Source organism: Aegilops tauschii, chromosome 2 (assembly GCF_002575655.3).
Source record: "Aegilops tauschii subsp. strangulata cultivar AL8/78 chromosome 2, Aet v6.0, whole genome shotgun sequence".
NCBI lineage: Eukaryota > Viridiplantae > Streptophyta > Magnoliopsida > Poales > Poaceae > Aegilops > Aegilops tauschii.
In genome coordinates, this window is record NC_053036.3 from 31933469 (window position 1) to 32005349 (window position 71881).

Below are 71881 nucleotides of genomic sequence, written 5' to 3' on the forward strand. Positions count from 1 at the left end.
AAGCGGTCGGTGCATGCACGGTCCAGCTCGTCGTCGGTCATCACCTTGAGGAGGCCACGTGCGTGGTGACGCAGCATGGCAATGCTCGGGAACCACTTCCCGATCTCCGTCAGGTCCGCGCGCATCGCCTTTTCGTCGCCGGCGAGGTCATCGATGACCCTCTGCCAGGCGGGGCTGTTCTCCATGTCGGCGGCGGCGGTGTGGTGGTCGGCGGCGAGGGTTTTCTGGACTGAGGAGAAACCGAGGCGACGCGGGTGGACTGTGGCGAGTGGAGAGTGGAGAGCGGCGGGTGGGTGGGCTTAAAGACAGAGGAGGAGAAACCGAAACGGCATGCAGACAACGCAGTGCACGGTCGCGGTACATAATGTGCAACGAACGCTGGACCTGAGGCCCACCACGAAATAATAAGGGGTGTGTTAAGTAGCATTTGAACAGACTACTAGTACTATCCCACTGGCATTGCACACATCTCTTCATACCACAGACCTGGGTTCGAACCCCACGCCAAACATTTTTTGTTTTTTTTCAATAAAAAAATTCATTAGTACTACATGCTGAATGATTCAGGCCTGCATAAATTTCAGTCAAAACATTTAGCTGAGATGAGTACTAACTGTTGGGGAACGTAGTAATTTCAAAAAAATTCCTACGCACACGCAAGATCATGGTGATGCATAGCAACGAGAGGGGAGAGTGTTGTCTATGTACCCTCGTAGACCGTAAGCAGAAGCGTTATGACAACGCGGTTGATGTAGTCGTACGTCTTCACGATCGACCGATCCTAGTACCGAAAGTACGTCACCTCCGCGATCTGCACACGTTCGGCTCGGTGACGTCCCATGAACTCACGATCCAGCAGAGTGTCGAGGGAGAGCTTCGTCACCATGACGGCGTGATGACGGTGATGATGAAGCTACCGGCGCAGGGCTTCGCCTAAGCACTACGACGATATGACCGAGGTGATTATGTGGAGGGGGGCACCGCACACGGCTAAGAGATCAATGATCAACTTGTGTGTTCATAGGGTGCCCCCTGGCCACGTATATAAAGGATGGAGGGAGGAGGAGGCCGGCCCTCATAGGGCGCGCCCAAAGTGTGGAGTCCTAGTGGCCGGCCCTCATAGGGCGCGCCCAAAGTGTGGAGTCCTACTAGGACTCCCTAGTCCTACTAGGATTCCACCTCCCACATGGAATAGGAAAAGGGGAAGGGAGAAGGAGAAGGAAGGAAGGGGGCGCCCCCTTTCCCTAGTCCAATTCGGACTAGTCCATGGGGAAGGGGCGCGGCCACCCTTGAGGCCTTTTTCTCCTTTCCCGTATGGCCCATTAAGGCCCAATACGAATTCCCGTAACTCTCCGGTACTCCGAAAAATACCCGAATCACTCGGAACCTTTCCGATGTCCGAATATAGTTGTCCAATATATCGATCTTTACGTCTCGACCATTTCGAGACTCCTCGTCATGTCCCCGATCTCATCCGAGACTCCGAACTACCTTCAGTACATCAAAACACATAAACTCATAATATTGATCGTCATCGAACGTTAAGCATGCGGACCCTATAGGTTCGAGAACTATGTAGACATGACCGAGACTCATCTCTGGTCAATAACCAATAGTGGAACCTGGATGCTCATATTGGTTCTTACATATTCTACGAAGATCTTTATCGGTCAAACCGCATAACAACATACGTTGTTCCCTTTGTCATCGGTATGTTACTTGCCCGAGATTCGATCGTCGGTATCACCATACCTAGTTCAATCTCGTTACTGCAAGTCTCTTTACTCGTTCCGTAATGCGTCATCCCGCAGCTAACTCATTAGTCACATTGCTTGTAAGGCTTATAGTGATGTGCATTACCGAGAGGGCCCAGAGATACCTCTCCGACAATCGGAGTGACAAATCCTAATCTCGATCTATGCCAACTCAACAAACACCATCGGAGACACCTGTAGAGCACCTTTATAATCACCCAGTTACGTTGTGACGTTTGGTAGCACACAAAGTGTTCCTCCGGTATTCGGGAGTTGCATAATCTCATAGTCATAGGAACATGTATAAATTATGAAGAAAGCAATATAAACATACTAAACGATCAAGTGCTAAGCTAACGAAATGGGTCAAGTCAATCACATCATTCTCTAATGATGTGATCCCGTTAATCAAATGACAACTCATGTCTATGGCTAGGAAACTTAACCATCTTTGATTCAACGAGCTAGTCAAGTAGAGGCATACTAGTGACACTCTGTTTGTCTATGTATTCACACATGTACTAAGTTTCCGGTTAATACAATTCTAGCATGAATAATAAACATTTATCATGATATAAGGAAATATAAATAACAACTTTATATTTTCTTCACTAACTTGCATAAATTTCAGTCAAAAATGCAGTTAACTGAATGAGGCAATGATTGAACTACATTTCAATAGTTTCAAACACTGAAATGAGGCAATGATTGAACTACATTTAAATAGTTTCAAACACTGAAATGAGGCAATGATTGAACTACATTTCAATAGTTTCAAACACTGAATGAGTACATTTGAATGGTTTCAAGCACTCAAATTGAAGTTTTTGACAAAAAATCAGATGACTGCAAGTACAACAACACTGATTCATCTAAACTCATCAAACATATTGACTCTTTTCTGCTTCTTGGGCACATGTCCACTTGGCCCTGCTTGCTTCTTCTCCTCAGCTCTTCTTCTCTTGGCCTCTTCTTGCTGTTTCCACTTTGCTTCTTGATCTTCCTTCCTCTTTAGTGCTGCCTCTGCTCTCTTTGCTTTTTGTTCTTCTTTTCTCTTAAGTGCTGCCTCTGCTTTAGCTGCAATTGCTTCAATTGCTTTTGCTTCCTTCTCTTGTTGCAATGCAGCTTTCCTTGCTGCTGTTGCTTGCTGCTTTGCTGCTGTTTCCTTAGCCTTCTTGTCTTTTGCTGCTCTTCTTCTTCTTGCTGCCTGCTCTGCTTTCCTGAGAGCAATTTCTTGCCTTTTTGCTTCTGCCTCCTCTGCTCTTTTCTCTGCCAACTCATTCATGGCCTCCAGTGATGCATCTCTTCTGGCTGCCATCTGCCTTTCTTTGTCCTTCTTCATCTTCAACAGCTTCATGGTCAGGCTCCCATCAGTTGTAGCTGTTGTTGTATGTGCTGTAGCTTGAGAATTAGCTGCCATAGAGACAAATGCTGAATCTGGCACAGTGGTTTCATTGTAATCTCTAGGCACTGGTCTAGCTTGCTGCATCCTGTGAAGCATTGTACTTCCAAAGTCCTGCACCTGTTCAAAGACAAGAGGTGGACACAAATGATAAGCATCCTAGCATCCTATGAAGCATTCTACATTTTAATTGATTGGACACAACTGATAAGAAGTGGACAAAAGATCTGACACTTTCCTGAAATACAACTAGTGTATCATATTCTTCATCTTCTTGAGCAGCATTGACCTTCTCCTGTGTGAGTTGGCCATCATCTTGTGTTACATTGACCTCCTGTTGTGGTACTTGGGCATCATCTTCTGCTAGATTAACCTCCTCCTGTGTGAGTTGGCCACCATCTTGTGTTAGATTGACTTCCTGCTGTGGGACTTCTTCTTGAGCAACATGTGGTACTTGCCCAGCAACTTGTTGGTCATCATCTGACACATCATCAGGTATAGCCCTTGAACCCCTTCTCACTTGTTTCTTTGGCAAAATGCCAGCCTTTCTCACATTGCATCCTTTGATATTATGGACGTGTTCATGGCAGTATGAGCATGTTATTTTAACTCCATGTCTGGTCATTACCTTGGTTCCATCTTTCTTTTCAATCTCATAAGGCTGCTTTCTCCTACTCTTGTTTGAAGGCCTCCCTCCTTTTTTTCATAGGCAGGTGGCTTGATTTCACACCCATTCATCTTCTCCCACTCCCTCCTATCTCTGCAAGGCTTGATAATGGGTTGGTATGCTAGCTTGAATGCCTCAATACTGTAGCAGGAGTGCACCAAAGTCTCAGGGTCAATTCTTTCATGTCTGCAGCATGCAATTGCATGGTGACATGGAACTCCACTAAGATCCCACCTCTTGCATGTACAACTCTCTTCCTTGATGTCAACAATGTATGTCCTGTTCTTGTTGTCAACCTGGAAAATGCCATCACCAGCCCCTGAAACCATGCATGTAGCTGACAGCTCAATATTCTTTTCAACTCTTTTCCTTATTTTTGGGCATATAGAGGCAGGTCAGTTCTCTGCCTCCTTTCTTCTATTGTAGAATCCGACCATGAGCTGGGTTTTGATCTTGTCAACCATTGATCTGATCAGCATCTCCCTAGCCTCAAGGATATATTTGTTGAAAACCTCACAGTTGTTGTTCAGAAGGATATCACACTTAGGCAAATCTCTTTGGAAACCCTTGACCCAAGTGTTTGGTGGTAGTTGCTCAAGCCATGTGTAGGCTTCCAAGCTCATGGCCTTTAGTTCATCCATGTTTGCAGCCCACAGTTCAGGTGTTGTGCTCCTTGCACACTTCCATAACTGGTTCTTCAGTACAACTCCTTTGTGTGTTTGCTGAAAATTCTGCCATATATGCCTAACACAATGTCTGTGCTCTGAATCAGGAAAGTGCTGCCTCACTCCCTTGATCAGCCCCTTTTGCTTTCTGACATAATAGTCCATGGCTCTATATTGAGTATTCCCATGTCACTCTTCAGGTTTGACAAAAACCATTTCCATGTATCAGTGTTCTCTACCTCCACAACTGCAAATGCCAGAGGGTAAATGCAGTCATTGGGATCCATCCCAACAGCACACAGCATGACACCTCCATACTTGCTCTTCAGGTGACATCCATCTAAACATATGACAGGCATGCAGGCTTGCATGAAACCCCTTTTGCAGGCATCCAGAGAGAAATAGCAACTTCCAAATATGCCATCATTGACACCCACATAGAAAGAGCTACCTGGGTTTGATCTTCTGACTTCTTGTGCATAATCCCACATGCTGCTGTACTGCTCTAACTCATCCCCTTCAAGGACCTTCTTCACTAGTCTCTTAGCCCTTCTAAGTTTGCTCCTTGTAGCTGTCATGTTCTAGTCCTTCTGAACCACCCTTGCAAAAAATTTCATGTTCATGTTTTCATCTGCTCTGAAAGAATCAATATATTTTCCTGCCATGAATGGAGCAGTGAATGACTTCACAGACCATTTCTTTATGCAGGTATGCTTTGGGTTGTATTTCTTGACCATCAAGCATTTTGTTCTGCAATCAAATGATGCAAACAAAGACCAAGGGCAACCTTCTTCACAAATGGCTTGCAGTCTTTTCCTATCATTTCTAGGGCATTTAATGTCAACCCTTTCCCTACAGCTGTACTCTTTGATAGCTTTCCTCAGTAACTCAACACTTGCAAATGTCTGTCCCACTTGGAACTCTGGTTTAGACAGGTCTTCTTCTCTGAAACATTTGAAATTGAGCTTAACCTTATCTTCATCAGAAGAAGGCAAACACAAGTCCAGATCTTCAACAGGATCATTAGGTTGTTCTTGGACTGCTAAACCTTTACCTTTATCACAATCAATATTTCTGTCAAACAAGTCATCATCATCTTGCAGATCAATATCTGAATCAACAAGTTGTGGATTGAAATCTTCATCAGAATCATGAATTGCAGAAGATCTCATAGCTGAATCACCAATTCCATCTTCTGCATCCATGTTTAAAACCCTACAGGTTTTCCTTCTGCCCCTGAACTCAAATTGAAATGTATGAATATATTCTCCTGGATGAGGAGGACCTGGTATGTACTCCTCTTCTTCTGACTCTTCCTCACTTTTTGCATCATACAATTGATCTTGCTCAGCCTGCTCATGTAACACTTGCACTTGATCAGCATTTTCCTCTTGCACTTGGTCAGAATGATCCTCTTGCACTGGCAATTGATGTGACTGCTCCTCTTGCACTGGCACTTGCTCCTTCTTAGGCCTCAGGTCACTGAATTTGACTTGAGGAGGATCTTCATCATCAGAATGAACTGGAACAGGGGAAATATATGACCTCATACTGTCATCATGATCAAGAAATATCTACTGGAAATGGTTCCCATTCAGAACACAATCCTTCATGTTTTCTGTCATTGTGTTATCCCCTAACTTAATTTCTCTTAAGCCATTCTTATACACTGTCAGCCTAGGAACACACCAGTAAGCCCTTATCCTGCCCTCAAACTCGTACCCAATTTCCTCCACCAGACTGGCAACAACTGTAGGTGTCCAATTATCTACATCACAGTAGTCATACCAAATGGAGTGACCCTTGTGATAACCCCTATGCTTGCCTGCACATAGGAAATAGCCACCATGTATGACCTGGATAGAGAAGTGGTTGCTTAGGGGGCCTGCAAAACAAAATGAAATGACAAAATGTTCAGACAGACAGTAATAACATAGGGAAGAGACAATGCAACTGCACAATGACACAACCATGCTATTTGAGAGCATCTGAGCTAGGAAATTGATACAATGTAACTGCACCAGTCTAACAAAACTTTCAATGTTCAGACAGTAATAATAACAAAACTGTCAATGTTCAGACAACCACTTGAAGACATGACCCAACCTAACCAAAATTACATGATCAGCTATGTTGAAAGAGAGCATCTTTGCTACAAATAGCTCAGTCTAATTGCACCAATATCTAACCAAAATGTCATTTTTCAGACAGGTTCAGAAATAGATAATTTAGACAGGTTCAGACACTGAAAGTTCAGACATTTCCACGACAAAATGATGGAATTCATGGCATATCAAAAATCAAATGTATGGTCTTTCACGTCCAAAAGCCTGTTCTTTTAGGGGATCTGGCAAACCAACAGTCATCTCATTAACAAAACAACATATGTTCGACGCATGTAACCTAAATAAAGCTAACATTTACAGCCAAAAAAACAGGGCATACCATTTGCCTAACAATTCGAGCAATCAAGACCTTAAATACCTCTGTACAACCGTAGTTCATCTACAAAGAACCTACCGAAAGGCCTGATGAAACCCTAATTTGGATCTGCCACTAACTTCACCATCCACGGCTAAAACCCTACCATGCGCACCCCATCCCTGACAAAAAAGAGGGCCAAGAACCCTAAACCCTAACCCATATGCGCAATTGAGTAGGACGCACACTCTTTCCCGGAGCTAAAACGGACCGATCGGGCAGAGAAGGTGGTGACGACGGCGACGTACCATACAGCGGCGGCGACGCATGATCCTGACGACGGGAGGGAGCGAGAGGAACGTCACGCAGTCCCCTACCAAACGGAGCAGACGGCGGCGGCTCGGCGTCCGACGACGAGCTCATGGCGGGCGTCGCCAAAGACTGCCACGCCCGGCGAGGCACCTCAGCAGCGACGACAAATCAGGGGAGGAGCGGAGCGGAGCAGAGCAGGGGAGCGGAGTGACTCGGTCTGGTCGGGTCCGACCAGGTGGATGGATCGGTCCGACCAGGTGGGTAATGTTTTATTCCCTGGCGATTTTGCAAAAGAAAAAACCCCGCATTCCTCCGAATCGAGCGGCCCAGGGCGTACGGTGGTGAGGTGGCGGTCAAAGCACGCGTGGACGCGCCAGTCAACAGCCAGATCAGCAGATACGTAAAGCAAACGGTATTTTGGACCGTATGTGACCACCTGAGACAAGTTGTAGGACTGTATTTCGGGTATTTACAAGTACGGGGAGAAATGCGGCCAACGCGACGAGTATGAGGACCTGTGGTGAATTTTTCTAGCGTCTAATTTACCACTCACTTTTTTCTCTCGCTGTCTAGGAGCATCTACAACCCATTGGCGAATCTAGAAATAAATGAGTGTCATACAAATATGTGCTGGACTGGGCTTCAAGTGATTGGGCTGGGCCTTGACATTAGTATTAAAAACTAATTTTACAGTTTTGGAGAGGGGGCTTGAGCCTGTTAAAGCCCCTAGTAGATTCGCCCATGTCTACAACGAGGCTAATTCGGCCCCTCCAGGGATGAGTCGAGGCAGTTACCGGACGTGTCCGTTTCAAAACTCTAAATGTCTATGCACCCAACCGCGCTCCTAAACTGTGTCCTCCGTACTTTAGACATTTCGTCGAACAGATCGCGTGTTGCACTGCTAGAGCATGGCGCACAACCAAAACGAACAACGTGCGCGCAACGGCCGGATCAGCCCTGCAGCCGGGAGGGCGCTAGCTCGACCACACGAACAACGTTTCAAGCAGCCCTGCAGCCACACGGACAACATGTTGGGCGACCTTTAAACACGGGCGGCCTTCTTACTTTGGTAGCCTGCTCGAAAGCATAGGCCATCTCCATCAGTCTCGGCTCGTATCTTGCAGCCCGCCAAAGCATATGCCAAAAGGGACACCCTGGTCATTGTACCCAGCCGACACAGCAATGCTGGGGTGGCTGCCAATGGTGAGAAGGTTGAAAGCATAGTCCTCGGACGCAACGATTGGGTCCAATTGGTGCTCCTTCATCAGCTTCTCGAGCCCATTCACGGAGAGCTCCTTCAGCTGAAGGATCAAAGCTCTCTCCACATGACCAATGCCTTTGTATTTTGTGCATCATAAACCCATGTTGCCCGAAATCTTTTAGCCTCTCCGGCACAAAAATGTAAAGAATTTTTCTAAGAGAACACATGAAGAATAAATGCAACTATTAACTAGCCTGATAACCGCTGCAATAATGTTTGGATACAACAAAGCTGAAGAGATGAAAATAGTTGACTGAGAGTAGGACAAGTCCGCCAAGTACGCACTAGAGAAAAGTCTACATTTCAACCCCGAACTAGCCACTCAGTTTGATTTACAACCTTCACCACATGGTCCATGCGTGGTAAGCTAACTGAAAACAAAAAACAAAAAAAGTTTGATTTACAACCTTCATCTTTAAAACCGGTCGAATTGCACCCTCAAGCTACACAAAATTTCAGAAGACAAACCCTGTTTGGTTTCTTTGGCATGGTCAACTAGTTTTGGCTATGTCAAAGCTGACTGGCAACCCACGCACGCACACATGCAGACCTACAACCCCCCCCCCCCTCCCGCCCTTCTCTCTGTTTGTTCCAGCTCGGGCCCCAAGGCTCCCAACTCAATCCCCGTCGCCACCACCACCTAGCGGCCGGCGATCGGAGACCGGCGGCGCCGCCACACCGCCCCCAGGTTCCCTTCTCGAGTACAAGAGGAAGGTGGAAGGAAGAAAGCGCCAGAAGCGCCAGGTGCGAAGATAGACCATCAAAGAACTCCACAGCAGAGCAAAAAAGAGAAAGGCAAGGCTCGCAAAGAACAAAGGCTCAACCATTAGATCCAACACAAAGCCCTCAAGATATTTAGAGGCTTGGACTACTCTCTCTAGTAAAAGAAAGGAAGTACAATGGGTGTTGCTCTATTTCTTATTAGTGAGGTATTCATCTTCATTTCAGTATTATGGGCATTCTTCCATTCTAGTCTGGCACCAACAGTCAAACTAGGAGCTCAATGGCCACTTGTTACTACGAACTTGTTTTCATCTGGCAGATAAGCTTTTGAGAAGACTTCCCTCTCTTCCCCTTACCCGCAGCCTCGAGAAGCTGCTGCTGTTGCTGTCGTCGGCGAGCTGCTAAGGCTAGTCGAGCTGCTGCTTCTGCCGGCACCGTAGCCGCCAGTAATACTTGGTTTGTGCTAGTCATGCTAGGGTCGACGACCCATTCGGCGTGCGGTGGTGCTCCGGCAATATCCTTGCCTCCAAAAGTCCAGAACCCGCTAACCGACGCGTGTGGCTGATCATCAAAAAAAAAAAAAAAAAAAAACGTCGCATGTGGCGCTCGATCACCATGCATGGCTCGTGTTAGACCCGCCACTCCCCCTTAGCCCATCCTTCATCAGGAACTGCAGATATCCGCCTTAAAGAATGTACCTGGATGCTCGTAGAGGTTGTGAGTATGAAGCGTGTGCTAGAGATGCTCCAAGACCCACCGAATACGATGCTCTAGGAACTCGCTTTGGGCAGCAATTATGAACCGTGCCTCACAATTTTGTGCCTTGTGGAGTTATAAGGAAAATAATTGGTGCTACTTGCCCACGTGCTAAGAGCATCTCTAATAGTTCCTGTAAAAAATCTCTCTGTAAAAGTGGTTAGTTTTACGCGGTGCCCATATAATTTAGTTTAGGGGAAGATCGTAGGTGAGGTGTTCTCAGTTCCCGTATGGATCTTTGGCTATTGTTTTTCTTTTCCCATTAAACAAGCATACAAATGGCACATGCATGTGTATAGTATCAACATAATAATTCAAAGAATGTTATTTCTGACACATGCTTGGTACTCATGGAAGATCCTTGGCGTCGAGTTTTACAGGAAGAGTCATCTTCCCCTATATGGAGGGCGAGTTGGGCAGATTATACTAGATCCTGTAGGAAAACTGCGTTTAAGGGAACTGTTGAAGCACTTTTTTTTTGCATGACTTCCTCTAATTTTTTTTTATGGATACGGGAACTATTGGAGATGCTCAACGATGCGGAAACCACATCTAATCACGAAATAGGTATGTTGGGAGCTCCCGAGCGTTCTCAGAGTTTAGATCATTCTGGCCGTTCGATCAATTTTTTGATGCGTTTCCGGCCGTCGGATCGAGCGATGGGAGGAACTGGGCCGTTGGATCAAAAAAAAGTTACTGCTACAATGAATAGTTACCGTCTCATTCATGCCACCGCGTGTAAATAGCCTGCCCCGTCGGGGGCATTTTCGTCATTTCACTCACAGGGGGTATAAAGGGCCGGCTCCCGTGGAGACAGCCCTAGCCGGCTCCCCTCCCGCGCGCCTCCTCTCCTCCTTCCCCGCCGCCGCCCGGCCTCCTCCTTCCACCCCTCCAGCCGGCTTCTCTCCCGCTCGCGCCGCCTCCTCCTCCCCACCAGTGCCTCCCTCTCCTCCTTCCCCGCCTTCGCCTGGCCTCCTCCTTCCGCCCCTCGATCTGGCGCCGCCCAAACCCTAACGCCATGCCCCGGCCCTGGGTCGTGCACCGCCTCCATCGCCGGCAGGAGGGGGCCGCGGCGGCCGTCGCGCAGCCCGACGAGCAGGAGCTCCCCGGCGAGCAGCCGTTCCCCGTACTAGAAGAAGGTGAGGAATCCGCATCTGCTCCTGCTCGACCACGTCCAGATCGAGGGACACTTGCTTCTGCTCGCTACGGACGCTGCTGCTCTGATCTGACCATAGTGCCGGCGCTCCTCCTCCTCAAGGTCAAGGTGGGGACCCATCTTTGGTGCAATTTGCTCTTCCCCTTCTCACTGCTCTTCCCCTTCTCACAGATGGCCATGAGCTTGGTTTCTTCCTCATGCAGGCAGTCTGGGTAGGCTCCCCGTCGGTGTCGGCTTCCCCTGCCTGCCACTCCTCTCCTCTGATGGAGTTGACCTTTGCTGGAGCGGACAAGTTTGGATGCCCGTGCGCCTTTGGTGGTGGGATAGGTAACCCCCCCTCATCCCCATGCTCTCTCTCTTTCTGTAATGTATCCATGGCCATCTGTACGCATTTCAAGCAGGGGGCAAGCAGCTAGCAAAATACTGAATACAAAGCTCCTTGTTGTGTTTTACGAAAGGAATTGGGTGTACTTGAATTGTGAAGGAAGAAAGGGCCATTGGACTGTATGGGAAGAATGGGATGATGTCATTTGCTTCTCGACCACGTTGCCCCTGGTAAGCTCATTACTCTCCCTCCTCATTAGATTTGTATATGTTTGCTGCTAAAACAACAACCACCACCAATTAGCCTAGCAGGCCTCTATTCAGGTAGTTAATTGCTGCACTCAATTATCCTACTAAGTACTAACCAATGTCAGTTTTTTCTCTTACGTTGAGTGGGATTATTTTAGTTTATTAATATTTTTAGCAGGATGTTTGTTGTGAGCTGTTACTGTATTCATCTGTTGGATGTCCTACTGCACATCTAGGCTTATTATTGTTCTATATTGCTTTTGCTCTGTGTAGGGATGCGGTCAGGGTTTGCTGCTGGATTGAGTGCTTTCCGTTGATGGTTTCCGTCTGCTCATGTTCTTGACTGTCGGGCTGGTGGGATATGTCGTTGTTGTTGCTCATGGTTGTCTCGACAGTTTTGCTTTTGGTCGACGGTGCCATCGCAGGTGCTTTTCTTTTCTCATTCCTTTGTTTATGCCTTCGAATGTACATGTTCTAATTTAGAATTCATCTTTTAGGTATGGATTGTGGCTTACTAAGTCTAATGTTTGGTTTGGGTTTTCCTTTTTTTATCTGGAGTTGGTCAGTTCATATGAAGCAAAATAAAGGCATGCAGTACCTTACAACGACACTCTGATTAATCAGGCAACATAAGCTATTACATACTGTTGTGTAATGTATGACATGCCAGATTCACTCATCAGCATATATCTGTCTTTCTCTTCCTTATGCAGTAAACCTTCTGGTTACATTTTGAAATCATCACCTCATGTTTTGCCGTGCAATATTGTCTCTGTTTGATCAAAGTGCATGAATCTCTATACACACCATAAGGCATCTTAGAATTGAAAATGTTGTGCATGACTGCACATTTTTGCAGAAATATTCCTGAAATTGATACTAGCTCCATCTATTTGTTGTTTCCATGTAATTGCAACGTGCTCTTTTTTTGAGCTTCGCTATTCTGAGATTTAACATTGGTTGTGTTTTTCTGCGGCTTAGCAGAAGCGTCGTTTGGGGGTCGAGCCACTAATGCAGAAGATTCATAGCGGGATTCACCAAGTGGACGCTGGCATCCTCCCGCCGTCCGGCACCAGGTTTGGTCTCGTGATCCCATGTTCCATTAGCTTTGCAATATCTATGATCTTTACAGTAAGACTGGTTAATATGGCCAAACTGACACTACAAAAAAATACACTTCCGTGATGATACGTGTTTGTCACAGTAGGTCGCGTTTTTTATCATGCATATACATCCATGACAAATTTATGACAGAATCAAGATAGTCATACCTGTGCTGTCGTAGAAGTGTTCCATGACATTACCAAAATTATCATCACGGAAATGTCCACTTCCATGACGATAAATCGCGCGTCACAGAAGTGCTTTCGTTAAGGGTGACCGACACGTGGCCTCCACCATAACGGAACGCCGTTAAGCTATCGGGTCGGGTTTTGGATCCGATAACCCGTTAACAGCCCCGACCAATGGGGATTTTCCACGTGTAAAATCATCATTGGCTGGAGGAAACACGTGTCGGCTCATCGCTGGGACAGATGTCATCCACTCATTGGACAGAAGGCGCCTATGATACGTCGACACGTGGCACGGCCCAACAGAGGCCCATTCCTGTGAAAAGGCCGGCCCGTTTGACTTGGTCAAAAGGTGGCGGGCCGGCCCATGGAAAGCCTGTTAACGGCCTGTTCGCATATAGCCGATTTACAGCCCGCTAACCCAAGGCCCGTTACGCCCTATTCGAATTAGGCCCAGTAGCGTCATCTGGGACATCCAATATGATTCCAGCCCGTTTTCACTTCTGGCCCATGTATGGCCATGACGTCTTTCGGCCCATATGAGGCCCTATGTAACTCTTGGCCTATTAACGGCCCGTGGTGAAACTGGCCCGTAATGAACAGTGTATCACTTTACACCCATTAACGGCCCGTGGTGAAACTGGCCCGTAAAGAACGGTGTATCACTTTATACCCATTAACGGCCCGTTATTCCGTTGGGCCGTTTCCAGCCCATGTTATCTTTCGGCCTTCTCAGAGCCCATTTATTCTTGGGCTATTTTCTAGCATTCGTTTACTTACGGCCCGTTACTGTCATTTTCTGCTTGTGGGCCAAATTCAGCCCGTGGTTACAGTCGGCCCGTTTGTGGTCCGTTAATACGTTGGGCCGTTTTCATAGCGTCATCAAATACAGCCTATTAACGATGGCCCGTTATGGTCGGCCCATGAACGGACGATTCCAACTCTAGCCCGTTTACGGCCAGAATGCAGTCTGTTTGGCCCATGTTTGGCCAATCGATCATACGGCCCGTATAAGGCCAATTGATGATACGACCCGTAGAAGGCCCATTGTTTCTACGACCCGTAAAGGCCCACTGTTTCTACGGCCCGTAGAAGGCCCACTGTTTCTACGGCCCGTAGGAGGCCCAGTGTCACTACAGTAAATATTAGCCCATGGTTATTGTGGCCTAGTTTTAAAAAATAGGTTATTGCAGCCACTAGCAAACCGCAGAAAAAGAACTGCACTGACTACAAGAAAACAAATAAACAAGACAACAAGGAAATAAATAAGCAAGCAACTTACACTAGGCTATCACGGCTATTACACATATTACATCCACTGGGCATCAAAGTTCGCCACCAGTGCAAATATAGGGAACACAGCAGCATATAAACGCCGCAGCAAAACAAGTCCAGAACTGAAACCACTTCAGAAGAGCTCAAGAAACAATATCCTGGGTACCCATAATGCTGGCAAGATGCTTAGCAAGCTTATTAACTTTCTCTTGTTTGGCGCTTAAGTCCTCCAACGCTTGCTGTTGCATCAGAAAGTATGCATCTGAATTCTGCAGGGACTTCCTCAGTCCTTCGGCTTCCTGTCGCATAACATCTGATCGATGTCTTTCAAATTGAAGTTGAGACTCAAGAAGCCGAACTGATTCAGGCAACGAGTTCGAAGAGCTGGTGCCAGCAGTGGTAGCGAGTAACTCGAACACTACATCAAGACAGGACTTTGGGGTTGTCTCAGTGTCTATAGTTTTTATCAGCTTTCTTGGAGACCAACAGGGATGTCTCACTATCTTGAACCTTATCTACATTACTTCCTTTACCATTGCATAACAGGGTACTCTTCTCCAATATTTTATCCGCGTTCTAAAAGAGAAACAAACAAACACATCTCAGGTTTACAATGTAGTATATGAAACTCATTTTGGTAAACCAGTTCAGTAGTAAGGTGGACAGGATAACAACATGAAACAAACATATAGCTATGTAGTATGGTCACTGTATGGTCTATATCATTATAGTTTATGTTGCCAAATCAAGATAGATACAGTTCGAATCATATCTATTTAAGACAAAGCATCATAGACAGAATATAAGTGTGGGAAACTACACAGCAATAACAACACTTGTAATGTGCATGGCATGAGAACATAACTGTTTATTCAATTGAAACTGAAATCAACATAGAGCAAGTTACAACAGCAAACAGCCAAACACGTTGAAGAAACAGGTTTAAAACATACCTGTTGCGCCATTGGAGTTTCAATTGCATCCTTCAAATTTGAAATTAGTTGGTATCAGTAAATACAGTGATGCAAGAGCAAAGTAGTATGAACCACAGCTACGGAATCTGACCTGAGAACAATTCTTCTTCTGCTTTAAGCGTTGACTTCGGGTTCGGAGTGGTGGTCCTCATGATTTGGGCACTGCAGTTGCCTTACTAACTGCTCGTGTTTGGGTGCTTTGTGGTGGAGACGGTGCTGTGTCAACGGGAACTGGGTGTCTATCTGCTGGGGTTGGGGTTAGAAGGGGTATAGCTGGTTCTCTGTCCAACTGGGTAGGGGTACAATCTGCATGAGTGTGGGTTATGTGTGGTGGGGCTGGTTCTTGGGCAAGTACAACCGTGGTTCTATCTGCATCGACAGGTAGCACGATCTTTTCTGAAGACCGTGTTTTTACTCCCACAGATACTACCATCAGTCCCTTCAATTGAAATGGCTGATAAACAAGAAAAGTAATTGAATGTACAGACATTGTAAGATAGACAGGTGCAATGGATAGTAGGGAAGAAAACAGGGCATGAAATAATTCACATTTATGTTGTCTAAGCAAACAGAATAGCAGAACATAATTTCACATATATGATGGCTAATTAAACAGGATAGCATGACACAATTTCACATGTATGATGGCTAACTAAACAGCATAGAATGACATACTTCAAAATATGATGACTATGTAAACAGGATGACATGATATAACTATACGATGTGTCTATTAAAGTGGTTGGCATGCCATAAATCACAAACATGCCGTCGATGGAAACATGATGGCATGATATAATTCACGGATAGAATGACATAATTTAAAATATGATGACTATGTAAACAGGATGAGATGATATAACTATATTATGTCTTTAGAAAATGGGTTGGCATGCCATAATTCAGATACATGCTGTCTATGTAAACATCATGGCATGACATAATTCAAATATATGATTTATATACTAAGGAAGTGAGCAGTGAGCAGAGGGCATTCAATATTGTGTATATGATGTAAAAACTAAGCATTGCAATACAACATATGCATTATATGAGTAATATAACCCTGCCAAGTTTGAGCATACACCTCAGGGGGATAATAGGACTGGTCATCTGCCTCTGAATCCTCCTCTGAAGAGCTATCTGTAACCAGTAAGATATCTGCTTCAGCAGGTAGCATTGTCTGCTCTGAAGACCTTGTTTTCACTCCAGATTTCTCCTTCACCAATTCAAACGGCTGATGCACAGGAAGAGCAGTTGAATATACAAACATTGTCGACAAAAGCAATGAGAAATACAAAAAAAAGGACGGCATGATATAATTCACATATATGACGCTTGCCTAAACAGCATGCACTACTAGGAAAAGGGCTATAGATGGAATGGCCACTAATGGCGCACTGTACATGTGGTGCGCCATTACTAAATACTAATGGCGCACCATGTGTCGGTGCGCCATTAGTGTGAAAATACTAATGCCGCACCACATCCACGGTGCGCCATTAGTAAATTTTTTTTTAATTTTTTCAAAACTACTAATGGAGCACCGTGGGATGGTGCGCCATTAGTAGTTCAACTAGTAATGGCGCACCACCCCACGGTGCGCCATTAGTAATTATGTTTCAAATTTTTTTTCAAATTTTTTTATTTTTATTTTTTAAACTACTAATGGCGCACCTGTGAGTGGTGCGCCATTAGTAGCGCCATTAGTAGTTCAACTACTAATGGCGCACCACTCCCACGGTGCGCCATTACTAGTTGAACTACTAATGGCGCACCACTCATAGGTGCGCCATTAGTAATTTTGTTACAAATTTTGTTTGTTTCAAATTTTTTTTTTGAAAAACTACTAATGGCGCATGGTTGGGGAGGTGCGCCATTACTAGGTGAACTACTAATGGCGCACCACCCCCATGGTGCGCCATTAGTAACTTGGCCCATTCCACCGAATGCACCCCCCTGGACCGCCTTTTCAGTTTAAAAAAAATAAAAGAAAATGATGGAAATGTCAAAAAAAAAAAGTTTCCCATGTGATATGTGGTCTAGTTGTTGGGAAAATTAACAAATATGAATTTCGACTTTATTTGCAAAATCTCTCTGGAATTTCTTAAAATGGGCATAACTTTTGCATACGAACTCGGATGAAAAAGTTTTTTATATGAAAAATCATCTACTCGAAAAGTTACATCCGAATTTAACTGGGGGAACCCCGTTAAACATTTTCAAAATCCTCAAAAACCTAACAGAAAAAAAGATACGGGGCTTTTAAGATCTGGAGAGGCAAAAAAATTCAAAAAATATCAAACTTACTAATGGCGCACCTGCCCATGGTGTGCCATTACTATCTTCCCGCCTTCAAAATTCAAAATAAATTAAAAAAATAAAAAAGTTACTAATGGCGCACCTGCCCATGGTGCGCCATTAGTATCTTCCCGCCTTCAAAATTCAAAATAAATCAAAAAAATAAAAAAAGTTACTAATGGCGCACCTGCCCATGCTGCGCCATTAGTATCTTCCCGCCTTCAAAATTCAAAATAAATAAAAAAAATTAAAAAAAATAGTAATGGCGCACCTGCCCACGGTGCGCCATTACTATGCCGTATATATGGCTGGGCGTGTCCTCTCCTCCTTACCTCTTCATTCTTCTCCTCCACTCCACCTCTCCTCCACTTCATCTCCTTCTCCCTCCTCTCCGGTGAGCTCCTCCTCCCTCCTCTGCGGTGAGCTCCTCCTCCCTCCTCTCCGGTGAGCTCCTCCTCCCTCCTCTCCGGTGAGCTCCTACTCCCTCCTCTCCGGTGAGCTCCTCCTCCCTCCTCTTTGGTGAGCTCCTCCTCCCTCCTCTTCGGTGAGCTCCCCTCATGGTTTCTCCTTCCTCCTCTCCGATGCTCCGGTGAACTCCTCTCCGGCGACCTCCTCCTCCTCTCCGGCGATGTAGGCGAGCACCTCAACGGCGACCTCCTCCTCCTCCTCTCCGGCGAACTCCTCTCCGGCAAAAGAACACGGCAAAAGAACGTACAAGATCCAAAAACAGGAACAAAATTTGAAATAATATCGTGCAAAAAATGAGCCGAAAAAAGAGCAAAAAATGGGCAAAAAAATCGCGATCCAGATCCAAATTCAAAAATAGCAAAGGATACTAATGGTGCATCACTAAACAGTGCGCCATTAGTATGCCGAAGTTACTAATGGCGCATCCTGTTGTTGTGCGCCATTAGTATGCCAAAGCACCTGGGTATAGATGGCCCCCTGGGAGGCATACTAATGGCGCACTGTTGTATATACTAATGGCGCATCTGGGGTGCGCCATTAGTATACTAGATACTAATGGCGCACCAGTGGTGCGCCATTAGTAAAATATACTAATGGCGTGGTACTAATGGCGCACCACTAATGCGCCATTAATGGCCAAATTAGGTGCGCCATTAGTAGGCCTTTTCCTAGTAGTGATGGCATTGCATAATTCACATACATAATGCCTTGCAACAAGATAACATTGCTTAATTCACATATATAATGTCTTGCAACAAGATGGCATTGCATAATTCACATATATGGTAATTAGACACTAAACAGGTGGCATTCACACAAAGCATGTCTAAACTAAGCAAATGACATAGCAATGCAAGATACCATACACACGATATGAGCAACATAACCCTGCCAAGTTAGGGCATGCACCTCGGGGGGGGGGGATATGACTGGTCATCTGTCTCTGAATCCTCCTCTGAGGAGCTATCGGTAACCAGCAAGACATGCGCTTCGTCAGATAGCATTGTCTGCTCTGAAGACCTTGTTTCCACTCCAGATTTTTCCATGACCGTGCCGAATGGCTAATGCACAGGAAGAGTAATTGAATGTACTAAAATTGTTGACAAATTTAACACGTAATAAAAAAATGATGGCATGATATAATTCACATATAAGATGACTGGCTAACCAGGGTGGCATTGCAAAATTCACATATATGATGCCTGGCTAGACAAGATGGCATTGCATGATTCACATATACGATAAAGAAACTAAACAGATGGCATTGACACAAAGCATGTCTAAACTAAGCAGATGACATCTTTAATGTATACAGTAAGCAATGCAAGGCACCATATGCATGATATTACCAACATCAGCATGCCAAGTTAGAGCGAAGACCTCATGGGGTAAATAGGAGTGGTCTTCTCCTTCTGAACCCCCCTCAGAACAGTTATCTTCCTCTTGATTACGATCCAAAATGGGTGGAGGGGGGCTGCCTTTGCGCCCACCATGGAACGACGTCTGCATGAAATTTTATTGCCATGCAAGGCTCGTCTCTTTTGCTCTACATGATCAGTTCCATTGTGTACAATAACTGGCATGCATAGGAATAAAACATAGTGAGATTATGTAAGGAGTGCATGCACAAATCCAGAGTGATGGTAGCAAACTGTGGATAGACCCAAAACCAATGATAGCAGGCAGATAATAGCTTTAGTTAAAAAATACAGATAATGGCTCCTTTAATGTTTGTTTGCACCCAACATGAAACTCATAGTAGACACCGGAGATTAACCAGATAGTAGACAGATAGTACTGATTGCTGCCCCAATATGTACCCCACAACCATTTAAAAACTCAAGTTTCAGCATTAGTTTGGACCTGACTCGGAGTCTAATAGGTGAACACGACGATAATGTAGCATGTCATCATATTAAGCGACGCATAACGTAAGCAGACACGGAAGAGTGCAACCTCTCTTGTGGACCCGTGTAGTCCTCAAGGTCATCTGCTCAGTTGATGATGGTAATGCAGTTGCCGTGGCTACCGACGGCGGGGAAGAAGATTTGAGGCGGCGAAAGACAGTCTGGAGAGCGGATCCCTGCTGTGGTGAAAAGTAGTACCATAGGAAACTTTCCAATTCCGATGTTTTTCATTCACTTTTCCTTTCAAGCACTGGCGATTCTAGTAGGCAGGCTTGAGCAAGGTAAATCCTACACTAAAAAATGTTTTTGTGCTACTTCTATTACTTTGGACCCAGGCCACTGCCATACTAGCTCAACTCCCAGGCCCATCGACAAATGCACAGCTCAAACGCGCAGAGATAAATAATGATGGCGTTCAAGAGAGTCCATCGCGGATAGCTAAGTTGCCTGGTACCTCACTGCTTGTCATATACTAGGATAAAATAATCGTATTTCCCGTTACTACGAGTGCTCAGTGGACAATATATATAACATGTAGAGTAAAAAAGAGATGCAACAAGTGTACAACCTCTTTGGCGAAGCCATGTCGATCTCAGCGTGATTGGGTTGGCCGGTGAGGATGCTCCGGCTAACTTGGCTGTCGGAGGAGGGGAAGAAGATCTTAGGCGTCTCGAGATGGAGCCCGAGGTACTGCTCCGCTGTGATGGAGGGTTTCGTCGTTGGAGCAGCTCCGGTGAGTTGTACGACGCCGAGACTGAAGCAGGACAAGAGAGACAACGAACAACGTTAACCTGAGTGGAATTCTAATAGCATATCCAATACATGACGTAAAATACATAACCACAAAGTGCTAGATGTAAAATACATCAGCCGCTCATCTCTGAACTTAACTGTCGAAACTAAATTTAACTGTCAAAACTGAACTTAACTGTCGAAACTGAATTTTGCTGTCGAAACTGAACGCACTAGCAAGGTGAGGCTACACGTCGGTCGACTGACTTTTTCATCTCTAGTCAGTCGATTTTGCAGCCGTTGGATACGAAATCAAGGGCCTCCGGTTCATCTTCAACCTCCACCCTCCTGAGCCGCCAGCCACCACCGGCCAAACAGCAGCCCCCCGCCGCCCGCGGCCGGTGGTGCGCCGCCCCGCCCGCCCCGAAAACACTCCCCACCGCCGGTCCGCCGCCGCCCCGGCCATCCCTCTAGCCCCCCCCCCCGTGCCGAGCTTTTTCTCCGGCGATCCCCACGCCACCGCCCCGCCAACACCCCGCCACCACCGGCGACCACCGCCCCCATCCTGAACCCTAAGATAGATAGTCGGGTACCTCTCCGGCGAGCCCCCCTCCCCGCTGCGGCTGGTTCTTCCTTCACCCCGGCGAGCCCCCCCCACCCCCCTGAAAATCGACTGACCCAAAAATCGATTCAGTCGATTGAAGTGTAGCTAAATCGGAGCAGCATCGCAAGCAAGAGCAAGAGCGAGAGCAGTAGCGTGAGCAAGAGCAATAGCAAGAGTAGACCAGGCAGGGGACCGAGAGCAAGAGCAGAGCAGCAGCGCGAGCGAGAGCTAAAGCAGCAGCAGCTCCTACTGATGTGGACGTCGCCGCCGAGGGAGCGACGCCGTGGAGGAAGTGGCCGGCGACGCCACCGTGGACGGAGCCGCGCCGTGTCGGCTCGGGACCGAGCGCCGGCAGCACCGTGAGATCGAATCAAGAAGAAAATGCGGCGATTAGTGTACAACCTCTTTGGTGGCGCCGATTAGGCCGCAGCTTCATCCGAGGAAACGGTGATGATGATGCTCTTCCGGTGGTGCAGGTAAAGACGGCGGTGTGGGAATGGAGGTGGCGCGAAAGACGAGGGGAACATCGGGGCAGCTCCTTGGAGGTGGAGGACGGGGTGGCTGAACCGGCGGGACGATGAGATCGACGACGGATTCTCATCCGGTACGGTGGATGAGGGACATCGAGGTATTGCTGTGGACGACGTCGTCGGGGAAGAGGCTCCGGCTGGGTGGCAGACGGAGCAGGGTGTGGGGTTTCATTGCGGGTTTTCGCGGCCTCGGTGTACGAATGGGTGGACGGATGGGATGGCAGTGGGGAACCATGGCTTAGAGACGCGCTTGTCCAAAATGTGGGGTAAGTTACGAAAGTACCCCCACCGATTTGAGGCGGTTCTTTCGGTTCAGGGGTACCACGGGCATTTCGCATGTCGGAATTTCACAGGAGGTGGGAGTTTTCGCGCGCGTTGTAATTTCGGAATAGCAAGGCGCGGGTTGAGATGGAGGGAGTTGTCGGAGCACAACGAGACAAAGATATATCTTAAATATTTCAGGCTAACAAGGCGCGGGTTCAATAGGCGGGAGTTTCGCAGCACGATAGACAGAGACGCTAGCTTGAATTTTCGGCATAACAAGGCGCGGCTTGAAATTTCGGAAGAACAAGCTTAACATGTACCCAAAAAAAGACAATTTGCACCTCAACACGCACAACACACACACAAACACCATTTAGACTAGAGTAAGGTACACGTGCATTGCACGCATGAGATTTGGCAACCAAATTATGAATAAATACCACATTATAGCATGCAAGCTTTGAGTCATATATGCATGATGTAGATGTTCGTTTAATTCTTATAGTTCATTTCATTCAAAATCATCTAGTTTATATAAGAAAGCTAATCTATTTTAAGATTCATGGAATTGTGCGTCGTAAGATATAAAGTAAAAACAAATAATGGCAAATCATGTAGAAAAACATTTGGGCAATTCTGATACGGAAGATTCTAGAACAAATAAGAAGTGCTTGTGTTTTGATGTTTGTGCATTATGCTTAAGTTCAACCATGGAGTCTTCTAGATTATACATGTGGCGAAATCTGGTGGAATCTAGATGATATCCAACGGCCAGTAGTGCTCAAATTTGCCATCTTGGACCATCGGATTCGCCTCATCCAACGACAATCTTTCAAAGTTAAAGTTACCCGCACACAATATAAAAAAATATAACATATAATATATATAGGGGTATAGATATAGATATGTGATGCGAAAGCCGCCCATCATCTCCAATTAGAATAGTGTGTCCATGCACGGATGCGACGTGGCCAAATGATGTCTGCCATCGGTATCTCAAATTCAAATCAGTCTGACCTTGTTCAATGTGTATACATTACAACATGCTCGTTTCCAAACCACACCGTGCAGATCTCCGTTATATTCATGCATGCATGGGTTTCAAACATCAGGATCTCTTATTCAAATATTTGAATTCAACTTTACATTGATTATGACCTCACCTATTCTTTTACACTCACACAGTAGTCTTCTCTTTATAATTGTATCACTAACTTTCTCTCGTGCATGCATGCACACACACTACCAGTCGGCATTATCCATCGCACGCATACAATCTTTTTCTTCAGGTCGGTCTCCCATGAAGGCACACACCCACACACATCCCCCTCTCCATCATATCGGGCATTCTTTATCTCTCACGCGTGCATGCGCAACGATCGATGTTCCTCTATGTATGTGTGTATATAGCTAGGTCTTTCATAGTTTTCCACACAAACCGATCAATCGATATATCCAGTGAGGTCTCACCCTCTTTCTCACGTCCACATCGATCAATCTATACCTCTCTATATAGGATTAACATATATAGCTAATACACCCACATTAATTATATATCCAACGTCCCCCTCTCATCATCCATGCCTTCCGCTTCATCTCTCAGACGCGTGCACAATGGCGAAGACAGGGGGCAGTAAGGGCCCTGCCCCCCTCCCCCCCTAACATCACTATATATCGAGGCTAATATGAATGTGATCATTAGACAAGTGCTGCTAAAAATGGTTTAAGTTCATGAATTGACCCTCCTCGTAAAGGATTAGCAATGCTTGGCCCCCTAGCTCCTTTATTTTTCATGGCTCCGCCACTGCGCGCAACAACGCACGTGTTCGCCCCCTCTCTCTAAATATCGATCTCGCACTTGTGCATTCCTTCATAGTCTCCCTCCACTCAGCCCCTCGCACCATCTTCTAGCCCCCCACCGGATTTTGCCACATGTACAATCTAGCAGACTCCATGGTTGAACTTAAGCATAATGCACAAACCTCAAAACAACAGTGGTTCTCTTTTGTTCTAGAATCTTCCGTATCATAACTGCCCAAACTTTTTTTCTAGTTGAATTGCCATTATTTGTTTTTACTTTATGCTTTACAACGCACAATTCCATGAATCATAAAATAGATTAAGGGCTTCTTTGATTCAAAGGATTCTCAAAGGAATTTTGGAGGATTCTAATCATTAGGAATTTTTCCTATCTTGGTTGTTTGATTCGTAGGATTGTAAACCATAGGAATTTTTCCATATGATTCATTTGCACTAGATTTCATAGGAAACATCCCATCCACTCAAACCTCTTTGAAAGAATTCTGCGTTTTTTCTATGCACAATCAAACACTCGTACAATCCTGTAGGATTCAAGACGACATTCCACTATAATCCCATGTTTTTTCTATTCCCGCGTTCTTAGCTTTTTTATAAAAACTAATTGATTTTGAATGAGATGAACTATAAGAATTAAACGAAGGGCTACATCAGGCATATATGACTCAGAGCTTACATGCTATAGTGTGGTATTTATTCATAATTTGGTTGCAAAATCTGATGCGTGCAATGCACGTGTACCTTACTAGTACTTCGAGTATGTGCAAAACACGTAAATTAGAATACCAATGGCACGCTACACAGTGTCTCTCTTACAGTTCATGAAGCCATGTGGGACATGTGGAGGCGTTGTCGCGACCTCCTTGCGTGGATTGATCACAGTGACGTGCTGCTGGTTCCAGAAGAATGTACTCGTCCTCCCTGAGCCATACTGGCGGTATATGCACGAAGCGAAGATGTGCACGCACGCCACGCACGCACTCATTCCCTCGCACGCACACGCGGGTACACGGGCGGACGCAATTTTGTACCAAGATCCACCCCATGTGATAATTTGACGCGTGTAAAGTCGTTCACTTCATTGATGGTCAATTAATACAGCGCATGCAAATTGAGTGGACGTGAGGGCGGAAGAAAGACATTATTACTCCACTGCGCGCATGCGAGTAGTTAAATCGTGGGTTGCTAGTAGTACTTCCATTGGTCTCCTTCGTATTTTTGTGCCAATTTTTGACAGTAACATAATATTTACGCATTTGAGCAGTGTAGTACTTGAAATTTATGTTCCGCTAAACTCATAGGGAGCCGTTTCGGGCCTCGAAACCAAAACCATCAATTAATCTTTACCTTGTTCCCATCACATTCGAAAGCCTGCTCACACCTACTAGTGCGTACCAAACCTGAACGTGTTCCCACTATGCAGGTATTAGTACTAGTGCTAGTACTTAGGTTATAAAAAGGGGAACTACCTAACCGAAAATTACTCTACCTTTCCTCCTCATAAGTGCTTCTTCTTCGTCCGTCGTTGCCATGGCCGGTGAGCAGAGCTCTAGGTCGAGAAATACTCGTAACAAGGGAGCGGCAACCAAGGCCGCGGAAAAAAAGAGGGCTCGCTGCCACGTAGAGACCTCGAAAGATCTCTCACGGGCAGGCGATAGCTCCCAGGAGCGCCCTAGCCGCGGAGGCGAACATGCCGAGCCGGCGGAGCTGGAGTCGTTATCCCTCGACGGCATGCCCGATCAGCTCAATAAGCAGAAGGAGTTCATCCAAGGCTTGATGGAGTTGCTGAAGGAGAGCCTCGACGACATGCCCGCTGAGCTCAATCAACAGGGGGAGTTGACCGCCGGCTTGGTGATGCTGCTGAAGAAGAGCATTGCCTCGGAGAAGAAGGCGACCGGCGAAATCCTGCGACTTCAGGAGGACAAGGCGAAGCTCTGCCACAAGATCGACCTGTTGAAGGAGAAGAACGCCGGCTGGAAGAAGCTACATGAGAATAGTAGTTCCTCGATGAAGATGTTGCAGGCCCTCGTCATGGAACAGAAGGAGGAGTTGGCGAAGCTCCGCATCGAGCACCCGGCTGCTGTCAAGGTACGTAATGCGGCCGTGGAACAGATGATGAAGGCTCGCGTCGAGAAATCCCGCGTCATGGACAGAATGAAGAAGATGGCGGAGGAGACGCGCAACGAGATGGAGGCCGTGGAGGTGATGAAGAAGCAGTTACTACTCCACGGCGAATTAGATCATTTCGGGTGATAATCTTCCTTCTTCTTTTGCTCCTGTGTTTCATCTTTCGCTTCGGGTGTTTCGCCGCACGTGTCACGTTCTCTGCGAGGCATGAATAGAACAATGTTTTTTTGAGGGAATGAATAGAACAATGCTAACAATGAGATGACTAGCAAATTAGATCATTTTTTATCGCCATATGGCACAGGGCTGCCGTGTTTCGTGCTCCTCCGTCGCAGTACTACTCCAGTGGAAAACTTGAGTATACCGCACGGTTCTTTGCTCCTCCTCGATCAGGTCGTCGGCGCATTTATATGAGCAGTCAAATCACAAGGCCCCGCCTTCCAGCAGTAATGAGCCGTCAATCACAAAGGCCCACTCCTCTCGTGAAACCGACCAAGCTAGACTACCCCGCCCTCTAGCCTTTAAAAAATGTATACTTTTGTACAACAGTATTATCGATGGATTGCGCCATGGAGAAAAACTTGAAATTAGAAAAAAGGTGGTACATATAGAGAGCGCTCGTTGCCAAATTATGCATATAGTACTATTAAAAAGGCTAGTCACAATAGTGGTGTGCAGCACAACCCACCCCTCAAATAAAACTAAGAGGGTGCTTGGATACGTTTTAGTCCCATGACTAAAAGTAGTGGGACTAAAACATGCTAGCCTCACCCATGCTTGGATCCAAATACTAAAATGGCTAAAATCAAGTTAATGAGCATTTATTATCCTCCAAACCCTCCAATCCAGAACTCGCCTGTGTTAAAGGAGAGGATTTAAATGAGTAGAGAGAGGACTAATCCACATTTTAGTAGGGGTACCCCTGACTAAAATTTTTTAGTCTCAAGACTAGTTTTAGCCCCTCTTTAGTCAGGGGTGCTTGGAACTTTAGCCTCTTAAAGAGACTATTTTTAGTCAGACTAAAATAAGTCCCTTGGATCCAAGCACCCTCTAAGCATCCTGGAATTCTTTGACAAAACTAAGCACCCTGAAATTCTTTGACAACTAAACTGCTCGCTATATGATGTTGGCCATATATATTGTACGTATATAATGTGAAGAAACGAGTGGTAGTACCATACCAACTAAAAGATGAAATGTAAGAAATACTAGTATGTACGTACTGAAGAGTTAAAGTAACGAGAAGAAACATAACATAGTTCTGCTGGGGGCTCAGCACAACACACCCCTCAAATTAAATTAAGCACACCTGAAATTAAACTTAGAAACTATTCCGGTAGACACTACATTAGAACCACCATGAGCAACGACACTGCCACCTTACTCGGAGTCCTCGTCCACGTCCTTGACTTCGTCCTTGTCCCTCTTCCTCTTGGCCGATACTTCTTTGCTTGAACCGCACACTTGGCTGTTGCTCTTCATCCAACCCTTGTAGATATTGAAGCAAAGGTAGCCATCCATTGCAGCGTAGTGGATGTGGTCTATATCTAGTACATTCCGCTGCCGTGCATGACGATGAAACGTCTATGGAGGTTTCTCCAGTTTACCGTACGAAGGATGAACCATGGCTCCTGCCAGGGTCAGCATTGAAGGCTGACGAGAGGACACCAACCGATTCTTCTGGAGGTCGAAGATGTTGCCTACAACGAGGCCTATCCGACGCAGGACTTCTTTGTCGTTACCAAAGTCTATAGTAACGAATTTGACTAGGTTGCTCTCGAGGAAGTCCTTATAATCCTGGCACTCAACGTCGGCATGGCATATGTGGTAGACCAAGCATAAGTCATGCACGCAAACCTGGATCACGGTGGGCTTCTTCCTCTCTTCGTCCTTTAGATCCTTCTCTCGTCCCAGGATTGTGGTGTACTCAACATCTAGCCCAGCGACCCACTCATCATCTGAGTCTTCGAACATGCGTCTGAAGCGAGAAAGGCATCCTTTCACCGTCGCGGAAGAACGGGTGTAGATGACGTCGAACTCATCGCCGGTGATGGTTCTAACCTTGTACTCACCACCGATCGTGGAGATTTGGGACGCCATGGATTTGGGAGGAGGGTTAGGATTAGTGGAACTGCCGTAATGTGAATGGACGGGATGACTAGGAGCGAACTGCCGTAGTATTGAAGGACGTGTGGGGACGAGTAGGAGCGAACTGCCAGCGTGCGAACGGCAGGGTAGTGGCTTTCCATTCTCCCATGATACGGGCTTCCGAGAGCCCTTGGATCTGAGATCGAACGGTTGCATGGCGTGATTCTAGACCTATGGGTGAATATCCTATCCTGGAGGGTTATTCTGCAAATTTTCAGCAACTTAGCATGCGACCGTTTGATCTCAGATCCAAGGGCTGCCAGCAGCCCGTATCATGGTCGCGCCTACCACGACCGTCGCGTCACTCGCGCGGTCGCGCCCTTGGAGATTTAACATGGTGCGTTAGGCTAACTGATGTTGGCATGTCATACATAGTCATCACTTAGTCACTCATACTACAACAAGGTTGGCTATAAGTGTAATTTTTTTACTCCTCTCTATCTCTTTCTTCGTACTCCCTCCGTCCCATAATATAAGAACGTTTTTGACACTAGTGTAGTGCCAAAAACGTTCTTATATTATGGGACACAGGGAGTACTAGTATTTATTGCATTTGCCAAGGAGTGACCTCTTCCAATGAAATGGTGTTGCTAAGTTTGCTTCATTTAATTAGCTATAGACTCAAAATTGTCTTTTCACCTAGGTACACGCGCTTAGCACCGTTTCTTCCTTGGGTCACCAAACTAGTCTCTCTCTTCTTGATTAACTTGCCACATCAGACTTTATGCCTATGTGGCAAGCTTAAGCACCTGTAGGAGCAAGTAAAAGTAAGTACAATAGTGCGCTTTACATGGCATTTTTGCATATGTGGAGGAAACAGAGGCAAGGAAAAAGTGGAGAAGTGGGCTCTCACGCAAGAGCCAGCCTCTACTACATGGTGGAGCATTGGGAGAGGCACCTGTATGGAGGTGGTCAGGAATCGGGAGACTCACGCCGGTCGTAGTGCCGCAGTTAAAATGATAATGGCAAGTCAAATCACGGGGCCCCACCTGTCTAGCAGTAACTCGCTGTCAAATCACACAACCCTACGTTTGCAGCAGCCTACTCCCTCGTCTTCTCGCGTCTCTGTCGAACCGACTAGGCGGAACTGCCCCGCCTACCGCGCAGGAAAAGCCCCGCCCTCGACTTTTAAATAGTATACAGTATACTAATTTTGTATCCATGGATTGCGCCCGCGCCATGGAGCAAAGCGTCTAGAAGACGGCGGTACACATGTACGGAGTATACACCACGCCCGTCGCGTTCGCGTCGCACCCCAGACGGTCGGTCGGTCTGGCACGCTGCTCTCCGAATGGAATGCGCGTCATATTGCGTTTGCACACACATGTGGGACGGCAATTGAGAACCGACCATAGGCACACTCCCCAGCCCCGCAAGTCGGGTGACTTAATAGAAGAGGGAGACGAGCGATAGTACTAGAGAAGTGTTGTACTACGTTGGTGCCTGGACGATCCCTGCAAGACACGGAAGATCAGTTCGTCCATGCATGTGACTAGACTCCAGCAGACACGCCTGGATTGGCTATCGTCTACATATCGTGCAGGCTGTGTTGTACATGGCTGTAGTTGTGGTGAAAAATCTAAAAAAAGGTTTCTTGTCATCTCGCAAAATTAGGTGTCATGTGCTTCGGATCACTGCGAGGGTTAAACAGCGACAACTGAGTTGGGCTAGTCATTGAGGGAACATGCACGAACAGTGACTACTCGGCTGCCATCTAGGTCAAGCCGGCTATGTTAATTAGGACATCTATCGACGGACCCCTTTTCTACGACTTTATCTTTAATTTGAGCTTTGTTCCTCATCTAGTTTGTCCATCGGGATTCATGTTGTCTCCTTTGGGCAGTGAGGTTATGATTTCTTGTCATGTGGCATTTTTTCGTGTTATATGTTATAATCCGGCGCTTCAAATCAAAATGACGACAACTGCGCCTCCGGGCCACGTGCATGAAGACTTCTCGACAGTCATTGACGAGGTCAAGCCGGCTCCGGTAGACAAAAGAAAACTAGTACTACTCCACTATATAGGCAGGAGCCTCCGCGCTTGCTTGCTAGTGTTGCTCTCTTCACACTGTCTCGGCCTCTCCAGATCTAAACACGACAGTGGTGGCCACACTCTCTCTCTCTGCTCACCGCTGGTCACAGATCCAGCCGGATCCTCTCCGCCGGGGAAGGTGAGAAGGTGCAACGTTCACGCGGTCGTCCTCGGCGACGGCTCTTACCCACTGCTGGGCGCGTCCCGATCAGCCTGCCTTGCCGTTCTCTCCCAAGCACCGCTGGCGAGGGAGGGCCTCCGACCCCTTCTTCCTCACTACCGTAGTGTGGGCAGATCCGGCCTCCCGCCGCCCACCTAGCGACATCCCGGTGACCATCAGGTATAACTTCCTTCGAAACCGGCCTTGCTCTACTTCCCGAGCTCCTGACGTTGCTGCATTTGTATCTTTTACTATTTCTCAGGCCCCCTCGTAGATAGGATCGATCGGCTGTTCAAAAACCACCTAATTTTTTTACGTTTAAGAGGTAAAACTAGTTCATGCACTCGAATCTAGTACTACTTGGTTCAAACAAGGAAGAAAGGGGGTGGGGTGGGGGAGGATTTGTTACCTGAATCTAGGACTTGGTCGAAAGAGGAAATAATGGGGGCGAAAAGTAGCAGAGACTGGCTATCCAACTGGTCTCTAGGTCTAATAGGGAAATAAAGGGAAACGCAGTACAAACTCAATATAAACCCGATCTATTGGTTGAAAAGGAAAGAAAGTGGGGACTGGGGGACAAGTCAACAGAGTAAGTCCAGCACTAGATTTGCTAGCCTCACACAGTATAAGGTGGCTATACCGAACAAAAATGGGACCAACCCAGATATCCTGTTCTGATGTTTGTTGCCCCGAGCCACTCCTATGTAATGCCACTGGTAAAATGTAGTAGTCACACTGTTAAAAGTAAGGACACGTTAAACCAATGTTGTTTTCAATGTAATGCCTCTAGTAATATGGATCAATGGCACTTCTTTACATGTCCTGCTAAAATTTCCCATTAAGATAAGTTGGTTCTTTTCGTTAGAAATGCAACTGTCCTGGTCCGCCTACTCTCCCGTGCCCAAAGTAATGTTGTATTTAACGGTTGTCATAGTTAATCCTAATGCCCACACTAATATCTAGCAATGCCAGTGCTTTAGAAATTGCTACTGTCCTTGTAGGATTGCCATTCAGATAAGGAACATGCTTCTTTTCATTTGATGCATGTTTCATCACTTGTTAGTCACCCTCCTTTCCACCTTTTTTTGCAAACAGAGATATACATTTCACGCTCAGTTGAACTGCACAAATGATATCCAAATTATAGTTGAGCATTCCAGGAGCTCCACAACCAACCTTGATGTTGCTCAATTTTATTGCAACTAATGAAGAAGAAGCTCTGTGGGTTTCATTTACTGATGGAAATGGAACCGGGGCTGGAGCCCTTTTCTTAAAAAAATTGAAGAAGAAGCTGCTAGCTCACGGGACATTGCTTCATTTTAGGTGAACTGCACCAAAAGGTCCCATGAATTGAATCATCCATGTTGGTGACTGAAAGAGCCAGCTTCAGCATCCCAATCTAAGCACCCCCAGCCTCCATCCTTGCGACGCACGGTACACCTCGTTTGCCACCTGCTCGACCCTAGTGTCACTGATAAAATGAAGTAATAATACAGTTAAAATAGAGCGAGTGTCTTCTCTATCATTTCATTTCCAATGTAGATAAAGAAAGTGCTTCTCTTTGTTAATGTATGTTTCATCAACTAGTCCCATTGTTAATGTTTAAGCGTTTCTGCAAACTGGGGTGCTTAATTTTAGTTGATATGTACAAAAATAGAGATTTGAATGTCTCAAGACGCCTCCTTGTACTACCGCTGTACACTGATGTTCATCACTGGCAGAAGGTGTATCTGGGAGACTTGGGACGATGTCCAGTATGAGGCGTACCGTATGAGGCGTCGCAGGGCCCATCTCTCCCTCGCAGCATGGCATACTATGATACTATCGCAATATTTTCTTCTATTTATTTTGTGTGTTTCATCAACTAGTGCCACTATAATGTAATCACGCTTTTTCATTATCTGTGCAAACAGGGTTATTCAGCTGCATTTTGGTGGAACTGCACAAATGTACGTATGGAACCGGCATATATGCAGAGTGCGAGGTGTGCCAAGTAAAAATTACCGACACCAACCATGCTGCATGCATGCATTTGCATCCACCACCACCAGTGGGATGTGTGGCGCTCTCTGTGGACGGATCTTTCTCGACGGCAAATCATCTAACCAAATACTAGTAGCTTATATTGGCAGTTTTCTAGGGAGTACTCTTTTCTGAAAGAAGCACCAATCTATTTTTCTTTATTTGTACACTGTGTCACAACTTTGACCCAAAGGTCCAGAGCTATTTTAGGGTGATTGGCGTAGTCTCGGAGACTGATTGTAAGCATGATTTTCATTAGCTAGCACACTGATTGTAAGCATGAGCGGGTGGAAGATTAGGTTGGTGCGAAGCTTACCTTAAACCCTACCGCCGCCGTTGAAACGAGGCGAGCGTCGAGGGAACCGTGGAGAACGGCGGGGAAGCGACGTTGCGCCATCCGGCCTCCTCTTGCGGTGGGAGAACGAATACTCCTGTGGCTTCGGCTGGCTCTGCACCATCACGAACGGCACACCATACTCGATCGATTCGTTATCCTCTGGGTGCTCAACCTTCGACCTGTACGCCCACCACCTCCGCCTGACTGTCGCCTCGGGCGAATCTGTCTGCTCCATCGCCCAGAGGAGATACTCGATGAACTCGGAGGACTGCGGCGTGACTGCCGCCGAGGAGTACATGTACATCGCCGCCCTCATCGCCGCCGTCTCGCTCTTTCGCATACATTGCCACATGGCCCGCACCGTCCTCGAAATCTCCCACTCATTGTCAAACCAACTAAGGATCTCCTTCAACCTGGCTAACTTTGCCTGGTCGCCGCCGGCGATCTGCCTGATTCGCTGCTGCATCCTCTCCATAGATGTCCTTCTGAGTGGTCCGGTGCTAGCTTTGGAAGATGGGAGGAGAGACGGTGGTCTTGCAATAGAGAAGAGGGAGAGGCTAGACGGTGGTTTTGGAATGGAGATGATGGAGAGGAGAGGAGGTGGTTTTGCAATGGAGAAGATCAGAAGAGGGAGAGGCGAGACGGTGGTTTTTGAATGGAGATGATGGAGAGGAGAGGAGGTGGTTTTGCAATGGAGAAGAGGGAGAGGAGCGTGCAGCGGCGATTTAGGATTGGACGAGAGGGCCGGCGCGCTGTGACTGGATCAAAATCAAAATCAATTTACCCTTCAATTAAGAAAGCGACCCCACATTAACTAGTCTCCCTTTTATCTGGGTCATAATTGACCATGATTTTCGCACATAAAATATATGTTATACGTTGCAAAAATAATATAATTTGAAATTACATTCAGATACGAACCAAACGATACAATTTTTGGTGACATGCATTCACATTTTGCTTGTCAAATACAGTACGTGGTCAAACTTTGACCCAAAATATGCAAAACAACAAAAAAATACTTCCAAGACCAGCGCCGCTCTTCCGCTCTTCTCCTCTTAAACCACCGCCGCTCCTCTCCTGTTCCAATCTAAATGCAGCGCCGCTCCTCTCCTCTTCCATTTCAAAACCACCGCCCCTCCTCTCCTGTTCTAGTCCAAAACCAGCGTCGCTCCTCTCCAGTTCTAATCCAAAACCAGCGCTGCTCCTCTCCTCTTCCATTCAAAAACAACAGCCGGCGAGTGAAGGTGCTGTGGAGAAGTAGATCGATGGAGGAGTACAACCGATACGTGAGGATCGCAGACGACGAACCTGTGAAGCTAGCTAGGATGTTGGAGATACTGTCTTGGTTTGACAACAAGGACCAACTAGCGGCGACGGCGACATCCATGGCCAAATATCTGCAACAGAGCAGATAGGCGGCGATACTCCCGGAGGGAGTCGTGCCGGAGTACATAGAGCTGCTCCTCTGGGCCATGGAGCAAACAGATTCACCGAATCCGATCATGAGGGAGCGGTGGTGGGAGTATCGATCCCAGATGGAGCATCCACCAGAGATTGAAGGATCAAGCATCTACAGGGTGCCGTTTGTGAGGGTGTCCTGCCAGAGCGATCCGGTGGAGTCTTCGTCGACCGAACCCAACTGCAAGAGGAGAAAAGCAGTTGGCCCGACGACGCTTCCCCGCCATCGTCTCCCTCGCCGTTCACATCGTCTCACGGGGCGGCTGTCTGCCGCCGAGGAATAGGAGGGGGCTGCCCCCCCAGCCCAATAGTCGGGCAGGTTGTGAATTGTCAGGAGGAGCTTAGGGTTGTCAGTATTTGCAGGTTGTGAATTGTGTTTTGTGTTGTGTATTTTGAGAGTACTTTCAGATATGAATGTCTTTTGAATATCAGATTTGCAGTATAGAGCATATGAAGTATTTTATGAATTCTAGAGATCTATTTTTAGAACTTAAAAAAATGTAGTTTCATAGGAGTATAAAAGTGCAGACAATGTGATTCTAAGAGAAGAAACTGCAAGTTTCAGTTGCAGATAAGAAACTGCAAGTTCAGTTTCAGATAAGAAACTGCAACTTTCAGAGGCAGAGCATTTATATTAACACGACCTTTTCAAACAGGGTTAACATCATGTTGAAAGTTTTATTCATGGTCGAAAATGGAACTACCAGCCAGTTAACATCATGCTGATCAACATTCATGCATAGCACATCTTCATATGATGCACAGTCAAAATGCCCACACAATGTCAAGTGTGCGAAACACAGAGAAAACGAGGGACGAAGTTTTGGCAAGTGTTGGACGTGGTTTTGGGCTGCCCCGTCTAGGCCTACTCCCTCCTCCCCGCGGCCGGCTCTGCTGCCGCGCGGGCCTCACCGCCCCACCGTACTCCCATCGCTGGCCTAGCCATCCCTCTACTCACCCACACCTGCTGTTATTCTCCGGCGACGGCAGACGAACCAGTAAACCCACGTACAGTCGTACTCCCCTCCGCGTGGGAAACAACTGCCGAGTCTTTCCTACCTTCGTGTCGTTCCCTTCCTAGGCCTCGTCGTCATCCACCGCCCTGGTGCTCTCGGTGAGGCCTGGTCAACGTGGTCAACGACCGACATGCATCTGAAGTGGACTGTACGTGGAGAGGTCGACAGCTGGCTCCACGGCCGCACGCAAGGAAATGCCTCCTTATTACGCGCAAAATAATGATTCCTCCACTTGACATCAGGGACCCACCGAAAGGGCCTCTGTATTTCGCAAAAAAAATGTTACCGCCGCTGACAGCTCGGACCCACCAGCTATATCTTCGCACGCAAGGAAGTGCCTCCTTATTACGCACAAAAAAAATGAATACTCCCCCTGCTAGCTGGGACCCACCATGGTGGGAGGCTGACTTGTGGGCCTACTAAGTTGACTGGGACGGGGGCCTTTGTCAACTTTAGTCAATATGAACGATTCTAGCTCCAATGACCGTACGATGTCCATCCAACGGCCGTAGTGCTTCTTCAACCTCTGGTCTTCTTGCTCCAGCCGCCAAAGCAGCGCCGGTCATGCCGCATGCTCCTGCCTCCCGTGGCCGGCTGTGCTGCCGCGGAGGCCTCACCGCCCCCTACTATTCCCACCGCTGGCCAGGCCCTGCGGCGACGGCAGCCTCACACCGCAGCCGAACCAGTGAACCCTCGTACTCCTCTCCGCGCGGGCTTCCACTGCCGCGTCTTCCCCGGCTCCGCGTCGTCCCCTTCCTAGGCCTCGCCGTCGTCCACCGCCGCGGAGCCCTCCACGCGGCGTGGTCAACGTGGTCAAGGAACGACTTCCATTGAAAGAGTACTATACATGGAGAGGCTGACAGCTGGGTCCACGGCCACAATCCATTTTTTTTTGTGATTTGCCAAGTAAGTCGCTTTGTCAGGCCGGCCGAGAAAATGGCCCATCAGTAATAAGAAATGGGCTGTACATTTTTAAAACACATCAAACCGGCAATTAGTTTCAAATATCTTTTTTTCATTTCGAGATTTTAAATTACATTAATTTTTATGCGTGGAGAATTTGTTGGATTTTATATTGATATACATTTATTTTTAAAATCAGTTCGAATGTGAGTCGATATTTCGGGATTAAAAACAGTTCGGACCGCACCGAAATATTCAAAATTTCGTATAATTTTTTAACCGTGGCCACAATATGGGCTGTAATGCTAACAAAAAGAATATGGGCTCAAAAAAAACATAATAATTAGCAAATGGGCTGTAAATTATTAGAAATAATGGCAGATGGGATGTATGATGTTTTTCACAGATTTGAGGCAACCTTTAAAAAAAGGTTGACGCACAAGCAGTGACTACGGCCGTCGTGCTTCTTCAATCTCTGCTCTTCCTGCTACAGCCGCTCAAACAAGCGCCGTCGGGACTGCCTGCTCCCTCCTCCCCGCGGCCGGCTCTGCTGCCGCGCAGGCCTCACCGCCCCACCGTACTCCCATCGCTGGCCTAGCCATCCCTCTACTCACCCACACCTGTTGTTATTCTCCGGCGATGGCAGACGAACCAGTAAACCCTCGTACAGTCGTACTCCCCTCCGCGTGGGAAATAACTGCCGAGTCTTCCCTGCCTCCGTGTCGTTCCCTTCCTAGGCCTCGCCGTCGTCCACCGCCCCGGTGCTCTCGGCGCGGCCTGGTCAACGTGGTCAACGACCGACATGCATCTAAAGTGGACTGTACGTGGAGAGGCCGACAGTTGCGTCCACGACCGCACGCAAGAAAATGCCTCCTTATTACGCGCAAAATAATGATTCCTCCACCTGACATCAGGGACCCACCGAAAGGGCCTCTGTATGTCATGAAAAAAACGTTACCGCCGCTGACAGCTCGGACCCACCAGCTATATCTTCGCACGCAAGGAAGTGCCTCCTTATTACGCACAAAAAAATGAATACTCCCCCTGCTAGCTGGGACCCACCATGGTGGGAGGCTGACTTGTGGGCCTACTAAGTTGACTGGGACGGGGGCCTTTGTCAACTTTAGTCAATATGAACGATTCTAGCTCCAGTGACCGTACGATGTCCATCCAACGGCCGTAGTGCTTCTTCAACCTCTGGTTTCTTGCTCCAGCCGCCCAAAGCAGCGCCGGTCGTGCCGCATGCTCCTGCCTCCCGTGGCTGGCTGTGCTGCCGCGGAGGCCTCACCGCCCCCTACTATTCCCACCGCTGGCCAGGCCCTGCGGCGACGGCAGCCTCACACCGCAGCCGAACCAGTGAACCCTCGTACTCCTCTCCGCGCGGGCTTCCACTGCCGCGTCTTTCCCGGCTCCACGTCGTCCCCTTCCTAGGCCTCGCCGTCGTCCACCGCCGTGGAGCCCTCCACGCGGCGTGGTCAACGTGGTCAAGGAACGACTTCCATCGGAAAAGTACTGTACATGGAGAGGCTGACAGCTGGGTCCACGGCCACAATCCATTTTTTTTGTGATTTGCCAAATAAGTCGCTTTGTCAGGCCGGCCGAGAAAATGGCCCATCAGTAATAAGAAATGGGCTGTACATTTTTAAAACATATCAAACCGGCAATTAGTTTCAAATATCTTTTTTTCATTTCGAGATTTTAAATTACATTAATTTTTATGCGTGGAGAATTTGTTGGATTTTATATTGATATACATTTATTTTTAAAATCAGTTCGAATGTGAGTCGAAATTTCAGGATTAAAAACAGTTCGGACCGCACCGAAATATTCAAAATTTCATATAATTTTTTAACCGTGGCCACAATATGGGCTGTAATGCTAACAAAAAGAATATGGGCTAAAAAAACATAATAATTAGCAAATGGGCTGTAAATTATTAGAAATAATGGCAGATGGGATGTATGATGTTTTTCACAGATTTGAGGCTTTCCTTAAAAAAAGGTTGACGCACAAGCAGTGACTACGGCTGTCGTGCTTCTTCAATCTCTGCTCTTCCTGCTACAGCCGCTCAAACAAGCGCCGTCAGGACTGCCTGCTCCCTCCTCCCCGCGGCCGGCTCTGCTGCCGCACAGGCCTCACCGCCCCATCGTACTCCCATCGCTGGCCTAGCCATCCCTCTACTCACCCACACCTGTTGTTATTCTCCGGCGACGGCAGACGAACCAGTAAACCCTCGTACAGTCGTACTCCCCTCCGCGTGGGAAATAACTGCCGAGTCTTCCCTTCCTCCGTGTCGTTCCCTTCCTAGGCCTCACCGTCGTCCACCGCCCTGGTGCTCTCGGCGCGGCCTGGTCAACGTGGTCAACGACCGACATGCATCTAAAGTGGACTGTACGTGGAGAGGCCGACAGTTGCGTCCACGACCGCACGCAAGGAAATGCCTCCTTATTACGCGCAAAATAATGATTCCTCCACCTGACATCAGGGACCCACCGAAAGGGCCTCTGTATGTCACGAAAAAAATGTTACCGCCGCTGACAGCTCGGACCCACCAGCTATATCTTCGCACGCAAGGAAGTGCCTCCTTATTACGCACAAAAAAATGAATACTCCCCCTGCTAGCTGGGACCCACCATGGTGGGAGGCTGACTTGTGGGCCTACTAAGTTGACTGGGACGGGGGCCTTTGTCAACTTTAGTCAAGATGAACGATTCTAGCTCCAGTGACCGTACGATGTCCATCCAACGGCCGTAGTGCTTCTTCAACCTCTGGTTTTCTTGCTCCAGCCGCCCAAAGCAGCGCCGGTCGTGCCGCATGCTCCTGCCTCCCGTGGCTGGCTGTGCTGCCGCGGAGGCCTCACCGCCCCCTACTATTCCCACTGCTGGCCAGGCCCTGCGGCGACGGCAGCCTCACACCGCAGCCGAACCAGTGAACTCTCGTACTCCTCTCCGCGTGGGCTTCCACTGCCGCGTCTTCCCCGGCTCCGCGTCATCCCCTTCCTAGGCCTCGCCGTCATCCACCGCCGTGGTGCTCTGCGCGCGACGTGGTCAACGTGGTCAAGGAACGACTTCCATCGGAAGAGTACTGTACGTGGAGAGGCTGACAGCTGGGTCCACGGCCATAGCCCAGTTTTTTTGTGATTTGCCAAGTAAGTCGCTTTATCAGGCCTGTTGGGCTGCAAATCTTTCGAGAGGAGGAGAGCTTTCATTCGGCTGGCCGAGAAAATGGCCCATCAGTAATGAGAAATGGGCTGTACATTTTTAAAACACATCAAACCGGCAATTAGTTTCAAATATCTTTTTTTTCATTTCAAGATTTTAAATTACATTAATTTTTATTCGTGGAGAATTTGTTGGATTTTATATTGATATACATTTATTTTTACAATCAGTTTGAATCTGAGTCGAAATTTCGGGATTAAAAACAGTTCGGACCGCACCGAAATATGCAAAATTTCGTATAATTTTTTAACCGTGGCCACAATATGGGCTGTAATGCTAACAATATGAGCTCCAAAAAAACCCTTAATAATTAGCAAATGGGCTGTAAATTATTAGAAATAATGGCAGATGGGCTCTATGCTGTTTTCCCAGATTTGAGGCTTTCCTAAAAAAAAGGTTGACGCACAAGCAGTGACTGTTGGATGGTCATCCAACGGCCGTCGTGCTTCTTCAATCTCTGATGTTCCTGCTCCAGCCGCTCAAACAAGCGCCGGCGGGACTGCCTGCTCCCTCCTCCCCACGGCCGGCTCTGCTGCCGCGCAGGCCTCACTGCCCCCACCGTACTCCCATCGCTGGCCTAGCCATCCCTCTACTCACCCACACCTGCTGTTATTCTCCGGCGGCGGCAGACGAACCAGTAAACCCTCGTACAGTCGTACTCCCCTCCGCGTGGGAAACAACTGCCGAGTCTTCCCTGCCTCCGTGTCGTTCCCTTCCTAGGCCTCGCCGTCGTCCACCGCCCTGGTGCTCTCAGCGCGGCCTGGTCAACGTGGTCAACGACCGACATGCATCTGAAGTGGACTGTACGTGGAGAGGCCGACAGCTGGGTCCACGGCCGCACGCAAGGAAATGCCTCCTTATTACGCGCAAAATAATGATTCCTCCACCTGACATCGGGGACCCACCGAAAGGGCATCTGTATTTCGCAAAAAAAAACGTTACCGCCGCTGACAGCTCGGACCCACCAGCTATATCTTCGCACGCAAGGAAGTGCCTTCTTATTACGCACAAAAAAAATGAATACTCCCCCTGCTAGCTGGGACCCACCATGGTGGGAGGCTGACTTGTGGGCCTACTAAGTTGACTGGGACGGGGGCCTTTGTCAACTTTAGTCAATATGAACGATTCTAGCTCCAGTGACCGTACGATGTCCATCCAACGGCCGTAGTGCTTCTTCAACCTCTCGTCTTCTTGCTCCAGCCGCCCAAAGCAGCGCCGGTCGTGCCGCATGCTCCTGCCTCCCGTGGCCGGCTGTGCTGCCGCGGAGGCCTCACCGCCCCGTACTATTCCCACCGCTGGCCAGGCCCTGCGGCGACGACAGCCTCACACCGCAGCCGAACCAGTGAACCCTCGTACTCCTCTCCGCGCGGGCTTCCACTGCCGCGTCTTCCCCGGCTCCCCGTCGTCCCCTTCCTAGGCCTCGCCATCATCCACCGCCCTGGTGCTCTCGGCGCGGCGTGGTCAACGTGGTCAAGGAATGACTTCCATAGAACGTGGACTGTACATGGAGTGGCTGACAGCTGGGTCCACGGCCGCAGCAAGGAAGTGCCTCTTTATTACGCGGAAAATAATGATTCCTCCACCTGACAGCTGGGACCCACCGGACGAGCCACTGTATTTCACGAAAAAAACGTTTCCCGCTGACTGCTGGGACCCACCAGCTACATCTTCGCACGCAAGGAAGTGCGTCCAGGCAAAAAAAAAACGATTCGCCCCCCTGACTGCCGGGACCCACCAGCTACATCTTCGCAGGCAAGGAAGTGCCTGACAGTCGGGACCCACCTGGTCGAAGCGTACGTAGCGTTGTCATTCTGGTCGCGAACGTGTACGTACATATATACTGGTGGATGTAGAGGCGCGCACGTGTCGTAGTAGAGGCGCGTACGTGTCGTAGTAGAGGCGCGCACATAGCATGTACACGTACGTACAGCGGCCAGGGTGCAAGAAAGAAAATACGGCCACGTATGTGTACATACGGGCGGGGTCTCAAACGCCTACTCGCGCATACGTACGGCCAGGGCTCGTGTACATGGCTGGGTCGAAACGGAGAAACAGCGTCATCGTCGTGTTCATGGGGAGGCAACGGAATGCGTCGTGTTCATGAGGAGGCAACGGAATGCGTCGTGTTCATCGGGAGGCAACGGAACACGTGGGAGCCAACCGGCTGGGTCGGAATGGAATGCGTGGTCGTGTTCATCGGGAGGGCTTGGACGGAACAGGCGATGGAAACGAGGCCTGGCGTACCGCACAACGGAGGAAACGGACCTCCTACGTTCCGAACGGGGTCCTGTTGATCGGGAGGGGTGTGGCGTACCGCAAAACGAAGGAAACGGACCTCCTACGGTCGAAACGGGGGTCCTGTTGATCGGGAGGGGTGTGGCGTACCGCAAAACGGACGAAACGGACCTCCTACGGTCGAAACGGGGGTCCTGTTGATCGGGAGGGGTGTGGCGTACCATAAAACGGACGAAACGGACCTCCTACGGTCGAAACGGGGTCCTGTTCATCGGGAGGGCTGTGGCGTACCGCAAAACGGGACTCCACGGGATACTGTTCATCTCCACCGTCGACCTCCTCCAGCCTCCACGGGCTACCGTCGACCTCCTCCAGCCTCCACGGGCTCCTGTTCATCCAGCCTCCACCGCGCGCTACTCCACCGGCTACTGTTCAACCACCCCTCGACGGGCACCCCTCCACCGTCTACTGTTCATCCAGCCCTCCACACCACGGGGTCCTGTTCAACCACCCCTCCACGGGCATCCCTCCACCGTCTACTGTTCATCCAGCCCTCCACCACACCACGGGGTCCTGTTCATCCAGAGGCAACGCCACCGCTCACTGTTCATCCAACCCCCCCCCCCCCCCCCCCCCCGCAACACTCACTGTTCATCCCAGAGGCAGCATCGATCGGCTTCAGTTAGCAGCAGTAGCGAAGGACTCGCTCGATCGGGTTCAGTTAAAAGCCATCGATCGATCGCTCGGGTTCAGTAACGCGTAGCCTGCAGTGCAATCGCTCGGGTTCAGTTAGAGCCCAACGCCTCGCTCGGGTTCAGTTAGAGCCAACGCCTCGCACACACGCGCGTACGTGTACGAGAGAAACGCGCATTGCTCGGCCCCCGACCTCCCACCGTAACCGGGAACTCCCTGAAATTTTCCTCGCCCTTGCTTCTACCATGGTTTTTTCCGTCATGGACGGCCCAAAGAATGTCATGCAGCTGCTTCTCCGGCCCACCCAGCCCAAAGAATGTCATGCAGCTGCTTCTCCGGCCCACCCAGGAGGAAAAGCCCATTTTCTGTCATGATTTTTTGTTATAGAAGTAGGAGCCCATCACATCTATGATGATACCGGGTTTTGTAACAATTATCTTCATAGAAGTGTCATATGTATGACAGAAAAAATTTTGTTCGGCCCAAAATGTCACGGATGTGTCTTTTTTTTGTAGTCTGATGTGTGAAATGGAGCTTGATCCTTTTATGTTACAATTTTTTTTATCTTTGGTATACACACCTCAGCTTTAATAATAGGTTCTGTGACAAATTAGGAGTAGGAGTATTTGTCTGATATATATTTATGGTGCAGCTTTGTCCAAACTGATAATTAGGTGGTAGCTTTGTTAATAATAATTAGAAGCTTAGAACTGTCAGTAAATCCATGGTATTTACAAACAGGAGTGACAGTACTAGAACTAAATTTATATTCAAGCGGGGATCATGTTAGTATTTGGTGCATGACAAGGAGCGGAACTTTTGCAAGCAGATCTGCTTGGTTTGTGCCGATTTGCTGAACTCTTTGTTCGGAAATTATGGTATTTTGTATCTGGATTTGATCCTTTTCTTTTAACTGCTAATGTCAATGACAAAATTCTACACTCGTTGTTTCTACACTCGTGTATGTCAATGACATTTGTTAGCCGAACTGGTGAGAATATCCAGACTGGTGAGAATAGTATTTGGCAGTGCCTTAGCGGAACAGTTGGGCATAAGTTCGGATAGGACTCCAAATATTTGTAGCAAAATGAGCCATGTCCAAAACTGCAGGCTGATGTGTGTATTTTGGGTCCATAAATAATGCAGGCTGGTGTGTGTATTTCAAGTCCATGTATATTTCTAGGTCGTGTGTGTATTCCAAGAACATGTACACTGCAGATGGAGTGTACTTTAGGTCTGTATATACTGCAAGTCCATATGTGTGCAGAGGGGGTATGTATTTCATTGGTTGAATTAGCGTGTCCGATTTCTCTTGTGTGTGTATTTCAATTTGCCTTCCTGCCACAAAATTTCTCTGTAGCAGTTGTTGTATTGGAAACATCTCCTTCCAAAAAGTAAATGTTTTCACACCAAATATTTAATGTTTCTTCAGATAACCGATGCAATGAGTATGACTGTAGTCTTTCATGGAATTTATACTGAAAGACACTTTGTGAACTCTAAACTCATAATCTTTTCTAAAGATGAATCGATGGTATTGCAATATATCTTTGCCTTTTTCCAACGGATGCATGCCCATCCCCTGTTTATCCATTGTGTGTTTCTTTCATTAATCAAGAAACATCTTAATTTCATGGCGGGTATGTTGAAGAATATATGAATATATAAAAGCTTCCTTCTTTTGGATAATATGTTTCCCTTTTGCTGGCCTATGGTACTTGCCTGCACATCTATGCATGATATTCACTACTGCTATTTTGGTACTGCAGTTCATAACTATATTGACTATAATGCATGTTTCTAGGCGATGGAAAACCTAGCCTCCGCTTCGCCCCGTCTCGGCTCTCTATCTCTCTCTCCAAGCCGCTTGCACACGAATTCGCTTTGTTACACTGTTTATTACTTTTTCTATATTATATCATCACTCATGCCTTACTACATGTTCTTTGAGTGATGAGTTAAATCTGTCTTAATCTTCCATGTATTCTTATTTCAGCGCTAGAGATACTGTATGGAGCTGATATTCCTCAGAAACTTTTTTGTTTCGTCATATGAAGTTCCTGCAATCTAGGTTCTAATTCCATCCTCCTCCAGCCTGGATATGGTAAATGTTAACTAATTTTTTCGTATGAGATTGTGACATGCGTAAAGGTATTAAGATGACATAATTAATGCACTATTGTTGCTTCCTAATCAGTATTAAGCAGGCAGTTTCATCTTTTTGCTTTTGTCTAAATATTGTGATGCCTAACACATCCATGCTTTAGTACCATTTTGAGTTTGATCATTGAATCTGAATCTTTTTAGCAATAGTTTGTGCAATAGTTTGTGATGGATTGGACCATTGGATTAGTATCCTTCAGCATTCATTTTGTGTTAGAGCATCAGATAGACAGATTATGTCAAGCTCACTTCACACTTATTATCCAGATTGGAAGTGTCGTAAAATCTGCCTGGAAAATACATGGCCTATAAATGATATAGTTGTTTGGGTCAGGAAATTTGGGTGATTTTGTTTGTGGTGCTCAAAATTTCACTGCAACTTTTTTGTTCCATTCTTAGCTAAAACCTGCCTCGAATAGATAGATGGTGCATAGATGGATGATGAAATTGTTTCAGTCTGGATATTCCGCTTTGAAAAAATTGTCACGTACCAGGAAAGTTCTCTGTATATGTTGTCAAACTATTTATTTAATATATTGCAAGTGGAAGTGAAGCTTCTTATGAGGATATATAGTTTGTCCGCTGCTTGCTGCATGTGAAGATCCTTTCTTTTGGGGGGGGGGGGGGGGGGGGGGGGGGGGAATTCTTATGGGCATAGATAATGAGTACCAACTATTGTAGTACACTGGTGATGTACCACGTAGACTCCAGTACAAAACAAAGAGTTGACTGTACTCTATGCTCTCTGATCCGTTGGGCCCAAAAATGAACAAGTGGATCTGATTGTTAGATTTTAATTTGATTTTGGACATTGTCGTACCTAGCTATATATAGTACGGTTTACTTTCTTCATTCTCCTGTTGCTAAATCTTTGTGTTTCTTTTTCCTTTTGCTCAGGGCCCTATGCTACTATCGCTTGAGTGAGAGTAGTGCCAGAGCTTCACACGGTAATGTCACCTCCTCTGAAAATTAGTTGTCTACTATTGGTGTGAAAATCGTGCTACAAATTAGCTATCTTAACTCCAACCATTTATGTGGCTGTCAAAGTCAATATTTAGAGTGTTTGAGCTTTGATTCAATGGCTAATTCCGACGATGATGTTAAAAGAAAGCACTGTGTTACATCCACCTGAGTTCTGAATGCTATTTCTACAATCAATTTTCTTGAACATAAAGTATTCTTATCATCAGTGAGCTTGCCGATCGTACATTCAAGCTATTATTATGATGGTTCTCCTATAGGAGAGGTTATTTGTGTACCAGATATAATTGATGCTCTAGAAAACCAAATGGCCTTTCACTCTGAAAAGACGACAATTTCCTGTCCGACTATGTTATTTTATGACAATAAATATGAACCAGGGTTAGACATTGTCCTTTCTTGAAAATTATATCTGAAATATCATGTTCTATCCATGGACAGTTGTATGTTGTTGTGTCGCGGGTCATATCAAAAAAATCCCTAAAATTACTTATGAAAGATAAAGATGGGAAGTGTATGGAGACTCAGAACATTTTTCCCCAAGGTTTATGCCTCAACTATCCCCTTTTAAGTTTCTCGACATGGCCCTATAATAATTAGTAGTAGCCTGCGTTGTATTGTCTTTAACAGTATATCCTCGGATACATAATTTTTTTTCTTTTCTCTTTGGCTACTAAATTTTATTGCCATTCTTCTGCACGTATATGTGATGTGGTAGATTCTTTCTCTTCATGTTTTAAGAAATTACTTTAGGATACTTCAGGTTCTATTGTTATTCTCTATTATCGTTAGATTTCCATTATGCATTGTTATCCTCTGTCATTAGATAGTGTCTTGTAGCCTGTTTTCCTAATGTTTATTTGAATATGTTTTCTTTTATCCACAGATGAAGCCCATCCATTTGTCCGTTCTTCGGCAGGGTCACAAAGTCTTTGTGCCAAGATTCTTCCCTTTGTAAATATGAAAGCAGCTTGCACGATCTATTCACAGACTTGCTCTGCTGCTTTGTAGCCCGACTGATTCTGTACTCTTGATCGTCCTCACGGCATCTGTCAACTACATTGTGAATCATCTCTTTATCTTAAGGTTGTACTTGCTGTGCTAGAATGATCAGATGATATAGTAAATACATCTTTCCTTTTTACAAGGTTCAGATCATAAGGAATGTCATGTCGTGTGAACCAAGTTCAGTACGTTGTCTATCAAATATATTCCTGTTTCTTGTTCAGAATGTGATGCTCCAGTTCAGATAATCAGTAGTGTATATTTTGGCTGATATTTCTACTATATAGAGCACTTGGTGGCGATGTAAAAGTGTCGGATGGGTTTCTTGTTTGAAGATACTTGCATTGTTGACTATTATAGCCTTTTTCTGTGTAACTTAAGAAGTGTTAACATATTTTTAAAATATTGCTGTAATTTTGAAATCTGTTCACATGTGTCTGCACATCTATATATCGCTCTTATTATATTCTTCACTGCATGTTATCCTGTATGATTGCATATGCTAAACGTGGGTTAACACTAACTTAGCATTACCCGTTTGATACTGACTTAGCATTACCCGTTTGATGAAAACGTTAGGACCGGCACCCTCGCGCCTTGGCGCGAACCCGATCTAGTTTGTATGACAGTTGGACGTGATCCCAGTTTACCAGATGGAAACAGGGCATAGATAGAAATTCTGTGTCCATCTGCCATTAGCAACAATGAACCATCTGTGTTGATTTCATTAAGAAGAATGAATGAAAGTATGAAACTGCCTAACCATTGTGTCAGATTTGATAAGATGAATAGAACCTTGGCCACATTAAGTCAGATTTGCTAATCGACCCATGTTCTGTCACAGAGTATCTCAGTATGCTCACTGAGCACGCCCCTCCGCCTCGCTTCTTCTCTGACATTTCCCCACGCTTCCGGCCGTGTGCCGCGGACGCCGTCGCTGGAGCATAATGGGCTCTAGTTTGTGCTCCAAAGCCTCGCCCGCCTCCACCTGCTCCGTCAGACATGCCATTATGCTCTGCATGCAGCAGAGCAGAGCGTGCATGGATCATCGTATTCTATGTACAGATCTTGCCATCCAAAACAATAAGGTGTGCATCAAGTGCGCCTCCTCGCCGTGTACACGTCAGATTAGCTACGAGCCAAAAACGATTGATGATTTGTTTCCTTCGCTGCCCCACTGGGTCACCACGTCGTTCGTCTCGTCCAGTAGAAAGAGAGAAAAAACAGAGAAAGGGATTTCCCAGCCGCCATTCCCCATCCTTCGGTTCCTCTCCCTCCCCCTCGTCTTCCGCCGCCGCCGCCACCACCACCGGCGACCTCCCCGCAGCCGCTGCCACAACCCACACCCTCCCCCATGGCTGATGCTCCCACCCCTTCCACTAGTAGAAAAGAGGGCTTTGGTTCAGGCCAGGTCAGCCCATTAGTCCCGGTTCAGTCCAGAACCGGGACCAATGGGAGCACTGGTCCCGGTTCGTGAGGCCAGGGGCCTGCCGGGCCTCGTGGGGGCATTGGTCCCGGTTCGTCTGGCCCCTTTGGTCCCGGTTGGTGGGACGAACCGGGACCAATGGGCCTCGCTCCTGACTCACCACCATTTATATATACCCCTCGCCCGCGAGCAGAGCACTCCAGTGCTCTGTTTTTATCTGGCCGGCGAGGGGAGGGCTTTGTGGTGCTCTAGCTCACCTCCTATGCACATGAGGTGTTCGATGAAATGCCCGAGCCAAGTTAAGCTTTCTCCTCTCGAAGCTCGACCTCAAAGCTCCATTTTCCTCGAGATTTGTGTAGGTTTAGCGGCCCGTCACGTCCCATTCCCGTCTTCACCACCGTCGATCGCCCGCGCCGATCTCGTCGCCGGCACCACCGTGGTGAGCCTCTTGTTCTTATCTTCTTTCTGAAAGAAAAAAATTCTTACTTTAGATAGATACTTGTCTAATTTTCTTACTATTTTATTGCTTGTTATTATATAGTGCGATGGTTTGGGTATCCGCCCCCGTCGGCCCTCGTCCTGTCTATGATTCGGATGTGGTATATATTATCTTTATAACTATTGGTTCATTTATTGTTTATGAAAATTATGCCGACCAACATGACATAGATTTTATTTATCTAGGAGGTATGTGAACCGGAAATTCCAACCGACCCTATTGTCGAGAGGTTAAATTTAGTTGAAGAAGAAAACAATTACTTAAAGAAAAAAATAAAAAAATTGAGGAGGAGAAGATGATATTGGAGTTGCATGTTGCGGATGTCGTCGATGATCACAAGATCAAGATGGATGCAATGCGCTTGAAGATTAGAAAGATTAGAAAATATGCCATTCATACCGAGGCTTGGTATCATTATGCCGTTGGATCAATTGTTACCTTGGTTGCGATTATGATCGCATTTGTTTTCGCATTGAAATGTTTTACATAGTTTCAATGTATGGTTTAATTAATTAGATGCTCTGGAGAGCTATATGTTGTTAGATGAGAACTATGTATGTACTTTGGTTTTAATGTGATGATGAACTTCTATTAATTTGGTCACTTAATTATCTATTCATGATGTTCTGTAATGGTTTTTGACACACTTAATTATATATAATGCACGCAGATGAACCGGCAATGGATGTACGGTGACAGACACACCTCCGAGTACATTAAGGGCGTGCATGATTTTCTCGAAGTGGCTGAGGCAAACAAGCAGAATGGTTTTATGTGTTGTCCATGCCCTACATGTGGGAATACGAAGTCTTACTCTGACCGGAAAATCCTTCACACCCACCTGCTTTACAAGGGTTTCATGCCACACTATAATGTTTGGACGAGGCACGGAGAAATAGGGGTTATGATGGAAGACGGCGAAGAAGAAGAGGACGATGACAACTATGTGCCCCCTGAATACGGTGATGCTGCAATGGGGGAAGCTGCTGAAGATCAAGAGGAACCAGACGATGTGCCCAATGATGCTGCAACGGGGGAAGCTGCTGCAGATCAAGAGGAACCAGTGCCCGATGATGATGATCTCCGCCGGGTCATTGTCGATGTAAGGACGCAATGCGAAAGTCAAAAGGAGAAGCTGAAGTTCGATCGCATGTTAGAGGATTACAAAAAAGAGTTGTACCCCAATTGCAAAGATACACCTGAGGCACGGAAGGACCTGCAACGTTTGCACGAAAAAGATGGCATGCCTCCGAAGCAGTATGAAGGTCCTGCCAGCTACGCTCTTACGAAAGAAGAGAAAGAAATCTTCTTTGAATGCCTGCTCAGTATGAAGGTCCCGATTGACTTCTCGTCGAATATAAAGGGAATAATAAATATGCCAGAGAAAAAGTTCCAGAACCTAAAGTCTCATGACTGCCACGTGATTATGACGCAACTGCTTCCGGTTGCATTGAGGGGGCTTCTACGGGAAAACGTCCGATTAGCCATTGTGAAGCTATGTGCATTCCTCAATGCAATCTCTCAGAAGGTGATCGATCCAGAAATCATACCAAGGCTAAGAAGTGATGTGGCGCAATGTCTTGTCAGTTTTGAGCTGGTGTTCCGACCATCCTTCTTCAATATCATGACGCACATCCTAGTTCATCTAGTCGACGAGATTGTCATTCTGGGGCCCGTATTTCTACACAATATGTTCCCCTTTGAGAGGTTCATGGGAGTCCTAAAGAAATATGTCCGTAACCGCGCTAGGCCAAAAGGAAGCATCTCCATGGGCCATCAAACAGAGGATGTCATTGGGTTTTGTGTTGACTTCATTCCTGGCCTTAAGAAGACAGGTCTCCCTAAATCGCGGTATGAGGGGACTCTGACTGGAAAAGGCACGCTAGGAGCGGACTCAATAATATGCAGGGACGGGCATTCTTGGTCTCAAGCACACTACACAGTTCTACAGAACTCTACCTTGGTGACCCCGTATGTCGATGAACACAAGAACAGTCTGCGCTCCAAACACCCGGAGCAGTGTGACGACTGGATTACATGTGAACACATCAGGACTTTCAGCAGTTGGTTGGAAACACGTCTCAGAGGTGACACCACTGTTTGTGATGAGTTGTACTTGTTGTCCAGGGGACCATCTTCGACCGTATTGACTTACTAAGGATACGAGATAAATGGGAATACATTTTACACGATCTCCCAAGATCAAAAGAGCACCAACCAAAACAGCAGTGTCCGCTTTGATGCAGCAACCGAGAGGGGAAAGGACACATATTATGGTTACATAATGGACATATGGGAACTTGACTACGGACATGATTTTAAGGTCCCTTTGTTTAAGTGCAAATGGGTCAATCTGTCGGGAGGCGGGGTACAGGTAGACCCACAGTACGGAATGACAACAGTGGATCTGAACAATCTTGGGTACACTGACGAACCGTTCGTCCTAGCCAATGATGTGGCACAGGTTATCTATGTGAAGGACATGTCTACCAGACCGAGAAAAAGAAAAGATAAGGAAGCGAATACATCATACGATGAGCCAAAGCGCCACATAGTTCTTTCAGGAAAAAGGGACATTGTGGGAGTGGAGGGCAAGACAGACATGTCTGAAGATTATGAAAAGTTTCATGAAATTCCTCCCTTCAAAGTCAAGGCTGACCCAAGCATCCTGATAAACGATGAAGATTATCCATGGTTACGGCGCAATAAGAAAATGACACAAGCGAAGAAAAAGTGAAGACTTTCTCCCGCAACTATTATGATGATACCATGCCAACTTTGTAACAGACGAGTATGATACCATTGCCCATTTTGTACACGAAGTGCATCCAGTTTTTGCCGTAACCCTCTCAACTTTCTTGCACATGCTATGTGGATGAAATGATGATACCATGCCAACTTTCAACCTTTTCAGAGTTCATTTGAAATGCTTTTCAATTTCAGGGTCTTATAGCTCAAAATAATCAATAAATGCATGAAAAATAACAAATGAAGTCAGAAAGAATTGAAAATTGATGATGTGGCTTTGAATGGTGCATTTTGAACACAAAAAAAGTCAGGAGTTCAAATAAGTTTTAAAAAATGAAATCCCTTTGTAACAGACGAGTTTCCGTATGAAATCCTGATACTTCGAAAGAGATTGTCCGTTTTGTACACGAAGTGCATCCAGTTTTTGCCGTAACCCTCTCAACTTTCATGCACATGCTATGTGGATGAAATGATGATACCATGCCAACTTTCAACCTTTTCAGAGTTCATTTGAAATGCTTTTCAATTTTAGGGTCTTATAGCTCAAAATAATCAGTAAATGCATGAAAAATGGTGCATGAAAAATAACAAATAAAATAAATAAGTAATTAGAAACAAAATAATATAAATTTTAATAAAATATATAAGTAGAAACAAAATAAAATAAACTTTAATAACATAAATAAAATTTATGAAACTAAAATTATCAAAGTATTTTCTGTTCAAAACATTATAAGCAACCTCTAGTATTATTGAAACTAAAATTATAAAATTGATGCAACTAAAATTATCGAAGTATTTTCTGTTCAAAATCATTGAAAGCAAAAAGAATTTTCATAAAGAACTTTTTTTGTTAGAAACTTTAATAGCAAAAAGAATTATCATAGAGTAAAATAAATAAGTAATCAGAAACAAAATAAAATAAAATAAATAAGTTTTTTGTTGTAAGTAGAAACAAAACAAAATAAATAAAGCAAAAAAGAAAACAAAAAACAGGCAAAAAATAAAAATTATGCCACCTACTGGGCCAACACGGCTTGAATACGACTAGAAACCCATCCATGGGCCAGGATTCAGGCCCGCGGAAGGCCCAGTAGGCCCATCAGGCATAGCAGTGACAATTAGGCCCGTAAGCCTGCAATGGAGAGGAGCTCGAGAGGGTTGGCGCAGCAGCGCTTATAAACCACTCTCGAGCTCTCTCAACTAACGAGGTGGGACTAAACTTTGGCCGCGACGCAGGCAGCACATGTCCTTTGGTCCCGGTTGATGGCACCAACCGGGACTAAAGGGGTGCATTGGTACCGGTTGGTGGCACCAACCGGTACCAATGCCCCCCCTTCAGTCCCGGTTGGTGCCACCAACCAGAACCAAAGGCCGCCGCTTCCCGCCCTTTGGGCTGCTGAAAAGAGGCCTTTGGTCCCGGTTGGTGGCACCAACCGGGACTAAAGGGGGCATTAGTCCCGGTTGGTGGCACCAACCGAGACTAATGCTTGGACTATATAACAAACACTGGTGAAAAGTTTCAGTTTTCATTGCCAGTTGCCTCCCCCCCCCCCCCCGCCGTCAGGCTGCTCCACCTCGTCGTCTACGCCGCCGCCAACGCCGTTGCCTCCCTGAGCCCGCGCCGTCCTCGTCGCCGGCATCCCTGAGCCCGCCATCCTCGTCGTCCCCATCGTCGCGTGCCTCCCCGAGCCCACCCATCCTCGTCCCTGTCGCCGCCTGCCATCCCGAGACCGCCGTCCCCGTCACCGCGTGCCGCCCCGAGCCCGCCGTCCTCGTCGCTGGACTCCTGCCATCGCCGCCCCCCTCGAAGTGAGCCCCCCCTTTCCCATGGTCCCGATCGAGCGCCGCTCTTGTGCCCGAGTGCCCCTTGCTCTCTGCCCCTCCACCATGGTCGCCGCCGGCCCCGACGCATTGAAGAGCAGAAGGAGAGCAAAAGGAGAGGAGAGGAGAAGGAGTGGAGTACCAGCAAGACGCCGTCCAATTTTCTGAAATTTCTGAATTTTTTTTACAGATATGAACAGTGCATATAGAGGGTGTTTGATCAAATGCTAGATGGCTTTGGGCATTTTTAGAATTTATGATATTTTTTCTGGTGAGGTACTGATGCAAGACAAAGGTGATGGCAACATTTCAGAATTTTTGGATTGGTTTAGAATAGGTTTTCAGCAAGGAATTTGAATCTGGTTCAAATTTCATTTGAATGAAATTTGAAAATTTTGAACTATGGATCAGAAGGTTTTTGGTGAAATGGAGTGTGGGTACTGTCATGAAGTTGGAGTAATTTTTGTGGTTGTAAAAGAGTTAGGAAAATTTAGAATGTGCTAAATATGTCAAAAAATGTTTTTTTGTTCATATACAGAAAGTTTTTATATATGACTATGGATATATGAGCAATGATGATCCATGGATGTATGCATTGATATATATATGAGAAATGATGTTCATAGAATATTTACCAAGTAGAGGAAGAAAGGAGAAGAAGAGGAGAAATAAATAAGAAGAAGAAAAAAGAAATAAAAGAAGAGGAGAAGAAGAAAGGAATAGAGGAGAAGAAGAGAAAATAGAATCTTTTTTTTCTTCTTTTTTTTCTTCAATCTTCTCCTCTATTAATATCTTCTTCTCCTCTTTTTATTTCTTCTTCGTCTTCTTATTTTTTTATCGGATATGTCGTTGTCGATATACCCCGTGTCCCGATAACTTCAACACGAGGGGGGGTTGACCTACCCCCTCCCCGATAATATTATTTTCCCATGTATGTATGTCGTCGTTGTCGATATAACCCCCTCCCGGATAACTTCGACCGTGATAACTTATACCACGGGAGCACCCCCCGGCCCTCTCGCTCGACCAAAACTCTCGAGGACACCCAAACCCTAGAAAAAAAAATGTCGGTCTCCTACCCCCTCCCGCCGCGCCCCTACCCTTGAAGCGTTGCCGAGGCCACCCCAAACCCGGAATATGCTTGGTCTACGTTTGCACTAATATATCCACCTGCTGTCATGTTTGTGTAATAATTTCCATGTTGTAATATTTGTAGAAACAATGGAGCACGGACGAGACGAGGAAGCAGAAGAGGTGTTGGGGGACATAATCTTAGCCGGAGGTGATATCTTGTCGTATCTTAACGACATTGATGGTCTGGAAGAGCAGGGTGAAGAAGCAAGCTACGGTGATCGAAGAGTGGAGGAGGAAAGACATGATTATGATGGCTCCGGTGACCCAATGTTGGTGCAAGAAGGAGCCCGTGGTGACGGCTCCGGTGACCGAACAGAGTCCGGCCAGGTAAATATATTAGTTAAGCCTGTGCTGACTAGCTAATTGATGCATTCATTGTTTTGGTATGTACACATATTAATTAACTCTCGTCTTTCTTCTTTTTTCTAGCCCTCCGGATCGAGCACAACTTCGGTAAAGAGACGAGGCCCGAAGAGAAAGTTGCGCTCGGATGAAAGGTTTGAGATCACAGCAATCGCGCGCGACGGCCAACCGATTGAACCCATCCGGACAAAGGATGCATTTGCTGCTCAGTGCAGGGTTCTTGTTAGGGACAAGATCCCGATCAGCATCCACCAATGGTATAAGCCTAAGAAGGAAGACCCTGAGGTGTCTTATGTCAATGATATGCAGAAAGATGATCTTTGGACTGAGCTGAAGGCAAATTTCACCCTACCGCCAGAGGAGGATCCGGAGAAGCCAGTTAAAGAGCAATTAATCAAGTCTCATGCTCTTAAGAAGATGGCAGACCTATTCAGGAGGTAGAAGAATGAGCTGAAAACATTTGTCGACAAAGAAGAGACACCAGAATTCATCGGCCGGTATGAGAAGATCAGAGATCACTGGCCTGCATTTGTGGCCCACAAGACATCGGAAAAGAGTAATCAGATGTCAGCGACAAACAAGAAGAATGCTGCGAAGAAGAAGCTTCACCATCGCACGGGGTCAGGTGGCTACCTCAAAGCCCGGCCTAAGTGGGCCAAGGCTGAGAATGATCTGCTTGATAAAGGGATCGAACCACAGACAATGAACTGGCCAGGCCGTTGCCGGACTTGGTTCTTCGGGGCTGGCGGAAAATTGGACCCTGTATCAGGGAGGTGCGTTTGGACGGACGAGCTTTTGAGAATACCAGTCAAGAGGCTTCAGCACTATATCGATGCAGCGCAGGAAGGGACGTTCGTTCCAGACAGAGAGAACGACGAGCTCAGAATGGCCCTCGGGAATCCTGAGCACCCTGGACGGACACGAGGCACGCCAGGCTCCGTTCTGTGGAAGGCTGGTTTTCCGGATGCAGGCAGTTACAAAAGCCAGGAGAGGAGGAAAAAAGTGGAGCAGACCCAAATTCAGAAGCTGCACGAAAGGGTTCAAGCGCTAGAGGAACGAGACGGCAATCGACATGCCGAAACTACCCCCGAAGCTACCCCGCCATCTCAGCGGAGAAGCAGCGTGGCTTCCATCGAGCTGCTTCAGCCGGAGCATGTCTTGACGGCTCCTGCTAGCTACCCAGTGGATGCTATCATGGAGTCTCAACATTGCCACCTTATGACGCAATGGCAGAACTTCAAAGTCAAGGAGGCTGTTGGCTCTGTTTTACCTCCTGCACCCGGCGCAACCTACCACTGCCAGCCGATTCCAGAAGGATATGCTAGGGTGATGGTGGATGAAATAACGGAGGGATTTGAGGACCTCCGGCTTGACCACCCTACCGGTGAAGGGGAGACTCAGCTGGGTTCTGCTCTGAAGACTCCATGCCTATGGCGGAAGGACCTCATCAACCTTCCGAACTGGACGCCTCCGGCGAGTAAGGGCACTCCACCTCCTCCTCCGCCTCCTCCTCCACCTCCTCCTCCGGCGAGTGATCAGGGCACTCAGCCTCCTTCTCCGGCGCGTGGCGGCACTCCGCCTCCTCCTCCGGCGAGTGATCAGGGCACTCAGCCTCCTTCTCCGGCGCGTGGCGGCACTCCGCCTCCTTCTCCGCCTGCGCCGGCATGCCAGAGCAGCCAGCCTCCTCCTTCTCCGCCTCGTCAGCAAGGGCGGAAGAGACCCGCCGCCGCTCCGGCTGCTCCAGCGCGTCGTAGTCCTTCTCCTCCACCTCGTAAGCAAGGAAAGAAGATAGCCGCAGCTGCTCCGTCTGCTCTGCCGGCATCTAGCAGTACAGCCAGAGGCGGGAGGCAATACAGATTCGGTCCTTCTCTGAAGACTCCAGAGAAGTTACCATACGAGAGGACCGAGGAGGAAACCACGAAGATCGTGCGAGCCGAAGTGACAAACTTCTTTGAAGGGGTGAAAGCAAATAAACATCCACCTCCGGAGCAGAAGGTAGATCCGGTGAAAGCGAAGCGCACTCTCGCTGCCCTGACAAAACCACCAAAGTCTCCGCCGAAAGGCAACTATGAGCGCATTATTGCAAAGACATTTGCCGAAGCGGAGCAGTCGGGAAGTACTGTCAGTGATCAAAGGTTAAAAGAACGACGAGCTGGGAAAAAATTGCCCAGCTCGGCGAACAAGCGAACCAATCGTGCCCCCCGCTCAAGGTGTCTATTGACATCGTCGCTAATGATCCGAGGATGGTGCCCGGTTATAGCAATCTTGGAGATTACCTGCCCGACGATGTACATTATGATATCTTGGAGGTGGACGAACACAAATACCATTACGGGAAGCCTCTCGTCAAAGATGAAAGATCTCTAACAACGATGATGCGAAGATTACATGATTGGTACATGAAAACCTGCAGAGAGTCTGGGGGGAGGAATACTTTGACGCTGAGAGTTAAACCGGAGCATGACCTCGTTGGAATTGAACTGTTGAATGTTCCATTTGAGGAGTTCTTCCAGTTTTTCAATCAAAAGGCCCTCGATAAATCAACGATCACTTGCTACTGTCTGTAAGTAGTACTACTTCTGTCATTAAGTCTCTCTATATAGGTCAGCTCTTTCATTGCATGTATTTATAATTATCCTCACTATATTATGCAGATTGAAGATCGCCGAATTGAAGAAAATACAAATCGGTGATATTGGGTTCATTAACACAAATCTCATAGATGCAACTCAGGTTAAATATCATGCCGAAAATACCGAGGCCAACTTGCTACGATCGTTGGTAATAAATGAAAACAAAGATATAATACTCTTTCCTTACAACTTCAAGTGAGTGTTACTGTCTTGTGCATATTCGGTTTCCCTTATTAGTCCAGGTTATAGTAATGTAATTGATGACTTATGCATGCGTGCGCAGCTTCCACTATATTCTCCTAGAGATTAAGCTTGAGCAGGGAGTAGTAACCGTCTTAGACTCGAGACGAAAAGATCCCCAGGACTATGCGGACATGACTCAAATGCTCGAGAGGTAAGTTAAATCGATTATTATCCACCATATCAGCAACTTTGTTCATTTCCTAATATCAAGTAATTGTTTTCTTTGTCTGGCAGGGTTTGGAGAAAATTCACCAAAAAAGCTCCGGGACTGCCGAAGAAGCTGCAATTTAGACACCCGAAAGTAAGTACTATAGTAGCATGTTCCGCGCATCTCCTAGTGATTCAAGCGCTAGTTTCATCAATACCATTTAGCATGCGTGCTTATCAGTTTGATTGACCTCTATTTCTTGTAAAGTGGTTGTGACGGGAACCCGAGAATTATTACTGTGGATACTACGTTTGCGAGTTCATCCGCTACACGACCTGTGAGCGGGGCTACTCTGACGAACAATATGAAGTGCGTAAGCAATAATATTTACAATTTTATTTTATTACCATCACTTGTGTTGAGTTTCATTTATTCATATATATATATGTATTGACACCCTTCTTCAAATTAGATCTTTCGGATGCGGGATGAACTCCTAGCACCAGATCGTATGCGAGCAATTCAAGAGGAATTGGCGGCATTCTTCCTTGACCACGTGATCGCTGAAAACGGAGAATACTATGTGGACCCTGTGTTCTTACAATTTAATTAGGAGATTATATTGTAAGAGATAATTATTGTATATATGTAGCCGGTAGTGTCGGATAGATATACGAGAACTTGTTGTTCGACCAATCTCTCGGAGAAGGAGAGGTGGTCGATATCACTTCTCTCTGTATGCATATGTTCATGACGATCTTCTGTTTCCTTCATTTGATTACTAGCTAGCGTATCTCGTCCTCTCCATACGTATATAGTACGTAGCGTCGACCAAGCACGGAGATAAGAGAGGACACTTCTCTCTATTAATTAGCTAGCTAACACAATATATGAAACACCAAAATTAACCCCCCAAAACCCCCAACCCCCCCCCCCCTTTCAAAAAAAAACAAAAACCCCAGCCCCTGAAATGCTGACGCGTGGATGCCTATTGGTCCCGGTTAGTGCCACCAACCAGGACCAAAGGCCCTCCTGCCTGGGCTCGCCGCACCGGCCACGTGGGGGCCCATTTGTCCCAGTTCGTGTAAGAACCGGGACTAAAGGGTTAGGGCATTAGTAATGACCCTTTAGTCCCGGTTCAAAAACCGGGACAAAAGGCCCTTACCAACCGGGACAATAGGCCCTTTTTCTACTAGTGTTCTCTCCTTCCTTTACCTTCTCCTCACCATCGACGACCTCCTCCCCTCCCCCTCGCCCCAAATCGAGCAGCAGGCCTGGATCCAACGCAGGCTCAGATCCGGCCCCTGCCCCTCAGTCCTCACCACGCCTCTCTCGCCTTCTTCCCTCTTGGCTCGTCGTTCCGGTGGTGGCGGCTCGTTGATGAGCACGGCGGCGAGGTGGAGGAAAACGAGTAGCGGCATGGATCTGGTCACGGTGGAGTCGGAGCACAAAACCCGACGGCCCGCTCTCAACTGCGACTTTACATGGTTCCTAGCCGCCGTCTCCTGGAGCTGCTCCGCACATCTCTGCCCGCCCAACAGCCCCTCCATGCCGGCTGTCCGGAGCTGCACCGCACACTGCAGCAAGGTACTCCTTATTTCTTCCTCCATCTTCCATCCCCCTTCCCCCTATCCCTTCTAGAACGAACTGCTATGGTCGTCACAGATTAGTACTTTCACGTGTTCTGATTTTTTTGGGGATTCCCTATGGATACACTCTTGCGTGATTAGTAAAGGTTTGTACAGATGATGCTGATTCATGAAGTACGTTACAACAAATTGCAATCATGTGTATTCTGATTTTTGGCCACGCCGTGTCACGTCGAGGCACATCTGCAGAAATTGAAGGACATGGGTGGCATGTGCTCCATTAAGCAGAGCACTTTTAAGTTACTTTCTACAGGATGATCATTCCCAATATTTAGTCTTCGCTGCTCTGTTCCAATGAAGAACGAATCGGTTTGCTTGGCATCAGTGAAAAAAAATCATTGCTTAGCTCAAGTTTAAATATGTTCCTTAATAGCTGGAGTGCCCTTCGTCAGCGAGGAGGCCCAGGGTGACACCGCTGCCGGCGCCGGTGCTCCCCAATGTAGCCACTCCGATGACAGCCAGGTGATCCATTCCCCTGCCCAGAGGTGTTCTCTTTTGTGCTAGGTTTTCGTTTTCCCATTGATTTTCATTCCAATTTTATCGCAGGATTGTTGCTGTGTGTCTCCAGTTCCTTGAAGTCATGTACATGCACATGCCCGCGTCTGATTTGTTCTCGTGGTCGCGTTCCTGCCGTAGCTACGTCCACGACTGTGCAGGTTTAGCCGTCCTTTCTTTAATCCCCTTTTTTGTTTACCCTCATTTCTCTTGTATTGTTCCTGAGAGAGCCTAGGCCTGATGTCCTCTTTCCAGGTGAGGCGTTTGTTGCCTTGCTTAATTTTGTTTATTAGATATTACCTGCCTATGCTTCATCCTATTTTTGCAATGAGATCTATTGTTTACATATGTGCTAATTTCTGTGACTAAGGAGACTGTCAGTTCTGCCAATGACGCTAAATACTTACAGTTAGGAAATAACAGTCCCCGTATCGGAAGGCATGTTTATTTTGTCTTGAATTGAAAGAATTACTAAATAAGAAGGCTAGCTTAGGTTCTAATAATTGTTCAAACATACTATATACTCCTAACAGAAATGTAAAACAAAGACATGGACAAATTATTTCTGCTATGTGATGAGAAGAACTATTTTAATAGATATGGAAATGCTTTTTTAAATTATATGTCTACTCTGCCATGCTTGCCAATATCCACTTCTGCTGCAAGTGCTTCTATAATTGCAACTTCTGGAAGTGTGTGGTTTGAAGATATGAGATGTGATTCAGTTACATAAATGTTTGAACGGGAACTTATGAATTAGAAGGGAATAACTGCCTTGCCTTACAAAAGTTCGTGTAAGGGAAAGGATTGCCTCAGCTAACACTATATTTATAGGAAAGATACATGCAAATTCAAGAGCGTAATAAGATAATTATTTTTTCCTTCCAGAACAAAGGCCTGTTTGTGCCAGGGACTAACATATTTCATAGTAGACATGATTTATACCTTTTAGGACCAGTACAATTTTCATACAATCATGAATCATGGTTTTATCTTTTGAAGTCGATACATTTTAATTTATTGTTTTATTCCCCTAAATGTTTACCTAAGCACATAGCTGCTATTCACTGTATCTTTTGTCAGATGGCTTCTATCACCCTTGCTAATCTATGTTGCGGAAGACAAAATCAAATGCTATGTGTCCGGGTGTCTCGGCTAAGGCATTTTCGCAGCGATTTAGAGAGCGGTCCTATCAAGCTCATACACATGTTCATCATCGACGTGCAGGTACTGTTTAGCACAAAACACAGCAGCAGACCAATTGTGCATATGTTATTCCTTTCATGATGCGTCCTTTTATCCTAGGGTAGCTAGAGTTATGCAGTTGTACCAACATCATTTGCTGGTGCTTATCTACACATCTTACAAGAGGGGATTATCTATAAGCTTGGCTACTTGATGGTCTTGCCACTGCTAAACATACTGAATCCTGCTGCAGCTCCACGTATGAGTTTATCTCAGGTACCACTGAAATTTAACTAATAATATGTAGCATCTTGCCACCAAACAGATTCATATGTGGTCACTAAATTCAATGTCTATAAACTTTTCTGTACTCATATACAGTTAGCATATTGATTGCATTCTCTACTCTCATATGGTATTGTATCTTCAACTACTTGCAGAAATATATTTTCTAACTTGGTTTAGTTTTATTAATGTCTCACTAAGGGTGATGGATGCTTGCCGAAAGGGCATTATCTATACTTTTCATAGTGCAAAACGACATGTCATGGCAAGATTGATTGTTTGGTAGAATGATTACTCCTGCATTATAGCGCTACCTATGAAAATTGAAAGGAAGAGTTGTGGTGGTATCACGTGGATGATTTTTTGATTATTAGTTTGCTTCTCAATGATTTTTTCAATATTGGAGGGTCATCTGCTGAGACTTGGTTTGTGCCACGACATTCTTTTGAATTGCTAATACCCTTTTGTTTGTGATATTTCTTTACATTTGCTATGGAAAAAGACGCTACATATTATTAGTTAAATTTCATTTGTACCTGAGATAAACTGATCGCGTTGTATCTCGTATGTCCTGTTGAATAGAAGGAATCAAGGAAATGATGGCGTTAGTCTTGATATGGGGAAGCGTTAAGTTCACGCATAGGACATATGCCACTGATACCAGTACAACACAGTTTTTGTGTGTTGCAAGGTAGCCTTTCTTTTTTATTTGCTGGTTCCTCAGATCACTACCTTTTCTTCTTTAGAACTTACTCCAAGTGACATGTACTGATAAGCATATTCCTCATATCACTACCTTTCCTTTAGAACACACACAACATATCCAGACAAACTCAGGTACCACCCTCTCATACACATGGTGCTACCCTCTATCTCTAACAGTATGCACACATAGGAACCATTGCATAACTTTGATTCTCACTTTAGCTCCTAAAAGTGTTCCATTTCAATGTGCTGATGAACCTTCTCTTGGTTGCACTACAAACTACGGAAATGATGCATGGGAGACATGGCATGATCATTAGATAAACCTATGACTTTATAAGTGATACTATATTAATTTATTTTTTTAATAGCACTGGAATCTCTTTGCTCTTTTCTTCTAGTTTACAAGGATCTTAAGGCTAATTCATTGTGTGATTTGTCCATAATGGTTATTCTTGAACAAGAATCTTAAGATAATCCATCCTTCTTGAAGAAGACTCTGTATGTACTATGTAGGTTAGTCATCATTTGTACAAACAATTTTTGCACCAACGTTTCATCCATGTAATGACACGTATTTTCAGCATGACATGGATAAACAAAATTGATATTTGATATGGGACGCATGGTTGTATAATATTTTCCTGCATGTCTTCTCATGTAGCCACCTACCAACCATACCTATCACTATTGCGACTTATATTCTCTTTGCCTGTTCAATTTCTTTCTCATTGCTCTTCAGTTGATCAATTCCAACATGGTACCCCATGCCCACGATACACTCATCGTCACTGCTCCGATCCGCCCGACCCCAGTGACTCAGCTACTTCCTATCATCACCTGGTACTTCTCTTTGCTTGATGCTCCTGCGCTGCTTGTTGTGCTCGCCGTTGCTGCTATATCTAATTTCAGGCATTATGGTTCAGTGGGTGACTAGAAGACCTGGTAGATTTTAGTAAAATGACCTATATATTGGTTTCAAAACATAGCGAGACTAAGTCCTGATATACTTGGCTACTTTTTTCTTTCTGAGTGGTATATGGAATATGGGGTTTGCAGAGTTAAGTAGTGAGACATCATTTTATGTGGTAATTGTACCCTGGTGCAATAGTTGTTTTGATCCAATTCCAGTATTATGTTAGCTTACGTTAATGATATGGGAACTCTGAAGAAAATTCTATATGGCCGATCCATATTCATGAGTTGTGCATGTGCGATATGGTTGGTTGTTTATGCATTCTTGCTCTTTAGACCTTTGTTGGGCGACAATACCATTTGGTACAGAACATGCTGCTTCCGATTTCTTTGCACTTCAATCTCAAAATTTTCTTGATGTTTTTTATGTTATTTTCAGGAGCAATTTAAGATCGAAAAGGATGATGGGAGGATGCAACTGACACAGTAGCATGCTCCGTGTCAAATGGTATATTTATCTTTCTTTTTACCTAGATGAGAAACAGTAACATGTGAAACATAACGCAACATACTCTGTTGCCTGGAGTGAGAGTCTAGATATAGAGGGCATTGCCCATAAATCTTCATTGTACTAGCTTGTCACTTCTATAAACTATCACTAAATTTAGTATGCATGTTATTTCTTCTTGATTGCCTTTTATCCCTTTCTTACCCATGAAGTGTGAAGACAGCCTGCAGCCCAATATCAGCTCTTGGATTTCCAAGGGACGGCGAGCGATGGCTGTGGTGGCGGCGGAGAAGGTGGTGAAGTGTATCGGGCTGGGGTTCGATATGATGTGTGACCTGAGGCAAGTTCTGCAAAGATTCTGCTTCTCTTTTGGAGATCACGTGTCTTTTGGAGCATGTTAGGCTTTGATTTCAATTCAATGATGTGCTTTATCATCAACCTTGTAAGACTGTCACCTATCTGATAATATGGAGCTAACCTTGCTATGCCTGATGATTGAACATTTATCTGGTAAGCTTGTTTAACTCAATTTATATTTTAACACCCAAACTACTCTAGCACGCCTATGCACGTTCACAACGTTACCGCCAAGGCAAGTGCGCAAAGGACCGCACAGGAGGCGCGCCCAGGGCGCACTGCATCCACTAGTTAGGCTGGTCATAGTGGGGAGTAACTTATACTAGTGTCATGCATATGATACTAGTCTAAGTTACTATCTTCATAGTGCAAAGTAACATAGTAGTAGTGTCATAGAGGACTTCATTTATTAGATTGTAGAGTCATCTTTTATTGGGAAGCGCTATGTTACAGTAACATATTATGTTACCACTTCTCATTAACTACGTGCCACATAAGTAAAATTTTCTTGAAGTGCGCTATGTTACTAGCTAAGTTACTCCCACTATGACTAGCCTTATGCTCTGCATACAGCAGAGCATTCCTCCGTCCCCTCACTCTCGCCGTCATGGAAGCACCAAAGGCCACACCCTCCCCGATCATACGCCAATGGACATCCTTGAGCCCAGCCTTCCGCCCCCCTTCTTCTCTGACATTTCCCCACATTGCCGTGCCAGCCGTCCACATGGCGGACGCCGACCGCAGCCGCACAGGTCGTCCACCTTCGCGCAGTGAATGCACCTCGCCGTCGGCCACCGACGGCAGCCTCGGCATCGCCCACCTCCACCTCATCCGCGAGCATGGCCACGGTCACCTTGTTGGCGCTGCCTCTCGCAGCGCCGCTTCTTCTCTACTTTGCAACTCTCTCAGCTCAAGGATTCTCTCAAGAAAACATGCATGTGCTAGAGGTAGAAGAAGAGGCACTACCGGAATCGCACCCTATGCCGACGGCCAGGGCCGTCGGCATAGCCCTGACTAGCCGTCGGGACAGGCCTATGCCGACGGCCCCCGTCGGCATAGGGCCGTCGGCAACATATCCGTCGGCGTAGCCAGGATGACCGTCGGCATAGAAAGGCCGTCGGCATATCCCCTATCCCAACGGTGGCCGTACATCTATGCCGACGGCCCTGACCGTCGGCAATGTCATCGCCTAACGGCGGCCGCCGTCAAGTGTTGACCAATGGCTTCTCGCCACGTGGCGAGAAGCCGTTGCTCCTGGGGCAGGTCTATGCCGACGGCCTAGCCGTCGGCTTAGCTTGAAACTATGCCGACGGCTAGGCCGTCGGCTAGGCCGTCGGCATAGACATGCCGCGTGTCAGAAACTGGGCTCTCCTGGGGCAGGTCTATGCCGACGGCCTGGCCGTCGGCATAGACCTGCCACGTGTCGGCCACTGGGAGCTCACGCCAGGCCTATGCCGACGGCCAGGCCGTCGGCATAGTTTCTGTCCAGTTTTTTTTTCTTTTTTCTGTTTCTTTTCAGCTCAATTCATTTGAATATACACAGCATATATAAGAAGCAGCATATATAAGAAGCAGTATCACGTAACAATAAGGAGCAGCATCACACAACAAATTCATCATCACACATCATAAGAAGCATCGCAAAGCATAAACATATAAGTATCATCACCACCAAGCATATAAGAATCTCACAAACAACAATAAGATAAGAAACATCACAAGCATATAAGTATCCTAGCATCGAGAACCGCCACAATGTGACCCAAAGGCTTAAGCGCCAGGACGTCGAGCACCGCGGAGGTCGTCACCGCCAAGACCGTCGATGCCCAGGTCGTCACTGCTAGCGGCAGCGGAACCGCCAAGACCGCCTCCACCTCCGCCTCCGCCTCCGTGGATCAGAGTGGTCGGGCTCCGTGACTCAGGAGTGCTGCGAAGACCACCGCCAACGGTTGATCCACCGGTTCTGGATGTTAAAAAGACATATTAACGGGATATATGACTGTGTTGAAAGGCATGATATGCTTTGAGTGAATAGATTGGGGATGAACTAACCGGCGAGGGGCCAGCGTTCTGTCCCACAAACTCCTCAAAGGTCAGCAACGTTGGTTGTGCTGGAGGACCCTCTGCTGATGGCCATTGAGGACACCTGTCGGCCGCCATTTCCTGAAAAGCGTGCTGCATCTGGCGATGTCTCTGCTGATGGTATGCATGAAGGCGGTCGTGCCACGCCATGGTCTCCTGGCGTGTGTACTCCATGTAGGCCTACAGTATGACATGATGAAACTCATAAAACTACTAAATGCAGAAAATAAAGTGAGCAATGAAGATAAAAGGGAAAATACTTACAGTTTGCTGCTCCTGAAAGAGGGACTGTGACGGTGCACTGCTCATGGGCGTGCTCGTGCGCTGGCTCAGGGTCGGGTCGATCCGTCGAAGCTGTGTGTAGGAGATAGTAGGAGTGATCACAGCATCGAGAACCGCCTCCCGACCGTGCTCCTTCGGCCCCATGCCCACCACCACCCTTTCGTCCAGATCCGCCGCAATGGGGTCAGGTGTGTCAGGATGTAACGCCAGATACCCATCGGAGTAGGCCTTCTTCCTATGCGCGGTCTTCTTGCCGTAGTACTTGGGCTCGCCAGGCTTGGGGTCCTTCCGCGTATGGGCGATCTCCCATGCCTGCATGTGTGAGAGTGGCCGCTTCAGTTTCTCCTCCTGCACCACCAAACAGAGGTTAGTCATACATAAGACCTACATAAAGAGGTTGCGAGATGGCATCCAGCTGAGATATTTTTGCACCCGCATAAAGAGGTTTCTTCGACGAGGCCAAGACCTCCAAGAAGGCCTTTGCGGTTGCCTCCGGCTCCTCCGGTTCATTCTCTGAAGGTGTCGCATTTGCCGTTTCTACAACAATGACATCATCTAGCATGTTCCTGACCCCGTCGTCCTCATATCCATCGATGCGTTGTCGCATCACCTCCTCTCTACCACGGTCCTGCTCGGCTATGTTTATCGGCGGCATGTCAAAGTTTGGCATATATCCGTGCGTGCGAAGGTGCTCACTCATGTCCGTCTGATTTCTACGGTGACGTCTGGCACATCTCGCACAGGGGCATGGTGGGATAATTCTCATTGGACGACGGAATATCTCCTTCAAATACACATCGGTTTTCGCGATCCACTCGGATGTTACTCGATTTCGACGGATAAAACCACTATACATCCACTAATTATCTGCCATCCTCTGCTTTTTTGCAAGCCACACAACATAATTAAGGATTCACTTAAATTAATCACATCAAATTTTCAGTTTCTACCGCGTTGAATCCACCTACATCTCTAATAGGTAAAGATGGGTCCTAATCCCACCCGAGGATGTGTAGATTGAGTACGTTCTCCATTCTACCCCGTTCCGAGACAAAATTTCGGCAGCACCTCCCCGCTGTTCTCCAAATACACGTCTCGGCAAATAGCCGAGAGAATGTGCTCCGGAGAACAATGGGGAGGCGCCGCCGAAATCCTGTCTCGGAACATGGTAGAACATGGAGAACATACCCAATCTACACATCCCCGGGCTATCCGTGGAAAACGCTGGACAATCCGAAAGAGCTGCGGTGATAAATATGCAATTGAATGCATATTTATCGATGCAACCCTTTCGGACGGGAGACGCCTAGGTTACGCCAGGTGACTTGAGAATGAAATCTAGTGATATGAAAAAAGGGAGGAGATGGACTTGTAGCTCACCCTCGGCTGTAGAGGAAGTAGTCGAACAGCAGAGGGATGCTTAGGGGGACCAAAGCGTCGGACAACGGTCACTCCAATGAAATGCGACACCACAAAGCCTGCAAATTCCATCGCGACAAAAAATTAGAACATCACAACTAATAGAGCATATTTAAAACATTTAAACATGCATTCATTTATTTTTGCATCATGTAGGCAAAAAAACTAACAACATTAACAATATATTCATCATCGTCATCACATATTCATCATCATCATTATCACCTATTCGTCATAATCATTGATTCATCTCATCGAACCAAATTTTTTTTGCAAGATATGCAACATATAGCATCTCATCTAACCAATTTTTTTTACTACCTATCTCACTATCTATCTAACTATCTACCTATCTAACTATCTATATAACTATCTATCTAACTATGTATCTAACTATCTAAATATCTATCTAAATACCTATCTAACTAGCTACAAAATTACTAAAAACACTAAAAAATACATAAAATTTTCACCTTCGAGAGGGCCGGCCGGAGTTCGGGCGGGGAGGCGCGGAGTCGGGGCGGGGAGGCCGGCGGGGGGTCGGGGCGGGGCGGCCGGCGGGGGGTCGGGGCGGGGCGGCCGGCGTGGGGTCGGGGCGGGAAGGCCGGAGGGGGTCGGGGTGGGGCAGCCGGAGGGGGGTCGGGGCGGCGCGGCGCGGGGTCGGGGCGGGGAGGCCGGAGGGGGTCGGGGCGGGGCGGCCGGCGCGGGGCCGGTGCAGGGCGCCGCGGAGTCGGGGCGGGGCGGCCGGCCCGGGGTCGGGGCGGGGAGGCGCGGACGGCGGCGGGCTTGGAGTCGGGGCGAGGCGGCCGGCCCGGGCTCGGGGCGGGGAGGCGGCGGCCAGCCCGGAGTGGGGGCGGGGCAGCCGGACCGGGGTCGGGGCGGGGAGGGCGTGCGGCGGAGGAGGTGGGCGGCGGCTGTAGGGGTCGGGGTCGGGTGCGGTGAGGGAGAGAAATGAGTGGAGGAGGAGGGTGGCCGAGGGGATAAGGTTGGCCCTATGCCGACGGCATGGCTGTCGGCATAGGCTCGGCCCACATGTCAGCAGCCCCGGGGGAGTGGATAACGTGGACATATGCCGACGGCCCGACCGTCGGCATAGATTGGAGGCCTATGCAAACCACAATTTTTTTAAAGAAATACTCCCACCTCGCCGAGGGAAAAGCAATTTGACATGTTTAAATTGTTCACTAATCCATACGTTATAAGCTCCGGTATTCATTAGACTTATATGAAGAAAACGGACAATTACTGTGAAACTTTCAGTGCCCGGGCAGCCGGCCCGGTGCCCGAGCACTAAAGGTTTCACAGTGATAGTACGTTTTCAATGATGAATACCGGAGTTTTTAATCAATTCAATTATTACATTTTTAGATTTTTAGTTTACCGTCTGTATGGGACCCGGTACCCGGTGCGACGCCCGTGACACCGGGACCCTGGGGGGTTAGGCGGTACGGGGGCCATGGGGGTAGCAATGCCACTGGAGCGTCGCACCGGGACCTCATACATGTCGTACAGTGTGCTAGCATGTCCGAAGAGGCGGCACGCGTCTCCGGGGTGTGCCCCCTCTCACGGACGGCGCCGCCGCCGGCACCTGGAGGGGGGAAACGGACGCGTCGGGTCTACACGGAGGGGATCTTACTGTGGCTTTTGCCCGGATGTTGCTCCAAAGTGTTCCTATGGGCTGACCTAACACGACCGGGTGGAGAGTTCCATTGGTCAAAGCCCGTCCGTGCAAAGTCAAAGGGCTAGATCACGTGGTCAAACACTACAGGGTTAGGCGGGACGGGGGCCCTGGGGGGTAGCAATGCCACCGGAGCGTCGCACCGGGACCTCATACATGCGGGGTGTTGTGGTGGCATGTCCGAAGAGGCGGCACGCGTCTCCGGGGTGTGCCCCCCCCCCCTCACGGACGGCGCCGCCGCCGGCACCTGGAGGGGGGAAACGGACGCGTCGGGTCTACACGGAGGGGATCTTGCTGTGGGACTGGCCCGGATGGTGCTCCAAAGTGTTCCTATGGGTTGTGGCATTGCTACCCCCAGGGTCCCCGTCCCGCCTAACCCTGTAGCGTTAGACCACGAGATCTAGCCCTTTGACTTTACATGGACAGGCTTTGACCAGTGGAACTCTCCCCCCGGTTGTGTTAGGTCAGCCCATAGGAACACTTTGGAGCAACATCCGGGCCAAACCCACAGCAAGATCCCCTCCGTGGAGACCCTACGCGTCCGTTTCACCCCTCCAGGTGCCAGCGGCGGCGCCGTCCGTGAGGGGGGCCACACCCCGGAGACGCGTGCCGCCTCTTCGGACATGCCACCACACCACCCCGCATGTATGAGGGCCCGGTGCGACGCTCCGGTAGCATTGCTACCCCCCAGGGCCCCCGTCCCGCCTAACCCTGTAGCGTTAGACCACGAGATCTAGCCCTTTGACTTTACACGGACGGGCTTTGACCAGTGGAACTCTCCCCCCGGTTGTGTTAGGTCAGCCCATAGGAACACTTTGGAGCAACATCCGGGCCATACCCACAGCAAGATCCCCTCCGTGGAGACCCTACGCGTGTTTCACCCCTCCAGGTGCCGGCGGCGGCGCCGTCCGTGAGGGGGCCACACCCCGGAGACGCGTGCCGCCTCTTCGGACATGACACCACACCACCCCGCATGTATGAGGGCCCGGTGCGACGCTCCGGTAGCAATTCTACCCCCAGGGCCCCCGTCCCGCCTAACCCTGTAGCGTTAGACCACGAGATCTAGCCCTTTGACTTTACACGGACGGGCTTTGACCAGTGGAACTCTCCCCCCGGTTGTGTTAGGTCAGCCCATAGGAACACTTTGGAGCAACATCCGGGCCATACCCACAGCAAGATCCCCTCCGTGGAGACCCTACGCGTCTATTTCACCCCTCCAGGTGCCGGCGGCGGCGCCGTCCGTGAGGGGGACCACACCCCGAAGACGCGTGCCGCCTCTTCGGACATGCCACGACACCACCTTGCATGTATGAGGGCCCGGTGGGACGATCCGGTGGCATTGCTACCCCCAGGGGCCCCGTCCCGCCTAACCCTGTAGTGTTAGACCACTAGATCTAGCCCTTTGACTTTACACGGACGGGCTTTGACCAGTGGAACTCTTCACCCGGTTGTGTTAGGTCAGCCCATAGGAACACTTTGGAGCAACATCCGGGCAAGACCCACAGCAAGATCCCCTCCGTGTAGACCCGACGCGTCCGTTTCCCCCCTCCAGGTGCCGGCGGCGCCGCCGTCCGTGAGGGGGGGCACACCCCGGAGATGCGCGCCGCCTCTTTGGACATGGCACCACACCACCCCGCATGTATGAGGGCCCGGTGCGACGCTCCGGTGGTATTGCTATCCCCCCAGGGCCCCCGTCCCGCCTCTTCAGACATGGCACCACACCGCCCCGCATGTATGAGGGCCCGGTTAGACGGGACGGTGTACCTGGGGGGGGTAGCAATGCCGCTAGGTGTTGCTTTGGGCCCTCCTACGGTTGTGGAAGCGTGGTGGCTGGCGCAGGCACCCGGCACGCAGCTCCGGGGTGTGCCCCCCCCCTCACCGACGTCGCTGTGGGGCACGGCGGCAGCAACGTCCGTGAGGGGGGCAATCGATATACCATCGGGGTATTTTTTTGTTAGATAAGGCACATTTATGTTGTGAAAAAAACAGGAAAAAGTAAATAATATAAATAAAAAATTAAAAAATTAAAAAAAATGAAAAATAGGGGTATGCCGACGGCAAGTACCTGCGCACACGGCCACGGATCGATGACGTGGCAAAGGGCGGGGATCGATGATGTGGCAACATCCATGGGCCACGCGTATGCCGACGGCCAGGCCGTCGGCATAGATTTGCCACCCCACGGACCGGCGAGCGACACGGATCGATGACGTGGCGGGCGACGCGGATCGATGACGTTGGGGCTATGCCGACGGCCGCCGTTAGCCGTCGGCGTAGACTGACGCCGTCAAAAGGTCGTTTCCGCCCGGGTAGCCGGGCCCACGTTCTATGCCGACGGGCTCCTCTATGCCGACGGCCGCCGTAGGCATATTTCTCGCGACGGCGACGGCTGAGCTTTGCCGACGGGGGGCCGTCGGCATAGATGGATATACGCCGACGGCTTTTCTATGCCGACGGGCTCCTCTACGCCGACGGCTTGGGCTGGGCCGTCGGGATAGGCCAATCTACCGTCGGCATAGGTTCGGCCGTCGGCATCGCCAGTTATTCTGGTAGTGAGGACGCACGAAATTTTGTGGCACCGCACAACTTATGCCTTTTCGGTTTCTCTTACTCTCTTAGCAATGGACATGATTACATGGGGTTAAGTAGCCGGACTAACCCAGCCAAAACGCACCCACTAACCACTACCTTGCATGCACCCCACATAGTTCTGCATCGCATGGAACACACACTGCTACGCCACTAACGGCTTGACCCACTAATCACTCCAACACACACGCTTACAGGCTTGAGTACCTCCAAGTTTGCAACAAACATGAGCTTACCCACGACACACTTGACGCACCCCATAACTGATTGGGTCCGCTTCTCGCTCCACCGTTGATTTGCCACCGGACTTGGACGTTGTGACTCTACGGAGCTGTACCCATTTTGCTAACCAACA

At 47.5% G+C, this 71881-nt stretch overlaps 2 protein-coding genes and 1 long non-coding RNA gene across 18 annotated transcripts; all 3 read left to right on the forward strand.

Annotated features, from left to right (window-relative positions):
• The first annotated feature begins 10794 nt into the window (after positions 1–10794).
• On the forward strand, positions 10795–11646 carry LOC120974373 (uncharacterized). 2 transcript variants are annotated; one of them, XM_040400876.3, is made up of 3 exons: positions 10795–11225; positions 11321–11444; positions 11576–11646. In XM_040400876.3, exons 1-3 carry the CDS (start codon positions 10980–10982, stop codon positions 11590–11592), a joined length of 387 nt encoding a protein of 128 aa, XP_040256810.1. In that variant the 5' UTR covers positions 10795–10979; the 3' UTR covers positions 11593–11646. The 2 variants fall into 2 exon arrangements, with proteins under 2 accessions (XP_040256810.1, XP_040256809.1); XM_040400875.3 differs by having other exon boundaries at positions 11519–11640.
• A 601-nt stretch (positions 11647–12247) lies between these two features.
• On the forward strand, positions 12248–46654 carry LOC120974892 (uncharacterized). Its single transcript, XR_005770331.3, has 3 exons — positions 12248–12766; positions 44207–44314; positions 46241–46654. It is a non-coding gene; the product is annotated as an uncharacterized lncRNA (long non-coding RNA).
• An 11931-nt stretch (positions 46655–58585) lies between these two features.
• Positions 58586–63625, forward strand: LOC120974893 (uncharacterized). 15 transcript variants are annotated; one of them, XR_012201675.1, is made up of 9 exons: positions 58586–58964; positions 59216–59488; positions 59573–59682; positions 60605–60748; positions 60827–60982; positions 61574–61682; positions 62439–62539; positions 63051–63119; positions 63339–63625. XR_012201675.1 is itself a non-coding variant. In XM_073507784.1 (7 exons), the coding sequence occupies exons 1-4, from the start codon at positions 58758–58760 to the stop codon at positions 60625–60627; spliced, it is 429 nt and encodes a 142-aa protein (XP_073363885.1). In that variant the 5' UTR covers positions 58586–58757; the 3' UTR covers positions 60628–60748; positions 60827–60982; positions 61574–63119; positions 63343–63625. The 15 variants fall into 15 exon arrangements, 3 of the variants coding, with proteins under 3 accessions (XP_073363885.1, XP_073363886.1, XP_073363887.1); XR_012201671.1 differs by having other exon boundaries at positions 61574–63119; positions 63343–63625; XR_012201673.1 differs by having other exon boundaries at positions 59595–59682; positions 61574–63119; positions 63343–63625.
• The last annotated feature ends 8256 nt before the right edge of the window (positions 63626–71881 follow it).

Coding starts and splice junctions, on each gene's coding strand:
- LOC120974893 (XM_073507784.1), top strand. CDS start 58,758: ATGAGCACGGCGGCGAGGTGGAGGAAAACGAGTAGCGGCATGGATCTG. Junction 59,489..59,572: donor GCCACTCCGATGACAGCCAG/GTGATCCATTCC, acceptor ATTTTATCGCAG/GATTGTTGCTGTGTGTCTCC. Junction 59,683..60,604: donor CTACGTCCACGACTGTGCAG/GTTTAGCCGTCC, acceptor ATCTTTTGTCAG/ATGGCTTCTATCACCCTTGC.
- LOC120974373 (XM_040400875.3), top strand. CDS start 10,980: ATGCCCCGGCCCTGGGTCGTGCACCGCCTCCATCGCCGGCAGGAGGGG. Junction 11,226..11,320: donor TCCTCCTCCTCAAGGTCAAG/GTGGGGACCCAT, acceptor TTCCTCATGCAG/GCAGTCTGGGTAGGCTCCCC. Junction 11,445..11,518: donor CGCCTTTGGTGGTGGGATAG/GTAACCCCCCCT, acceptor CATTTCAAGCAG/GGGGCAAGCAGCTAGCAAAA.